This window comes from Helianthus annuus, chromosome 15, assembly GCF_002127325.2.
Source record: "Helianthus annuus cultivar XRQ/B chromosome 15, HanXRQr2.0-SUNRISE, whole genome shotgun sequence".
Taxonomy (NCBI): domain Eukaryota; kingdom Viridiplantae; phylum Streptophyta; class Magnoliopsida; order Asterales; family Asteraceae; genus Helianthus; species Helianthus annuus.
In genome coordinates, this window is record NC_035447.2 from 20,260,248 (window position 1) to 20,332,336 (window position 72,089).

A 72,089-nucleotide genomic window follows, 5' to 3' on the forward strand; every position below is an offset into this window, starting at 1 on the left:
AGTTTTTAAATAAAGTATGCACTTATTATTTGAGTACACAGAAATCTTTTTAAATAATATAGAACACATAAAAAACCAGACTCTATTCAAAGTAAAGTTAGGGTAGAGGGTATCATTCAATCACTTTAGGGTGTTTGAGTTACCGTTTAACCAATAATATCATGTCATGTTAAGTCCCCATTGCACTTCCCATTTTGCATTCAATCACTGGCAGTGGTTCAACCACCTGGAGAGTGGTAAAAAAATTAAAAAAAAAAATTATAATTGGTTAAAAGGGGTTGGGACCCACCCATTCACCCTCTCTCTCCCACCTCTCCTCTTCTTCACCAAATCGGTGAATACTCACCGAAAAGGCAATCACCGAACACCGCTTAGGGGCCGGCGACGATTCACCGAGCGGTGAAAACAACTCTCTGATGGAGTCCCCGCTATCATACCGTTCCCCCTTATAGTGTCTGGTTCGGTGTAGCTATAAGTTATATTAAGGAATATTGGATTTTAATAATCCCAACTATTTGTCGTTGGCCGCCAACAGTCCCAACTTTAAAAATAACCACTGGCAGTCCTAACTTTTAACATATTGGCCTCCAATGGACCCTAACTAACAGAACCCTAACGTCGTTAGTCTCCGGTCGCTGAAAAAATGTTTTTTGGCCGGAAAACTCAACATTTTCGTCCCGAACCTCTTTGTAACCTTATTATGGACCTTTGGTAACCTTTTTCTAGTAAAAACCCCAATTATTAAAATCGCCGGAAAACTCCCTTTTTCGCCGAAAAACATCTTTTTTGCCGGAAACTTAACTTTTTGGCCGGAAAACTCAACAGTTTCGTCCCAAACCTCTTTGTTTAGAAACCTTTTTCTAGACAAAAATGGTTTTCCGGCGACCAGAGACTAACAGCGTTAGGGTTCTGTTAGTCAGGGTCCATTGGTGGTCAATATGTCAATAGTTGGGACTGCCAGTGGTTATTTTTAAAGTTGGGACTGTTGACAGCCAACAACGAATAGTTAAGATTATTAAAATCCAATATTCCTTATATTAATTATGTTTTTTAATCACACAATTAGTTAAAATGATGTTTTTGGACTTTTTATCTACTTAAAAAATATCCCACCTGAAATCTTGGAATGTCAACATAAATTCGGGAATCTTTATGTGTTTTTTAGGAAGGGAGGAGTATGAAATGATTTGGCCATGACTGATGTATAGTCGACACGTATGGGTTACTTAAAATCATTTGGTCATGGAAAATATGCCAACAAATGATTCCTCCAACTTTTGCAACCCAATCATCTTTCCTGGATGCCTCCGTCATTTCCTACGATTCTTAGCCACTTTAATTTCGTTTCTAGAAGCAAATGCTATTCACCCAACATGTTATCAAGAGTTCAATTTATTTATAAATGTAAAAGAAATGTTTGTGTTTAAAGTATATAGTTGGACGCTTCATACACGCCGCCTTTTTAATAAAAACTACAAAGAGGCTGTTTGTTTACCTTTTAATGAGATTCTTGATTGTTCAGACCTCTTACTATTTCAGCACTTAATAGTTCAGACTGTTCGTTTCGTGAGTAGATGTTTGAATGGTTCAGACATTTGCCTCTGAATGGTTAAGCATTATACTGAGTCTGAATGGTTAAGACCTCCAATCTAAATTGGTCAGATATTTGCCTTTAAACGGTTAAGCATTATATATACTAGCTTTTAATGGTTCAGACAACTCACTGGTTCAGCATCTAATAATTCAGAGCTCTTACTTGTTCAGCCCTTAACCATTCGGAAGTTATCAAACCGCCCCAAGTACATTTACTACTAACCATATTTAGCATATGTTTTTGTTCCTAAAACTAGATTACGTACCTGGATGAAATGATGCCTCAGACATCTACTTCCCATATATTTTCATTATTTACATGTAACTGAGTACTAGAAAAATAAAATTCTTGAATTGTTGAGTGCCTAAATTGGGTATTAATGACCGTCAAATTGGTTTACTACTGATTTTTACGGTCACTAATAGTTCATCTCAAATCTTGGTTTTAAGAAGTTTTGTTTTGTAGTAGTGTCTGTTGGTGACAACATATATGATCCTTTCTCCCTTAAGAGGGATAGGAACTCTAGTAATTCAAGTCATTAGGTATGGTCATGCTGGATTAATAAGCCAACCAACCGCATGTCACGAACTTAGCTCTACAATAGTTGTTCAAAATTGTTAGTGACTTTAGTGTTATTAAGCAATTTTTGGTAATCAGATTTACTTAAAGACCAAATTAATAAATTGTTATACACATACGATTTTGGAGGCGTGGATGCTCAATTAATATATTATAATGATTTCGAACACTATAAAATCTCAATAGTCCATAGAGGCGAAGCCCCTAGACCATGGGGCTTCCAAGGGGCACCTCACTGGCTTGGTTAGGGTTGACGCTCTGATGGGTCTACAATGTCCTTGACCGGGTCAAAGGGGCAGAAACCCTAGTGGGATTGCGCTGAGAAATGAAAATTTTCATTTCAGTTGGCTTAGTAATGCTTTCAATTGGCATGACCGGTGTAAAATTTTTAATAAAAATGATCTTGAAAGTTAACAATCTATTAGTTCAATAGTAGTAAAATATGCATCAATAACAAATGGTTGTAAATGGCAACTATAGTTTTTCTATAGTTCTCACTAATATAACTAATATATGTCAGCACTTAGAACCACTTTTAGTTGTACTCTATCATGAAGGCTTGCAATGGTTCACCGATATCATTGTGATAAATCGACCTTTATATAAAGAGCACCATCTAGTTGATAGAAAAAAAATCCATGTGAGTTACAAAAATTTTAAAAACCTAATCACAATCATCCATTCAAAACAATCAAGGGTAGAGATTGAATCTGTTACAAAAAGTGTTTTTTTACTACATGTTGCAGACCTGTTACAAAAAAATGTTTTTTCAGTACATGTTACACGTGTCAAAGCTATTACATGTTTCAGCAGAAGAGGTGTAACACGTGACAAAAGAAAATCAATTCATTCAGGTTTTATAATTTTCTTAACTCATATGAAATTTCTTTCTATAATTGCCCTCATCTAGTTTGTTTTAACTTTATTTTTTCATATAAAAGTAAGTGTTGTGTTTTTAGAATACTTTCTGTCTTATCTAGCAGATTCAGAAAAAGGATCAAGGACAAAGTTGGATTATGAAACCTACAAAGACGTGAAAATATGCTGACATGCAATCTTAGGTGTGATCACTCTCAAATAGAGGAACTTTTATGCATAGCAAGTTTTTATCTTAGAAATTATTTTTGTTCTTTTTTTTTTTTTTTTGCCAAGAAGTAATATTCTCCATCAATTCTCATGAATATGATGTACTCTCACTTGGCAGAGATATGTAAAGGTTTCGACGGGGTTTCTTTTGGTAGATTCTCACAAATTCTCACTATTTTTTTCCAAATCATCAAGGTTTCCACTACTTTTTTCCAAACCGAAGGGGTTCCTGATCCGCCACTGTTCTTGTGTTATTCGTTTTCTTCATTCGGTTTCATTTATTTTACAACCTAAATTAAGTGTTTTCACAAGAGGGTGACAAAGCCACATGATTAGCCTCTTGTTGCACAATTGGTTCAACTTGCATGAGATGGGGTTCATGTTATCTTGTTGAATTGTTTTGTCAACATACAAAAATGTAGGGTTTGTGTGGATTCTCTCTCTCTAACGTCTATTATGTGTGGGAGAAGATTGAGATGTCCATTACAAATCATGTGAATGATCTCATGGTTTCTTGTTTCTTATGATAAAAAGGAAACATATTATAAAGAAAGAAGAGTGGCAACGGATTAATTAAAAACACTCAATTCATATTTTGTGGTGGATAAGGTCGTCATTGCATACATCCGTCTGTATATTGATAGTTACATATATAGTCACATTCATACACATCATTATTTATATTGATGGTTGGATGAAATCATTTTCCATCATTTCCTATGGATAACTAATAATTAATTATTATTTTTTGTAGAAAGAAAAAAAGTCTTGCTTTTTATGTAATTGTATGTCGTATACTTGCTCAATTAAAAAGTTTTAAGAGAATGGCTAATGGGGCCTACAAACATGATATAATCTCTTGGCATTCAATCATATAATAAAGATATGTTCAATAATGCATTGCCGGCTACATATGGTATGCTGATGATCGAAAAGTTAGGTCAACAATAAATAAATTTATATATAATTTATACTAGCACCGTATGCTAAACTTCTTCTGACACGTTGCATTAGAAATAATGTTATTTGAGGCTATGGCTTATACGGTGCAAGCAAACAAAGTTTTCAATGTTAAAAATTTGAATAAATAAATAAATAATTTCTTGAAACTGTTAAGTGAATTTTAACTAACGGGACGCAATTTAGCAGGTTTTGCTTCATATTTTATTTCAATGTAATTATTTGATTCTATTACTATATTTACACTTCGTCTAATAAAAACTAGGCATTGTGCTAATCCCATTAATATTTTGTAGTGATATATTGGGCAGTATGTAGCCTTAACTATTTAAACAAAAGTAGTGGTATAAGTTTGTATAATATCCTTAAAACTTTTATGATGGATGGGGTGGTTACCGCTAAACCCTATAAAGTATAAACCCACACACGTAGCCAATAAACTGTCACCTCAAATTAACCCAATAAACCCTTTAAACCCAATTTTGATCTAGGTGATTAACCCTTGAAAGTTACAAAAAAAAAATGTTGAAATATAATTGGTTAACCCCTGGGACAATACTTTGACCAACCATCGTCTTCTCCACGTTTACGAGTTTCCCAACCCACGAACCAAGCTCGGAAACTCAACCCGAAAGACTTGCGGCAGGATTTCACTCAAACTTGCATGCGCTCGCATGCTTGCAAGCTCTCGGCCCCGTCCACCCTTAGTTTGCTATTTCTTTCAACGGCATGCTTACACACCTTTAAACCTATTCCTACAATTTGAATACAATGATGCCGAATCCTAACCATGTGAAATTTTAATACCTTGGTACTGGCCACATGCGCTTTTCGTTTGCCGCTTAAGAAAACAAATAAAAACCACTCAATTTTTTTTTTGAGTTAGTGTACGTATGCTTCTACATTCATAGAATTATTTATGTACCACTTCTTGATCCTTATTGTAGTCTCTTTATCGGAGAATTTAAAATGTATATTATGAAAGTTTAATGTATCCACTGATAAATACCCTATTTGTGGGTATTGATAATAGATGTATTCACTGAGGTATACGTTAAATTGTAATTAGTATGTGTCATAATTAATTTTAGTTCTAAATTATGAAAACCCTAGTATATTCAACAGTGAAAGGGCTACCTCTACATTATGAAAAGTTTAGTATATTTTCGCAACTTCCTGATTCTCACTTTATTGTATTTGAAGGTGAATGCACTACATGTAGATTTTGAGCATCCTATTCAATATTTACTAGTAACTCAACGGGTCCAATTTAGGTTCAATCGCTCTCATAATAGGAGTAGACGGTAAAAAAGAGAAAATAACAGTTGAAGAGAAAAAAAAAAAAGTCTATTTTACGTTTGTAATGTTAAAAAGCCTCAGATCGTGGCTATAGGTTTAAATTTGATCAAACAGGTCCAATGAAAGAGATTTCGGCTCTCATTTTTAAAATGTTTATCAATCCAACAATAGATATAAAATGAAAAAAAGAAAAAAAAAAGACTACCAAATGATAAATTTATTACATATTTCATTTCGTTACTAAAAAATTGCAACAGGGAGCGAGGATAGTGTTTTTTTTTTTCTTTTAATGTGTTTATTATACTTGCATCTTCGTACTTTTACGTTTCTACTTCTAAACTTTTAATGAAGTTATCATACAACCTCTGAACATTATTAATTCTTTATCTTTAACCTGTTTACGTTTCTAACCCTGAACTTTAATAGAGTTGTCATACAGCCGATTGAAGTTCATTTTTTTTTTCGCTTATAACTTTTAGGATATCATAATAAAAATTTAGTAAGTCGTTACGACGTGCTTATTTTATCTACGTCAAGATATTAATTTTTCTCAAAATCATGCTGTGAATCGCGGTTTAATTTTTCTCTTTTTAGTTTTAGGTAAAGTTACGTCGTTTGCGTTTTCCCCCGAATACTATTATCTACAATTTGATAAAAGTTTTATACGATTAGGTCAAATGTAGTTAATTTATTTTATATGAGGAACCAAACCGCTACCATCTATACAACAGCGATACCGGTAACGTATTTGTTTTTATGGTTTTCTTGACGAGGCGGTATGATATTCACAATATAGTATGTGTTGGTACTGTAATTTATAGCGAGTTTGGGTACGGCAATGCTATCGTGACAAACCAAACCAATACAGTTAGAACAAAATCAATATCAATATTCGTTTTTATGGTTTTCAATCGATGTAAAACACATGTCGAGATCCTATTATGAATAACTTTTTTGCTTGCTATATCCAGTGCCGGTATCATACCATACTGAATAAAACTGATACAGACTAAAAGCCCACTGCTAAAGGTGGCTAATCCTACTAGTTAGATGTTAAAGTACAACTTGATAGATACACTGCCTAATGTTATTTTCTAGGTTAATTCTTATTATATACGCATTAAAAGAAAACTTTGATTAATAGTTGTTGGGGTAGATGAATAAAATGACTTGTTTTTTTTTTTTTTTTTCACTCGCTAATGTTCTTTTGACACTTGCACTCCCTCAAGTTCATCCAGGGGCGGATCTTAGTGGAGCCGTGGCAGGGCCACGGCCCTGGCAAGTTTTTCGGCCGTAGTGCTAATTTTCCACATTTCGATCGAAATTTTGTATATATACTATGTTCGGCCCTGACAAGTTTTTCGGCCGTAGTGCTAATTTTAGTGTCCGTGTCTTTCGGCCCTGGCAGGTTCAACGGGCAAGATCCGCCACTGAGTTCATCCAATTTTTTTAGTTCTTCAAATGCATCCATTTATCCATTTATTTATTTTTATTTTTTATAATATTTAGTTATGGATTAATTTAAGAGGAGTATAACAGTGTTATTAACTTTAAAAAAATATGCATCTGAGTTTAGTTTTTTTCTTGAATGTTCTGGTATAATTTCTTTTAACGACGGAGTTTCATTTAAGTAGTTTAGTTCTTGGGTATTATAGGCAATAAAAGTGTTGGTATCATGTCAATGCCTTAACGAACTGAATCAGTTCTAACCAAAAAAATATGGGTACTGGGATTCATTTTCATGTTTTTAATTTTATATAAAGCATGTATCGATATTCTTTTAGGCATATCAGTACTTCGTTATTTTTGTTTATTCCTTCAATTGCTACAGCGAGTACCGGTATCATAACGAACAAACCGATGCTTAAAAATTCTTGCCGCATAACACGAGAAAATCCCACTAGTTTCTATAAATTTTTAAAATTTTGATATGTTTAAAAAACTTTCATTCGTTTCGATTTTCCCATAAGAATTATTTGCACATACTATATACCAATATCGCAACTTCCCAAGGAGAATTTATACGTCGTCTGAATTGTGGAGGAGTTGAGTTCAATGGATCATCGACATCGAACCATCCACTTTGTAACATTTTTAGCGGCAGAACCGGTAGAGCTCCCTTACCCCTTGATCGACTCGGTTCAAGTCTTCAATTTATCGAGCTGACTAACCATCTTTTGTTACACTACGTCAAAACTAGGCTTTAGCCACATTTTTTTCTAAAACCGGTTTGCCACACATTTGAATTAATGTGTGGCTAAAGGTTATTTATAGTATTTTGAAAGACTTTTAGCCACACATTTCATTATTAATGTGGCCATTGTATAGCTGCTCAGAACCTTTAGCCACACTTTTCGAAAAAAAATGTACAACATTTACTAGCCAATCTAGCCACAAGTCGAAAAGTATGGCCAAATGTGACCTAATGCCACGGTATTTGAATCATTTTTTAATTCATGTGACGAAAACAAATCTTTTCGAAACCTTTAGTCATACTTTCAATAAAAATTGTGAATGTCACTAGCCATTGTAGAAAAATGTGACCAATTATTAATAGCGTATATATTTGTATAGCTGGTAATTATGATTATTTGTATTCTGTTGCCATAGGTATATCTGTGGACATTGATTTAGGAATTAATAGAACTAGGTTTAAAGAAGTGTCGCGTTGCGGCAAATTTCTTTTGTTATTTAGTCCGTGTTTAAATGTGTTTTGAAATCACTATGAGCGCGTTGCGAACGCAACTGCTGACAAGAATAAAAAGAAAATGTAAAAAAAAAACACTTAAAGATAACCGAAAGAAATCAACCAAAAAGTTGTATGGTAACGATGTTGTTTGTATGAAACCCGTGGTCAGAGATGAGCAAAATGCTTCTGGGTACCGGTACCAAATTTGCCGAACCAAAAGATCTTAAGTACCAATTCGGTGCCTACTTTTGGCGTTCCTGGTACCGGTTCACTACCATTTTTTACCTTCATATACCGGTACCGTAACAGTTATTTTCGATATCAGTACTGATTCTGTATCAGTTGGCACCGAGCTCATCCCTACCCTTGAAACTAAAAAAAGAAAAAAATAAAAGTTGAAGAAAATCAACAAAAAAAAGTTGTACGATACCGTTGTTGTTCGTACGGTACCCGTGATCAGGGATGAGCAAATGGTACCGGGTAGCAGCACTGAATTTCCCGAACCAAAAGATTTCCAATATCAATTCAGCACCAACTTTTGGTGTTTTCTGTATTAGTGTCGGTTTTTACCTTCATGTACCGATAACGAACAGGACCGTACATGTATTTTCGGTACCAGTACTGGCTCGATACCGGTTGACACAAAGCTTATCCCAACCCGTGATATTAAAAAATGATTAAAATTAAAAAGTAAAGAAAATAACTATTATTATAATATTAAATTAGAGTAAACTGCCATTTTGGTCCCTGAGGTTTGATCACTTTTGCCATTTTAGTCCAAATCTCAAAACTTTTAAATCTGGGTCCCTGTGGTTTTACTTTCATTGTCATTTTGGTCCAAAAATCAAATCACCTGATATATTTGGGTAATAAAGTCTGATTATTTTGTCTTTTTCCTTAGGGACGAAATGGTCCATTTGAATTTATTATAACCTATTATGAATTAAATTAATTAAAATAAATATCGCTTTACCCAAATAGACCACTGTTCTAGCAAAAATGACAATCTAAACAAAATGTCATGTTCAAAATCGTTAATTTAATAACTCGTATATCATGTGTAGCAAAGAACTAACCATCTTGAGTCAATAGAGAATAATCATTATACAAACAGAAAACAATTGTTAAAATGAAAGCAAATCATGGATTAATCAGATACTCTACTTCAGTTCCTTCAAATTCCCATGGTTTCTCCAATGTAAGCGCAGTATCCGGTGATTGAAGATATCAGTGTCAGACAGAACTGATAGCAACAGTTAAGGGGGAGTATGTAAGTGCAGTTCCTGCGGGGTAACTGTGCTTTATCAGTTCTGGTCTACGGTCAACAAATTCAAAGCCAAGTCAAGAATTCGGAAACTTTATTAGTTCCGAGTTTATGATGTTAAACTCGGAATATGTTGATTATTATTGTTGTCCGAATTATTTGTTTTGTATCCCGGACAATATGTTTTGTCCGGGTTTAGTCCCTAGTCTATATATATGTATTGTATAGGGTAGATTAGGGCAACTCTTGAGAAAGCTTGGTGCACCTTTCACAAGATCCCATCTATTCTCCATCAGTGTGTGAATTCTAGAGAGAGGGGGAGACTATGTGTTAGTGAGAGAAAGCTCGGTTTAGATCTTTGTGATCTAAACCAGCTTGTAGATGATGTATACTCTTTTGATATGTAATATGTGATGACTGATTTGTTAATAAAGAGATTCATCTTCTACATCTTTCTATCTTTGGTGTTTATGATTGTTCTTCATGTCTTGAATCAAGTGCAATGTTGATGTTCGTCATCGATCCAGTGCTCCAACAGTGGTATCAGAGCATGGTTACCGATTCGGAATGGTCTAACCGCCTTCCAAATCACCATTGCTCTTGATTTGATGTTTGTTTCCGCCAAACATCTTGAAGACGTGAAGATTCTGCATAAAACTTGAAGAAAATGAAGTTGTTCGTCGGCTGTGATGGTTTTTCTTGTTGCAGTTCTAGGGTTTTGATCTGAAAAAGGCAACGTCCGGATTTATGTAAGTGTTATACATGTCCGAGTTAGTCTATCAACATCAAGTCAGAGTTTTCCTTCAGTGTTTGTGCTTCCGGATTATTGTTGAACTTATGTGAAGTCACACTTGTGAGATATCCTGAAGCATCTCCTGTCTAGATTAACTAAGAAGTCAGGGTTCACTTCTTTGAGAGGTTAGGACTTTGTGGTCAGAATTTGGAGGTCAGGGTTTCTCCTTTTAAGAGGTTAGAGTTTACATTCAGGGTTTACATCTTCAAGGCTTACATTAGAAAGTCAGGCTTTACTTTGAAAGATCAGGGTTTACAAGTATTCAGATTTTTTTTGTGTGTATTCAGAGTTTTGCAAAAATTCATCAGAGTTTGTGTGAACAAATTGGTCTGAGTTTCACTATTCAGAGTTTAAAATTTTATGATTCCAGGTTTCTAATCACTCTTGTTTCCGAGTTTAGTTTTAATCAGAGTTCCTAGTTTCCGAGTTTAGTGTTAATCAGAATTTAGTTTTAATCAGAATTCCTATTTCCGAGTATACCAAGTGTTTCAGTTCAGAGTTTAGAAAATCATATAGGTTCGAGCTTATCCCAGTCCGAGTTTTCTTGATTTCCTGAAACTGAAACTGTCCGAGTTTTCATGTTTTCCTGAAACGAGTTTCCTAAAATTAAGTTCGAGTTTCTAGTTTCTAAAATTACGTCCGAGTTTAATTTTATTTTAAAAGGATCCGGCTTTAGTTGTTTGTTCAGAGGTCCGAGTTTATTCAAAGCTTTTAAAGTTTACTTCCTCTCCGAGTTTACTCTATGTGTTTATAAGTGAATATTTGTTTTATCATTGGTTCCGAGTTGAGTATTAAAATTTTGATCCGGGTTTTGTAAGATTATTTGGTCCGGGTTCTGTTAATTTATATGGTCCGGGATTTTAATGATCTGTTTTGTCTGGGGTTTCGTGCTTGCGGGATAATCATGTAGTTTGTTTGCAGTATTACTCCGGATTAAGTGAGGATGAGCAAAAAAATGCATGAAAGTGTCAAAAATCCATTTTTCGTAAATGATGGATTTTGATAAGTTCGATAAGTCGTGTTGGGAAAATTTTGGTGATGAAAATTTTTTCATGAAATTTTGTTCGGTAATGGCGGTCCATGGTTATTTACAAGATTCTCGGTGTTGGAATGTGGCTCTTACTAGAGATGCGTGTAACAAATTGAGACTATTATCGAGCATTAGAGGTGAATAAAACAAGATCTGATTGGACATTGATAGTTTACGAAGAAAAAGGGGGAGTTAAAAATTTCCTATTTTCTTTGTAAATCTAAAGCTTGTGCGTTAAAATGCTCGCGTATGATGGAGTTTTGTCAAGTGTGTTCGTGTTTTTGATCAAGTCTTGACGTGATGAAGTTGATTTCTCGGTTGACGACTAGTTGAAGATTGAGCCTTATTAAGTTGCTGTTTAGAGTAGAGAAGATTAGTTCTGGTCTGGAAATAATGTGGGGCTTCTTGATTTGAGGGGATGATCAGAGATAAAAGCCATCGGGGATTCAGCGGATTCGTGAAGATAGGAGATTGATTCATGAGGATACGTGACAAGATGAGATCATACATGAAGGGTTGAAGACATTTGATTAAGATGGTGGATGTACTTTTACGGAGTTCAGTTTGTTATTAAGTTATCGAACTGAACTTCATGTCTTAGTGAAGTTTGAAGTGGTCAAGGTTGGACATTGGAAATTCTATGTTTCTTTCTCCTGTCGGTTAGGTTTGAAGATTAATGTATCGAGCGATATTCTTACATGTGGTTGTAGGTCTGTTCACGTTAATTTGATTCGGGAGTAGTTAGAGGGGAGGATCTACAGTGTTTGATGTTGGATTCTTCGGGTTTCTCAAAGCGGCCTTAAGTGATCGTCAGCAAGTCTTTTATTAGAAGGGTTGAAGATCGTTGTGCTCTGCCGGAAAAATCAAGTCTCAGCCAAAGTTGAAAGCAGGCATGATATCATCAGTCAAGGGGGAGTCTGTAAGTGCAGTATCTGGTGACTAAAGATATCAATGTCAGACAGAAGAACTGATAGCAACAGTTAAGGGGGAGTCTGTAAGTGCAGTTCCTACCCGGTAACTGTGCTTTATCAGTTCTGGTCAACGGTCAACAATGTCCAAGCCAAGTCAAGAATTCGGAAGCTTTATCAGTTCCGAGTTTATGATGTTAAACTCAGATTATGTTTTGTCCAGGTTTAGTCCCTAGTCTATATATATGTGTTATATAGGGTAGATTAGGGAAACCCTTGTAAAAGCTGGGTGCATCTCTCACAAATCCTAGCTATTCTCCATCAGTGTGTGAATTCTAGAGAGAGAGGGAGATTATGTGTTAGTGAGAGAAAGCTCGGTTTAGATCTTTGTGATCTAAACCAGCTTGTAGATGATGTATACTCTTTTGGTATGTAATCTATGATAACTGATTCGTTAATAAAGAGATTCATCTTCTACATCTTTCTATCTTTGGTGTTTATGATTGTTCTTCATGTCTTGAATCAAGTGCAATGTTTGATGTTCGTCATCAATCCGGTGCTTCAACATCCAAGCATCGTCACTATGAATGTACATGTTACAATGCATAAAGTATAACCAATATTGCATGAAGTACAACCGCTGGATCTAAGCCCCATCACAGATAGATCTAAGCATCGCTGGTACACCACCTCCTTGGACGCCGATCTCGCTCTGAACATCATTGGTACACCACCTCCAACGCCGATCTCGCTCTGAAAATCGCCTGGACATCGCCGGTACACCACCTCCGACGACGATTCAATCTGAATTAGTAGCCGACGATTTTATCTGAGAGAGTGATAGAGAGAAAGAGTTGTAGAGATAGAGTGGTAGAGAAGAAGTGGTGGCGGATGGTGGTGGGAGATGGTGGGAGATGGTGAGAGAGAGAGATAGAGTAATATAAGGAGATTGAATACTGAGTGTGTTTTGAGAGAAAGACATAAATTACAAATTTGAGGAAGATAAAAATACATCTGCTTTTAGAGGGTAAAGGGTTATTTATTTTAATTAATTTAATTAATAATAGGATATAATAAATTCAATGAACCATTTTGCCCCTAAGGAAAAAGACAAAATAACCAGACTTTATTACCCAAATATCAGGTGATTTGATTTTTGGAACAAAATGACAATAAAAGTTAAACCACAGAGACCTAGATTTAAAAGATTTGAGATTTGAACTAAAATAACAAAAGTGACCAAAACTTAGGGACCAAAATGGCAGTTTACTCATTAAAATGATAAAAGTATTAAAAAAACTATATACTATTTTAATATTAAAATTATTATTCATTAGCTTATATATATATACTAGTTGGATGCCCCGCCCGCGTTGCGGGGCGCTAAGCCGAATATTTCTTAGTTAAATAACATGTACGCATGTATTTTAGTTACTTGTGCATACTACTCATAACACGATCTCAAAAAAATTATATCGACTCAACCAACTAAACCAAAACACAGCCATAGTTTTGCTAAAAAAAAGGGTGGCAAGCCTGAGCTGGGGGCAAAGTAGTAAATTGTCATAAACAATGAGCGAGTGTCAGACACCTGCTTGATTAAAAAGTTAGATTGAGTAAACCAAGTAAAATAAAAACTACTATAGTTTTGAAAAAAAAAATTAAAACGATGGCAAGACTCTAGATTTTAACTGATGGCAAAATCATAAGTTTTTAAAAGAGGGCAAACTCATAATTTTAAACTGAGGGCAAATTCGTAATTTTTAACTGGGGGGCAAAACCAAAATTTTGTTTTGAACTGGGGAAAATCATAGTTTTGAACTAAGGACGAAATCGTAATTTTTAGCTGAGGACAATAGCATAAATTTATTTTGAGCTGAGAGTAAAAGCATAATTTTGAACTGAGGGTGAAATCGTAATTTTTAAAAGGGCAATTATACTTATATTATATTATATTATACTAACATTAAATTAAAAAAAAAAAAAAGGGGCAGCCGCCCAATTTCCACCAATGTGGTGACAGTACTATTGCCGCCATTGTAAAATGTATATGTAAGTAAATATATATATATATATATATATATATAATACAAATATAATATAATATAATATAATATAATATAATATAATATAATATAATATAATATAATATAATATAATATAATATAATATAATATAATATAATATAATATAATATAATATAATACAATACAATACAATACAATACAATACAATACAATACAATACAATACAATACAATACAATACCGGTGTGTATTGATTAACTACGTGATTCATTTACCTTTAGCATTTTTTGTCCGATGCATTGAAACTGAGAGTCACATGATGGATTGGGTTAAATTTCCACCCAAACTAAAACTAAATTAAGTTGAAGCACTATTGGATCAAATTTTTTTTTATCAGGCATAGTTGGGTCATTTTAGGCTGTTCACACCCCAACGGCCCAACCAGCAGCCTATTGGGCTATTGGAAGCATACATGCATTCATTATACTCCTTATGTGTTTGTTAGTTCTTACTTCTTAGTCATCTCCTGATTGAATTGGGCTTATTCGAATTAGAAAAAAAATACATAAAAATAAAAAATCACTAAAAAAAGAAAACAAAACTAAACCTTTATTTTCCTTAAACTTTTAACCATCTAAAATAGTAACATACATATACATAATAAAAACAACTCCAAAACAGAGCATTAAAAAAATCCTAACAATGATGATAAACATTAAAACATAATGAAAACAACACCCTCAAAAATACACAAGCTCAAATGAAAAAATGATATGTATCACACACACACATACATATATCATCCGGGTTTATTCAAATAGGTTTGAATAACGGAAACTTAAATTCGATTTCGAAACAAATTTCGAGTTATATAAGTACGATTCGAATAATAAACATCTCTATATTGTAAGATGCTAAACTGCTAATATAAAATAAAGAAATGTTTCTAAATCCAGAAATTATGTTTCTAATATAAGTGTTTATTTATTGTGGAAATATATATTTGAGTGCTTCAAAATTTCTAAACTGTATCAAACATACCATAGGTCTTTTTTTTTAAAATTAATTTTCATTAAAACGCACCTCCGACTCAAAAGGGCAAAAGGCCAAACAAACAAATAACACCCCCGACCCAACGGGCAAAGGGCAAGAAATTACAACATGTACAAAGGGTATTCACACCACTCCGCCCAACTAATATAATTACAGGAAGATCTATTTTTAACCCATGCATAACCTCTCGACTTTATCTCCCCTATGATATCATGCAGACTACAATTAATCTGATTAAAGACCACATCGTTCCTTCCTTTCCAGATCCACCAACATACACTAAAGCCAGTCCATAAATGATCTTTCCCTCCTTGTTACCACTCTTAATGAAATTGTGGATGTCTAAAATGTCTTTGAACTCAAAAAAGAAAAGTGGCAGAATTTTGCACCACACGCTGAAAGCCGCCCACACCCCAATAGCCACCGGACATGCAGTAAATAAATGCTCCACCATTTCCTCAACATCGTCACAAAAAGGGCACATAACCGAGGTAATATGCACATTCCTTCTTCTTAGATTAACTCTCGTACGAAGCCTATCCAGATTGCCTCTCCAAGCCATAATATTACATTTGATGGGCATTCATTTACACCAGATAAATTCAGGAGGGTGCCAAGTTCCTCTATCCATAATTAACACCTTTTTTACCGATTTAACAGAAAAACCATTCTGGCTATCAACACTCCAATACCAATCGTCCTTATCGTTGGATAATCTTGCTAAGCCGAGGACCTCAATGCATTCCTGCCATTCCTTTAACTTCTCGTCGGACTCAGGTTGTCTAGACCATTGCCATGCTAATACACCATTTTCTTGACCTGCTTCCATTTTCTTGGCGACCCTACACATTTTAAATAACTCCAAACGAAATAGATGTGGCTATATTACCATGAAAGGAAGATCGCCCATCCAAGTGTCAATCCAAAAACGAATGTCAGCTCCATTCCCCACCTTACCCATGATTAACCGGTTTAACCCCTTCCCATATAATTTCAATTTGGAAATCAACTTCACCATGTTTTTCCAACACCCCGCTATGTTTCCGTTAAGCGGAAGGAAGCTTCTTTGGTTGTTCTTATAATTACAAGCTTCTACCACTTTACACCACAGATTGTGGTTATCAACCCTATATCTCCACCCCCATTTAACAAGAAGGGCCGCATTGAACTCTTTGAGCCTGTTAGTACCCAACCCATCTTTTAACTTGGGCCAAGTGACCTAATCCCAAGCCACCCAGTTCATTTTAAAATTACCACTGGAACCCGCCCATAGGAATTTTCTCATTTTGGCCTCGATTGTCTTAATAACACCTGTCGGAGCTTTATATAAAGAGAAATGATAGATAGGCAGACTTTCTAACACCGAATTTATCAAAGTAAGCTTCCCCCAATCGACAAAGTTTTAGCTTTCCACATCGACAATCTTTTATCAAAAACCTCAGTAATTGGTGTCCAGTTGTTAATTCTGTTCATATTAGTCCCCACCGTAATCCCCATGTAAGTAAGCAGAATAGAATCCGTGACACACCCAATCACTTTAGCCATATCAGACACCTCACCACTATCCACCCTCAACCCGTATATGTTAGATTTTTGCAGATGATTTTTACCCGAACACAAATAAAAGATTCTCAAACATCTAGCCACACTCTTCACATTATCCCTATCCCAATCCCCCAACAAGAAAGCATCATCAGCATAAAACAGATGAGAGATAGCCCGTTATTAGGGGCTTCTATTTCCTTGAAAAGACCTTCATTCCTAGCTTTGCATAAAATGCTAGACAGAGCCTCCATGACCAAAAGGAACAAAAGCAGGGATAAATGGGTCTCCCTGTCTAACCCCTTTGGAACATCTAAATTGAAAGGTAGGAGACCCGTTCACAAGAACCGAGGATCTAGCCGAAATTAGGATCCCTTCGATCCATTTACACCATAATTCCGGAAAGTCCACTTGCCCCATGATGTCCAAAAGAAAACTCCAACAAACGTTATTGTAAGCCTTTTCAAAATCGATTTTTAAAAGAAAAGTATTTTTTTATCTTTTTTAATCCAAGCAATGAGCTCATTTAGCATTAACGGGCTGTCTAGAATGTACCTTCCTTTAAGAAACGCCGTTTGGTTTTCCGAAATAATGGTCCCACTAACCATTTTGAGACGGTTTGCTAGAATCTTAGAGATAGTTTTGCTTACCAACCTAATCAGATTGATCGGTCTGTATTCTCTCAGACCCACCAGATCCTTGTTTTTCGGGACAAGAGTTATGACGGATGAGCTGCACCCCACCGCGATAGATCCTTTGCTGTAAAAAGAAACCAACAAACTATAGAAATCACATTCAAATAAATTCCAATACCTTTTGATGAATTTGAAATTAAAACCGTACGGCCCAGGAGCTTTGTCAGATCCACATTCAAACACCGCAGTTTTGATCTCTTCTTTGCTAAAAGGAACCGTCAGAGACGCTGCATCTGCATACGATAGGCACCTAACATTATGGTATATGAGTTTTGATCTATCTTTAATTTTTTCCTCAAAAGCCCTTTTGAAGAAATCCATAATCTCTTTTTTAATCAATGAAGGTTTAGTAGTCCAAACATCATCAATCATAAGACTAGGAATGTTGTTGAAAGCCCGTCTACTTTTGATGTACCCATGAAAGAATGCAGAGTTTTCATCACCTTCAAAATCCCATCTAGCTCTCGCTCTTTGTTTAAGATATTTAATTTTGTAACCTTCGAGCTCTTTTAAATCTTTCAGACATTCCAGTTTAGCCCACTCTTTCTCTCCGAATAACTCTCTAACTTCCGACAATTCATCCAGGATTACTAAATTTTTCCTTAAGAGTCATCTCCGTTTCCCCTTCCTTAGCTAAAACCTCTTTTTCCAAATTTTAATACTCTCCATAATCTTATTTAATTTCTACATTAACACCTCGCCTGGCTCCCTAACCCCGATAAAATTAACACCCGCCTTATGAACCACCTCATCGAAATCCTTTCTCTCCAACCAAGAGTTGAAAAATCTAAATGGCTTAGGCCCAAAGTTTTTATCCGAACACGTCAAGATACGAGGGAAATGGTCCGAGGGAGAACTCGGCATCACCCGAAGGCATGCTACCGGCCACTCAGAAAAGAACTCTTGACATACAAAGACTTTATCAATCTTGCTATGTTTGTTACCATAATCCTTAAGATACGTGAATTACCTTCCTTTCATATAATATTCTCTTAACCCATTTTCAAAAATAAAATTATTAAAAATTGAAGCACATTTTTTTTAAAATTAGATTTTTTTTTCTTTCGTACCTATTAAAATCACCCATAATCACCCACCACCCTGGGTAACAACCCATCACCCCCCCCCATGTCATCCCAAAGGACCTTTTTCTGAGTAACTTTTTGCGGAGGGTACACGTTAATAACATTAATAACTTTATTGCTCCCCTTTAAAGTCCCCAAAGATAATAAAAAATTCGGATGCTTGATAGAATCGTGTACCTTGAAGATGTTAGGGTCCCACATGCTAACGACCCCTCCAGATCTACCGATCACTGGCACGTGATCCATCACGAAATTGCCAGCTCCCCAAAATATCTCGAATTCGATACATGAAACGTCACTATACTTAATTTCTTGTAAAGCGATGAAGTTAAATACCATTCTCACGTTTCAAATTTTTAATCCACCCCGCTTTGTTTTTAGACCCCTCTCCTAAACCTCTAATATTTAAATAAAGAAAATTCATGTATTTCCATTTTGAATTCCTTCTTCCCTAATCGCTTCTCTGATCAAAGGCTCATGGTTCTGAAGATCAACTCCCACTATGCCCCCTGTGACGAATGTAACATGCATCTCCAAATTGATATTCTCTTCCTCCTTGTCATTTGGCTGCAAGTTTAAATCTTCTACCATCTCCTCCCCTATTTCCTTTCTATTGCCACTTGACTTATCCTGACATTTCTCAAAACCTCCTTCATTCCCCATATTGTGAACATTGTAATCCTCCTATTCTTCAGTATTGTCACTATCTTCCTGAATTCCAATTATTTCATTCAAGTCGAACAGGTCATTTTGTCTCATCCTTTTTCTGGGCCTAACATGCCCACTATCATCCTCCACAATGATTTTTTTTTTATTATTGGGATTCCTAAATTTCTTGAAACCTTTACTAGGCCCAAAGGCTTTTAGGTTTACAATGAAACATGTATGATTTAAAGTAAGGAATTGTTGCCGCCTACAATATCCTCAACATTCCTTGAAAAACTCTCATTCTCCCTTTGACTGGCTTCATAGAACCTTGGAAACATCGAGTTCCCCAACGTCTCCCTACTTTCCTCTGTTTCCAATATTCCATTTGATTTTATTGGAGATCTAAAAATTGAGTTCATACAACTCTTCCGCTTCATCGAAATTCTCAAAACCGGCCTGAGACTGTTCCGCTTTTTCGTTATTTTCATGACCGGCCAGAGACCTTCCATCTCTGGCATCTTGAGATTTAGGTAACCTTTGTGAGAACAACTCGTTAACCCCTGGCCCAGAAAACGCTGATTTACCGCCATCTTCCAAGTTACCTGTTTCTGCCGGTGAAGTTGGGAAGCTAAAGTCTTGAACCCCCGTCCCCTCCTTCGCCGGTATCCCGTCTTTACCAAGCCCATCGGCGTCCAACTCCGGTATAATGTCCTCTGATTATGTCATCTACTTGTTGTTCCGTTTAACACTCTTTGACATGAGGTCCCACCCGACACCTTCTTCCGATAAATCTCCCTGTCCTCGACCGAATCCGGTATCCAATCTCCCCTTTCTTCTTCTACCCAAATCCTGAATTGTTTTCCGTTCTCGATTATGGTGACTTCTTCTTCAATCCTATTAACCGAGTCCGTCATAACGCACACACAATCTAAAGTTAGGATATTGTCCTACGTTTGCCTTTGTGAGGCATGGATGACTTTGCCAAAACGTCTCCCCACCGAATCGAAGGTTTCGTTATCGGACAGATGTAAGGGTAACCCGTGAATATTCAGCCACGCCAGTCTCTCAAAAGCAACCGATTGTCCCCTCTTGTTGGTGCATGTTTTGTGACAACAGCTTAGATTTGGTCTTTGGATATCTTGTAATTAGTAAAAAGATAAACAGTTAGCGGGTTTAGCTTTGTAATAGTTTGTAATAGTGAAGTAAGTGTGATTGGGCCAAACCAAACCCACATATGGGGGAGGGTTTGCGAAATGGGCCTTGCCCAAGACCTAGCCCACATGCAAAGCTTTGTCCTATATAAACAAAGCTTAGCATTAGGGTTTAGGTTAATCTTCTAATCACCTTAATCACTTGGAGAGAATTCGTGAAAGACAAAGGCTTGGACGAATTAGGATCTTGATTGATTGTAATCGTTACGAAGATAATCAATAAAGATCGGGTTTGAAGTGATTCGTGTTCTACTAGTTTTCTGTGAAATCTGATCTAGAGGATTCCGCACTCTAGGTTGGATCGACGATTCTGTTACGATCCGCACGCGTTACGGGACTTACAATTGGTATCAGAGCATTCGGCTCTTGATTGGCTTGGTTCAGAATCGTTTTTGCAGAAAAATCGGCGTTTTTGGAGTTTTTGGAGGCTGTTTCAGAGATCTGCTGCTGATTTCGGATAAAACACCAGCATTTCGGATCATTACTGATCAAAAGGCTTGCATTTCGGACTGTTACTGATAGAAATCTTGCACTTCTGATCAATTTCGGACCAAAAATCATCCATTTCGGATTAACAGCTTCAATTTCGGACACAACAACATCAATTTCGGATCCATTCCTGATTAAAAGGTTGCATTTCGGATTAAAAGGCATCAATTTCGGACCAGAATTCAACCATTCCGAATCAACTGTTAAATTTCGGACTTGTTAACTGGCGTTTCGGATCAAACAGTAGGATTTCGGACCATTTCGGATCAACAATTGTTCATTTCGGACCAGAGGTGTTCATTTCGGATAAAGGGTGTTGATTACGGATCATTACGGACCTTTTCTGATCATTTAGGAAGGGGTGGAATTTTTCTTGGCTTGCGTAAGAAAAATTTTACTGTTTCGCGTTTAGAAAACTATCCATAACTCATTTGGACAAACCGTTTGCACCGTTGGATTCCTTGGATTTTTAGGACAAAAAAAAAGGTTTTACTAGTCTGGAAAATCCGGAAAAAGGTCTTCGACATTATATATCATTGGAATCGTATTCTCAAGACGAGTCTAACGGTATAATTTGGTAAAAACAGATTTCGGACACAATTTGTACGGTTTTACCAGTCTGCGTACGTTAAAATGTCGAACATGACAAAATTGAACGAACTCTTAAGGATGGAACATGAGGTTGGAACTACGAACAAACCACCAAAGATGATGAAGGTGGAAAACTACTTGACTTGGAAGGATAGGTTTCAATCCTTCATTGAATATCAGGGCACTCGCATGTGGATCTGTATTGTTGACGGGTACACAAACCCTACACATGATTTTGAAGGCAGACCTCGTGTGACAGCTTATGTGAACATGCAGGAGAACGATAAAAAGATGTATGAGGCTGAAAAGAAAGCCTTAGCTGCTATCAAGATGTCTTTACCTGATAGCAGCAAACATACCTTTAAGAAGTACACTACTTCAAAGGAAATGTGGGATGCTCTAGAGAAGAGATATGAAGGAAATCCTGATGTCAAAAAGAACAAAGTTGATCTTCTGAAGAAGTAGTTTGCTGTGTTTAAGCACATGAAGAATGAGTCACTTGAGGACATCATCACTCGATACTACCATCTGATGTCAGAGCTGGATAATTATGATATAGACTGCTATTCTGACATAGAGAAAAATGACAAGCTGCTAGATGCCCTGCCTGCTAAATGGGATATTTACACTCTCATGATTAAGGGAGAAGCTGACTATGAAACAAAGGAGCTGGAAGAAGTTGTTGGAAAGCTAAGAGCTTATGAGCTCAGCATGAAGAAGAAGGACACTGGATATGATCAGGTTCATGATCCAGGGATCTACAATGGGCTTACATCTTCTTCATCTCATGATGCTTCTAGCGACTCTGCCACTGCTTTCCTTTCGTGTGATAATGAGCAGGTTACAGTGAATGAGGATGGTGATGTGTGCTTTGTGGCAGCTGCAGGAGGATCAACAGGAGTTAAGAGACAATCAGCTTCTAAGCAAACAAGCAGTGTAAAGTCAATGCCTATGAGTGTGAAGTCTGCTGAAGAACATCTTGCACTACTTGCTTCCTTTGTTGCCTCTTATGAGAACTACATTCAGGGGAAGATATCTGATCCTGCTACCTTAGATGAAGACTATGATCAGATTGACCCTGATGATCTAGAAGAGATGGATCTACAATGGCAGATGGCCATGATTTCGAGGCGTGTGAAGAGGTTCATGAACAGAACTGGAAGGAAGTTTGTGGGGAAGAATGTTGGTTTTGATAAGGCAAAAGTCAGGTGCTTTAACTGTCAGAGTTATGGTCACTTCGCTAGGGAGTGTCAGAAACAAATGCATGAGACTTCTTGCCAGAGTTCAAACAATAGAAATTCATCGAACAACTCTAACTCAAGGGCGTTGATCTCTACTGCCAGAGAAGGTTCATATGACTGGAGCATTCACTTGGAAAAAGATGAGAATGTTACACAAGCATTTATGGCAGAGATCGTGCCAGTTGAAGAAGCTGAAACTAAAGCAAATGCTGAGAAAGAAAGTGATGCTGAGGTAAAGAAGGTTGATAAGACAACAGAAGCTGAAGAGGAAAAGCCAGAGTCTGAGCAAGAAATGGAAGCTGATAAGAAAGATGAAATTATCAAAAGAATGGGAGCTCAACTTGCTGCTCTCATGGCCAACTCAGACAAAGCGACAGGAGAGGTAAGTATCTCTGCTACTTCTGTTTGTTTAAAGTGTCGTGAACTACAGGGTGAAGTTGACAAATTGTCAACTCAAAACAAAAGTCTTGTGAGCGAAATGTCTAACGTAAAAGAATCAAATTTCTTTGCTAAAAGAAATGAGTCATCATATTTGAAAAAGATAAAAGGCTATGAAGCTGAAATTGAAGCTTTAACCTGCAAATTGAATGAAAAACTTCAAGTCATTGACTTAGCTCATGACATGATGGCTGAGAAAACAAAAGAGATTTCTGATAAAAACAAAGATTTGTCAGATGCACAACTTAAAATTGTTGAACTTGAAAAGAAGTTAGGTCAATTCATAGATTCTACTTTTGTTATGAAACATATGGTGGGTGGGTTAAAGAAAAGTAATAACAAGACAAGTGTGGGATTCCAGGGCTTTAATGAAGTCCCACCTCCTCTTAGTCATGACTATTCTTTCTTACCTGATGAGGATGAGTTCACAGACTTTTTGTCAACATCACCAAGTAGTTTCACATCCAGTCAAGGTGATGTGTTTGTGGATAATGATGCTATGAAGGAAAATAACAGCAAACCTGTTTTGAAAAATAAAAATACACCTTCTAAAAACAATAATCAAACTTTTGTTAAAAAGGTTAATTTTGTTCAAGGAAGTGATATGAAAACCGAAACAGCTGTTATTGAAAAGGAATCAAATGTTGAGTTTGCTAAAAACAAAAACATAGAAAAATCAGAAATTAAGCAAACTGATCAAAATCCTTCTAAAGCATCATCATCAGAACCAAAATCTAGTTCAAAGGCTTCAGGTGAGAAGTCTTCGAAAAAGAGATCGTGCTTCAAATGTCACACAAAGGGACATGTAGCTAGCTGCTGTCCTAATAAAAAGGTTGAAGCACAAGTTAGTGAGAAACAGAAAGGGAAGTCACCAGAAAAGAACGGTGATAAAAAGGAAAGAGAGTCTAACTCTCCAAAGAAATCTGCTCCAAAGCAACAACAGGGTGTTGCTAGTGGTGTAGATAAGGCTGAAAAAGGAACTCCTCAAGTTCCTCATTTTCAAAGAAATCAACCAAGATTTCAGCCTGAATCTACATCAGGCAGATATGAGAGACCTAGAAGTAGTTCACCAAGAATGAACAACAAAAATTCAAATAATTTCAGAAGTCAAGGTCAATATCAAAATCGATACCATAATAATGGTGGTCGAACTTTTTATAACAATGGCTTTAGAAATTATAACAATCAAGCTTCTTGGAATCAAAATTCAAGATTTCAAAGGTCATATAGTCCAAATACATATAGGAACCCTCAGGACCAGAGACCTTATGGAAATCAAACCCCATTTCCATCAACAGGTCCAAGATCCAAGACTCCAGTTAGGAGTGATGGACATTGGATGCATGTTCCTGTAGTTGATGAATCTGGACGACCCAAGACCATCAAGGCTTGGGTCCCCCACTCTAACTAATCTTTTGGTTGGTGTGTGCAGGAGCTGCTAAGGAGGATTATCAACTTATGGTATGTTGATAGTGGCTGCTCCAGGCACATGACGGGGGATGCGAGGTTGTTTTCTGAATTTGAAGAATATGATGGTGGACATGTAAATTTTGCTGGTGCTAAAGGTGGTAGGGTTACTGGAAGAGGAAAAGTGACGAATGGGAAGATCACATTGGACAAAGTGAACTATGTTGAGCAGCTTAAACACAATCTGATGAGCGTGTCACAAGTCTGCGACAAGGGTCACTCGGTCCATTTTACAAATACTGAGGCATTGGTGTTGAAACCGGGTTTGGTCATTCCGGACGATTGGATAGTGATGCGTGCACCGAGGAAAAATGATACTTATGTCATGGACATGGGTGCCAAAGATCTAACTGCTGCGGTGGCGTGTTTACTGTCAAAAGCATCTGAAGCTGAATCTATGTTGTGGCACAGACGCATGGCTCATATTCACTACCGCAAAATGAATTACATTATCAAAAATGAGCTAGTGAAAGGAGTTCCATTGCTGAGGTTTCAAGTGGAAGATAAATGTCTTCCATGTCAAAAGGGAAAACAACACAAGAAACCTCATAAGTCTAAAACAGTAAATTCCATTAATGCCCCTTATGAATTACTTTACATGGATTTATTTGGTCCAGTGAACGTAAGGAGCATAGGTGGAAAGTATTACTGTCTTGTTGTCACTGATGATTACTCACATTATTCATGGGTTTTCTTTTTAGGTACTAAAGATGAGACAGCAGAGATGCTGATTGATCTTTATACAAAATTGGAAAACGTCCATGATGCAAGGATCAAGAGGATAAGGAGTGATAATGGCACGGAGTTCAAGAATCGTATTCTGGATCTCTATTGTCTTCGAAAGGGAATTGAACATCAATATTCTGCTCCTTATACTCCTCAACAGAATGGAGTCGCTGAGAGGAAAAACAGGACGTTGATTGAAGCCGCTAGGACGATGCTTTCAGATTCAAAGCTACCAGTTCTTTTCTGGGGAGAAGCTGTGAATACAGCTTGCTACGTCCTAAACAAAGTTTTGACTGTTAAACGTTTTAACAAAACTTGTCATGAGTTGATGTTTAACGAAAAACCTAACTTAACAGGCTTTGAACCATTTGGATTACCCTGCACCATTGTGCGAAACAAAGATAAACAAAAATTCGGTGAGGTGGCAGACGATGGCTACTTTCTAGGCTATGTGCCTGGCACACCGAATAAAAGGGTTTTTAATCTAAAAACTGGTAAAATTGAGGTTGTTTTTAATGTGGAAATTACTTCCTTCAAGCCTCAACAATCAACGAGTGGTCCTGCTATATTATATGATTATGAAAGTGTTTTTAAATCATTTAATATTCCTGAGGTTTCTGATGCAGATGATTCTCAGCTGATTCAAACAGTGATTGGTGAAGACAATGAAGGCGAGTTCATGCCTAGATCGAATGTTGATATGTCAGATGCTCCGGAAACTTCCCATGGTGCTGCTGATCCTGATTCAAGTGATAGTGAACCTGAACCCAATCAGGGGGAGGATTTCATTAATCCATTTGCAAATCAGAATGTTCAGGGGGAGGTTGGATCAAACCTGGGTGATAATCTGGAAGTCGATGTAGTCGCTACTACACGAGCAAATAGAGATCATCCGGTTGACATGATTCTTGGAGATCCTACTGCAGGTGTTCAGACTAGAAGAAGCATTGCAGCGAATTCTGGGTTATTTGTTTCGGTTGAGAAAACTGGGATTGTGAATGAGTGCTTGTATAGCTGCTTTATATCCCAAGATGAGCCGAAGAACATTCATATGGCTCTTAAAGACAATTCATGGGTTGAAGCTATGCAAGAGGAATTGGCTCAGTTTGCGAAGTTGAAGGTCTGGGAGTTAGTAGACCTTCCTAAAGGTGAAAGAGAGATTGGCACTAAATGGGTATTTAGGTGCAAGAAGGATGAACGAGGTATTGTTACACGCAACAAGGCTCGGTTAGTTATCAAAGGTTTCAATCAGCAAGAAGGGATTGATTACAATGAAGTGTTTGCACCAGTGGCAAGGTTGGAGGCAATTCGTTTGTTTCTGGCTTTCGCTTCATTCAAGGGCTTCAAAGTTTACCAACTTGACGTGAAGAGTGCATTTCTTTACGGAAAAGTCCAAGAACTGGTGTATGTCTCACAACTAGAAGGGTTTGTTGATCCAGACTATCCAGATCGAGTGTACAAACTTGATAAGGCTTTGTATGGATTACATCAAGCTCCCAGGGCGTGGTACGAGACACTGTCTACACATCTGCTCAAGAATGGTTTTGAAAGAGGTCAGATTGACAGTACACTGTTCATTAAGCGAAAGAAGGAAGATTTTCTGCTGGTACAGGTATACGTGGATGACATCATCTTTGGGTCATCTGATGAAAACATGTGTAAGGAATTTGAACAGGTGATGAAGAGCAAGTTTGAAATGAGTGCTATGGGTGAGCTGTCTTACTTTCTGGGATTACAAGTTGAACAGAAGGAGGATGGGATGTTTATTCATCAAACGAAGTATGTGTATGACATTTTGGATCGGTTCAAAATGAATGATTGCACTACTTGCAACACACCCATTTGTGAAAACCACAATCTCGGCCCAGATCATGAAAGCACTGAAGATGTTGATCCTACTCATTACAGGGCGATGATTGGTTCTCTAATGTACTTGACTGCTTCAAGACCTGACATCATGTTTGCCGTATGCTTGTGTGCCAGATATCAGGCGAATCCGAAAGAGTCACATATGAAAGCAGTGAAGCGTATTCTTCGTTACTTGAAGGGGAAACCTAAACTTGGGTTGTGGTATCCAACTGATAGTGATCTGAGGTTCGTTGCTTACACTGATTCAGACTTTGGAGGATGCAAATCGAACAGAAAGTCTACAACTGGTGGTTGTCAGTTCTTAGGAGGCAGGATCGTGTCTTGGCAATGCAAGAAGCAATCCTGTGTGTCTACCTCTACGTGTGAAGCTGAATATATTGCTGCGGGTAGCTGTTGCTCTCAGGTTCTCTGGATTCAACAGCAGATGCGCGATTACGGTTTGGATTTCACTCGTACTCCTATTATGATAGATAATAATGCCACTATATCAATCACAAAAAATCTCGTAAAGCACAGTAGAACTAAACATATTGACATACGTCATCACTTTATACGGGATTGTGCTGAAAAACGACTAATTGAATTACATCGAGTCGACACAGAAGATAACCTTGCTGATCTTTACACAAAAGCTTTTGATCGAGCTCGCTTTGAACACTTAGTCGAACTCAACGGGATGAGGAATCCTGAATAACTGGTTTTTCATAAGAATTTTGTAAATAGTTTACTGCTTTCTCAAAAATCAAAAATACAAAAACATTGAGAAATCAAAAACATAAAAAAAAAAAGAAAATCAAAAATGAGTTATCACTGTGTGAAAAAGAAGAAATGATAGTACATCAGCAAGTTATACTGTCACACTGAAATTGAACCAAAATTGCTTAAGTGTGATAGCAGCTTCATTATATGATGTACCAGTAGGCAAAAGCATGAAATAATCAACTTACCAAAGTGATATAAACCTAAAAGCACTGAGTATGAGTGGGGAACACATCAGTGGTGTATGGTTTAATGACCTTAATTCTTGTGTTGATAGATTGCCAAAATCTGAAGTTTTGGGTCTTTATGCTGTTATTTCATCCGGGGATATCATGGGTGTCCTTCTGCTGCATCCAGATACATGCTGACCTAGACACACCCAGGATATCTTAAAAGAGCTAAAAATGCCAAAACCCTGAAATGAAAAAGCTCTCAAAGAGAGTCATTCAATAAGTGCAAAATGCACAATTCGTACCAAAAATGGTATCTGTCTTAGCCCTCGATAAGATATTTTGGTCTCTCTGCTGTACGGAAGTACTGACCTGTTCACCAATTATCTATCATTGAAATACAAAACGGATGAATTCAGTATACTCACCTACTAAGATGAATCTTTGTGCATACCTTGATCGCGGGGGTACATCCTGAAGTGGGACACGCTCGTATTTCGGTATTCTAAAATTACCTTAACGTATCATACGGTAATGGTACTTGACATGTTCATGCATTTTGTTTAAGTGGACAAACATACTGGTAATCGTCTTGAACTGCTTTTCACTAAAACATTACATATAGAATTAATCTAATTGTGTGAAACAGTTTGATTTTGCTGATATGATCTTCTTACCGGTGATTCTCACAAAAATAGAGTGTTTACTGTTTCTTGTTATTTATTTGCTTTCGAAAATACAAAAATAGTGTCTTTTTCTGTTTAAAATTCTTAACGTACGGAAAACTGTTATTCTTGAAGAAATTGTTACCGATAGGGGGAGACGGTGTTAGTAAGTGAGTTCAAAATTTTGAAATCAAGCAAGTTATGATGTGTTTTGTTTGAAATTTGTGTGTGTTAGTGCTGAATGGAAAATGCTTAATCTGTAACACAGTTTAACAAATCTCTTGATGAATAATAATTTGTTTAACTTTTGTTGAAAAATTCTTATGGTTTCTCGAGATGTTTGTTTTATAGTATACAGATTGAAGCTGTATGTTGCTGAAGAGTTGCTGTAAAGATGAGAGTTTGCTTGGATGCATGGTAGAACCTCCTTTCTACATTGCAGACAAAGTTGAAGAGTTGGAGATTGCTATTCAAATGCTGAACTGGAGTTTACTCAAGCGCTAAAGTTTTGAAGGTTTGGTGATTGGATGCATCAGCTTAGGGGGAGTCTGTTGCTGACAGAAGCTGTTAAAGCTGAAGCTATCCAAAGACCAAAAGACTTGAAGATTCTGAAGACTGAAGTTACCTTTGCAAGCTATTGTCAAGGGGGAGTTTGTTGGTGCATGTTTTGTGACAACAGCTTAGATTTGGTCTTTGGATATCTTGTAATTAGTAAAAAGATAAACAGTTAGCGGGTTTAGCTTTGTAATAGTTTGTAATAGTGAAGTAAGTGTGATTGGGCCAAACCAAACCCACATATGGGGGAGGGTTTGCGAAATGGGCCTTGCCCAAGACCTAGCCCACATGCAAAGCTTTGTCCTATATAAACAAAGCTTAGCATTAGGGTTTAGGTTAATCTTCTAATCACCTTAATCACTTGGAGAGAATTCGTGAAAGACAAAGGCTTGGACGAATTAGGATCTTGATTGATTGTAATCGTTACGAAGATAATCAATAAAGATCGGGTTTGAAGTGATTCGTGTTCTACTAGTTTTCTGTGAAATCTGATCTAGAGGATTCCGCACTCTAGGTTGGATCGACGATTCTGTTACGATCCGCACGCGTTACGAGACTTACACCTCTAAATCTTCACATTTTTGAACCACCCAAAACCGGGTGAGTTGGATGTAAAGCTATCGGCCTCGAAAGATGACCGGAAAACCAACATGATACTCAATCTACCTATAATTTTAATCGTCGTATCCCCAAAGTTTGCTTCCTTCAATAAAAATTTAACTTTCGAAGGGTCCATAAATCCTTCACCTTGCCTACAATCGCCTTACCATGTAGATCAACGTAAGCTCTAGCATACCCAGAAACCACCACCTCCTTCGAGCTAACTGAGCCCTGAAACTTACCGGACACGGTATCGGCAAAAGATTTCTCATTGTTGACATAAGCGCTACCCCTTATACCTTCATGTTCCTTGAAAAGGTAATTTCTTTCTTCCTAATCTTTGAGCCTCCGTTTCTTCACAACATATTCCTTGTTGACTCTCCCCGCATCAATTTCCAGCGCGAACCTAGCCACGTTAATGAACAACCTATAGCTTCCTAGCCAAATATTCCTCATCCGCTTCTCTAACTCCACCGCGTCTTTCACCCCTTTGAAACTAGCAAAACCGAACCAGTAACCTCTCTTGTCTCTTTTCCTAGCAATATAAACACCCTCTATCTTCCCATATGGTCCTAAAGCTTCCGAGATGTCCTTTAAGCTACAACTCTCTGTTAGCCTCGAAACGTAAAACTTCGTGATACCGTTGGGGTCTACTCTTGAACTCCGGCCATCCATGTCTGCCGGATGACTCCAGTTTATAACATTATTCATAATAGGGATAAAACATACCATAGGTAAATATTGTTATTGTAACACTAAAAGTAAAAAGGTCTGTATGATTGATTTCGAGAAACGTAAATAAATAATGATTTAACCATGATTTTAGTCATGTATTTACATAACATATTGAGGAATAATGTATGCTACTTTACAACACCACCCATTAAAGTTTATATTTTCTAAAAAAGTTAATAGAAGTCGTGAAGATTTGGAAAAAAGTTGAATCCTATGATATTAATAATCGACGTCGATAAAAAAAAGTGAGATATGTAGAAATGTTATTAAAAATCTTATTGATCGAGAATGCTAAGAGATCTATATATATTAATAAAGGAGATGATTTGGGCTATTTGTCCTTGAATGGTGAAGCCAAATTGATGATGTGGCAACCATTGCTTGAGTAGAATGTGATTTTGGGAGGGAAACAACTCTAAATACTCCCTTTTTCTTTTGCACGCGGGATCCGTTTCTTTTTTCGGGTCAGAATCTGGATTTGAGTCACCCGAATATATAGTCTCTTTTCCTTTGCCATTCCTAACCCTAATTTCCTCCTCCAACAATTGATGCCACTTCTCTGCCAACATCATCTCCTATTTCATATTCTTCATCAAGAAATTTGAGGATTCTTCTTCGTGACACCATCTCTATTGAAACCCTAACTTCACCTTCTTCATCAAGAAATTTTTGGTTCATTGTTTTGCATGTTGCTTGCTATGTTATAGAATTGATGGGTATATCAATCGCTATTTGTAATTGAAACCCTAACTATCAAAAAGCGATTCTGATTCCATCAATCTTGCCTAAAATCTGGTGTGTTCTTCGATCTAAACAGGTATCTACTTAATCATTCTCTCTTGGTTTCTTAAACGTTGGTTGTTCTTTCAAACGAAAGCTTGAATTGCCAGAAAGAGCTGGATTGTTTCCTGATATTGAATGAAATGTCAGCAGTTATAAGGAACAAGCACAGTTAGGTTTAGTTAAATTTGTAGTTATATATTTCTTTTAGAAAATTGTAAATTTGTTCAAAGGAAAATGAGAAAACCACCACATGTTGACATGATTGCCTATTTGTCAAACTTAAACTTGAATTGCCAGAAAGAGCATAGTTATGTTTTGTTAAATTAGTAATAAAAAAAATTAGGACATTGTGGATTTGTTCATGAATCAAGTAGAAGGGAAAAGGAAAATAGGGAAATCCACCAGATGTGTTGAGATGATTGCTTATTTATGAAATTAGAAGTTAAATGGTAAGAAAGAGGTGGATTGTCAGGTCTGAATTTTTGTTTTCTGTTTTGTTTTCATGAAAAATTGTGTACACAAAGTGGCGAAGCACAACATGTTGAATGGAGTAAGATCCAAACACCTACTGACAAGATTGTTGTGCCCTATGATACCCTATCAAATGTGCCAGAAGGTAATAGTTTGATCTTTTAATTGGTGCTATTGATACTTTGTCACCTGTATTTAAACTAATGGCTTAATCTATGATTGGTTCTAAATGTACATTACGATTTGGCATAACTTAGTATCATTATGTAACAAGATAAGAGTGTATGCTTGATCTATTTTCTGTGAATTTGTTGTGATTATTGCAGATGCTGGTGAAACCAAGAGTCTGTTGGATAAGCTTGTGGTGCTAAAGCTTAACGGTGGTCTAGGGACAACAATGGGATGCACCGGTCCAAAGTAAGTTGCTATCGAGTTTACACAGTTGTGAATTAACACATTATTGCATAACTAATTTCGTGATTCCGTTAACAGCTTCAAATTTATGTCTTTGGTTGCCTAATGATCTTAATTGCTCAATTAAAGATTAAGATGCAGCTGATAGAGCTGAAAATGGTACATTACCACCACCGACTGTTGTTGAAGATTGTTCATCTGAAAAGTTGAAAATAAAGCAAGTTTCTGATAATCAAGAACCCTGCCGTAGCTCAAATCATCAGTTAGTAGTAAAGTCGAGCAAATCAACAGTTATTGGTAAAGTTGAGCAATTGACCTTTTATGCCTTTTTTCCATACTAATGGAAAATGGATAATCCTTTCTTGACACATGATGGTATTCTTTACTCGAATAAATTTATATATGGTATTTCGTTTTTTTTTTGTATTGCAATAATCATTTAGTAGTCTTTACGAGAACTAATTTTGATTAGGAACTTCATGATAGTTAGGGGTAAATTAACAGTTTTGGATAGCCAAGTTTGAATCGTTCACTTTGAATTGGAACTCTTATTTATATTTTTGGATGATAGTATTTTTTGTTTGATTTTATAGTTCATTTTTAGTTTGTAAATCATGAAGAATAAGAGCCTTTTAACAGCTGATTAATAACCCGTTTTCTCAAGCGTTGCTGGTGCTGGTATATTTGCTTTAGGAAGTGTTGGTTGGAAATTAGAAGGATATTTTCTCGGTTTTGAAAGACACTGTCAAAGCTGGAGTAGGTAGGGCAGAAAAGTTGGGGGTCAATGCGCGGATGGAGAGGGAAAAAATTTCTCAGTCACTCAGTTTAGAGATGAGGTGACAAATCAGATCTGGAACAAAGTGGCGGCTGAAGGTTTTAGATGCAACATACGGGTTCCAAAAAAGGTCATTTTCTTTATCTGGAAGCTCGTGCAGGGCTGCATCGCTGAAAAAATTGCGCTTCTGCAGCCTGGGATTTCTATTATGTAAGTTACATTGATCTAAAAGTATTAAATCCCTTCTATTTTTTTGAGATGCCATAATCATGTATTAGTTTTTCAGGTTAATGAGAGTTTTGCCTATTGAGGAGAGACTTGGAACTTTGGAAATGATAGGTTCAAAAGCATCTCAACTCATATTACAGATATTACATCCAGTTAGGAAGCAGGTAAGTCATCCAATGTTTTTTCAAAACCCTACACACAGCCTTCATCTGTATTTTCCATCATCTCCATCCTCCATTCTGGTTTAAGCCATTCGAACGATTCAACATCAGGTATGATCAATCTTCCTAATTCCGGATCTTCTTTCAATTCAATTCATTCTTTCTAATAGTTCTCTACTTTGTTGTTGTGGTGCGTTTCTTGGTTCCGATTTGGTGGCCACGGTGATTGGAACTGATGGTGGTAGTGGTCGCCTAAAAATCGGATACGATGCCATGGAGGTTGCACACCACCGTATCATCGCCACTTCTTCGATGTGAACTATCGGATATGATGTTATCTTAGAAGCCGTAGCGACTTCAAGTTTGTTAAAGCTTGGTGTTCTGTTACAAAAGAAACCCCCTAATTTCTTTCTACAAAACCCTATTCGCACTCCTCTCCTCTGGATATTTTTATTAACGTCTCTTTTGATTTTTTATTGCCAACCAAAGGAATGTTGTTTTATGTTTCTTTAATTGTACATGATGCATATAAATATTTAATACTTGAAAAGTAGAAGTGCCTACATATATTATTTACTATTTTCTTGAAAAATTGAGAAGTTTTACATCAATTTTCCTTGATTGTAGGCAAGATGTTGCTGGTAATGCTACCATCCAGTCATTTTACCATGATGTTGTCCATCTTTAGGTTTGTCATTTTATTAAATAAGATGATATAAGTTCTCGCATTAATGTCGGTAATTATAAGTTATCAATAGGTATATCAATGCCTATCAGACAATTTGAAATTTTGTGCTAATTAAGTGGTATTATATTAAATTTTAAGTTGATTCTTATTATTTTTTAATATGTAGGTTTTTTTGAGCAAACATTTGTTTGCATCTGTGGATGCTAAAGTGCCACCATCACCAATGGCTGATGTTAGGGCACCAAAAAGTGACAATGAAATCAGACGAAAATCTGTGGGTCAAGTTCCTACTGATGCCCAATTTGATTCTTCGGTGATATGGACAATCTATTCATGGGTTGCAAGTATCTCTTCTGTTTTTTGTTTTCATTACTATAACATTGATATATTATTTGTTAACTCATAACACTTACTCATTTATTTCATATCAGTATTATAAGAGGTTACTCGGTGTCGGGAAAATCATGCAGCTCTTCAACCATGGCTGGACAGGTTAGTGTACCCGAACTTTTATGCCTTTTTTCCATACTAATGGATCATATTTTTTTGACACATGATGGTATTCTTTACTGGAATCTATATATCTATATATATTAATAAATGAGATGATTTGGGCCATGTAAAGAAACTATGCACCAAATGACACAAATTGTTTAATAAGAGTGGTAAACATCTAATATTCTAATAACAGGTGGGCCAGTTAAGGTTTTTCGTGTGCCACCTTAAACGCTATTTCGTTTGAAGTTGACCCATTTCATATTTATTTTGTTTGTTTGGTAGAACGATATCTATATATGGCTCTTATCAACATTTATTTTGTGGGTTGCTCTGCCAATGTGCTTTAATAATATAATAATTTCCCAACTCAGTGGGTGTAAGAAAACCAACTTTTTATTTTCTGAACCCTACCTGGATACTGGTTAGGGAAAGGTGGAATATAAGATTAGCAATGGTTAAGATGTTGGCATGAAATTTGATGTCCAGTTCTAATATAATTTGGTGTTATTAGTTTACATTTGATTAAGACTTGAGTTATATTAGAGCTTGCCCTATGATGTTGGCTTGAAATTTGATGTCCGGTTTCTAATATAATTTGATTTTATTAGTTTACATCTGATTAATACTTGAGTTTGATTAGAGCTTGCACTATTATCGTATATAGTTTATGTAATTTGGTTATATTAGTTCACATTTGATTAAAACTCGAGCTTGATTAGTTTTGACCCGTTTCGGCCCAAACTAAGTTGTTATTTAGTTTAGAATTTTTTAATACTTTGTTTCATCTTAGGCTTTAATGCAATATTGATTACAATTATGTTTAAGAGAAACAAGAAGATGGCTTATGCAACACTAAAAGTATTGATTCACTTTCATTGTTAGGGCATCCAATCTCTTGTTTCGCGTTTTTAGCGTAATTTAACAAAGTATTTGTTTTACCATACGTGAAGCTCTCACATTTGCGCTTCGGCAATTGGAACGAAAACGCTTAGGAGCACCCTCAAGCTTTTTTAAACCACGAATCCAACGCAAGGGATGAAATTGACAAACATACATCACAAAAGGTATTAGTCATCATATTCATGTTTGAAAAAGTAGTTTAAATTTATATTTTTTGTTTGACTAATTCTTTTTCTACTCTTTGATCCTCAATGATTTGGTTACATCTTACTTTAATCACTATCAATAAAGCCTGACTACTACTACAATTAGAAGTTTCTGCAAAGAAAATTGTAGCCTTGGGGCTGATTAGGTGCCTGTACCATGTAGGTAAAAGCTAGGCTTGACGTTATTGATTTTCCTTAAAATTTAAGTGATTATAAGTATACAAATATTTTATTTTTTGCTGAAGTTAACTAATGGTGGCTAGAAGCAATCCAGGTGCATGGGTGCATGATACAATTTTATTTTTGTGGAAGAATTGCCTATTAAACTATACGTAAAATCATAACTCCTACGATCTTTGGGTTACAAAACTTTTAGACAACATACGTAGTGAAAATATTTAAGGAGAATGTGGGAGTCTACAGTGACTTAAAAAGAAGCAGGAATAAAACATAAACTGAAGTTATTTAGGGACTAAATTAGTGACTCATATTCAATGTAATCATTAACTTTGTTTAAACTAAATTTCTTAGGTAGGCATTAACTATTTAGGGACTGAATTGATGTTGTTAAAACTCATTTTTGGTGAAGAATATTGTGATCTGCACACTACTGTTAAACCAAGACCGGGGGTAGCATAAGGAGGATTTTTGTACAACAGTTAAGAGGTTGGAATAGTGGATGTTTTTCCAAGGTAAACAGTGTTTGTATAATATATGGGCATGTAACTTTTATTGTGATCTGCACACCACATGGGCACGTAACTTTTAAGGAAACTATTTGGACCAACTAGCAAACTGAGCGGGTGGGGCAAGTGCGGGTCACCGATTAAAATGACTTTGGGTCAGAATGGGTTCGGGTCAATATGGATTATGATTAAAATGACTTCAGTTTAAGACGGGTTTAGAGCAAAATGAGTTTGGCTCATTTAAGAAATTCTTAATTAAGTTCTGGTCAATATGGGTTTGGAGCAAAATTAGTTTGGTCAAATGAATAGTTTAAAAGAAAACTTTTAATTTTTGGAATCTCTTGAAAAAAGTAACTACAGGAAAATCGGGTTGGGTACTGGTGAAACGGGTAGTTTTAGATACAGGCTAAAAAGGTTCATATCTAATCAACTAATTTTGTAGAGGTGATTTTGTAAACCTATATCTAATCAACTAATTGACGAGGTTACTTTTTAAGTAACGGAACGCTTCTTTCATTTCAAAGTTTATTTAAACACTGTTAAATAATATAATTTACTTTGGGTAATCCGTGTAACACACGGGTACTTAAACTATTAGTAAAACCTAAAAGACGAAAACAAAAGATCCCATTGTGAAAACTATACTTTTCATTTCTTTTATTTAATATACTTCCACAGTTGACGTCACCTAAACGACCACATAACTAAGTAAGCCTACATATCAAACATAAATACATGCTATGATTCTTTCCAAAATAATGTGTTATAGTTTAGTGTATCATCTTAACTATCATCATGTAGCTCCGTACACAAACGTTATATGAGTTAACTTGAGTATCGTAGATGTGGGAAACCAAAACAAAAACAAAAATGCCTTTGATTCAGCCCTACAACCTTTTCTAGAATTCCAGGTATGATGTCATATTTACACCTATAGTTGTGAAATAATTGAATTACAATGCTTTTTGAAAGACATGGTGCAGATCTTTATAGCTTCACTCATTCACTCGATATTTCAATTTGTTGCATCCTACTATAAGCCTGAATTGTTATGACATAGACACCATCTTTTTATGTGTAATCTGTTATGTATTGTATACTTTAACTGATGTATATTACAATTTTTCAAGGCTCTAATCTTTTTTCTTCTAATTTGATTATATAAGCAGCCAACCAACAATGACTTTTGCAATTACTATTGGTTTATGCTCACTCCCTTACTTTTATAGATGATTATGAATGGATCTAATAATTATTTATGAAATCGTTTTAATCTCAGCTCACTTTCATCTTATTTTAGGTTTAAGCACTTTAGTTGTTTACTGACTCGGAAGGAGGGAGGGAGGGTTGATTCAAGAAAAAGGCTGAGGTTTAAAAATTGGAAGTTTTCTGCAACAGGGTTGTTTAGGTATGCAGTAACTTATTTATTTGTTAATTATTTCAGACATTCTCTCTTTCAATTTGTAAGGTATGGATTTGACATTATTCCTCCCTAAAATCATTGTTTTAGTTGATCAGGACCACATGATTAGTCTTATTCATGTAAAAAGAAAAATTATAAGAACAATGCTTAATATGTTGGAACAAAAAGAAAGTTGGTGATACAATCTTGGCTAAACTCACTCCTTTTTTTTTTAAGTTGTAGGTGGTAGGCTGAGCAATTGGAGTGCACTAAAGAGGAATTCTGGTAATGGTTCAATTTGCGCATTTAGATACTAATCTAAATTTACCTACTTAATCTTCATGTAAAAACTAAAAATATAAATTACATTTTTAATTTACAAGAGTTAAAAAGAAATTAGCTGAGAACACATGCAATGCTATTTTTAGTAAGGTACATCATCGATTAATATCATATTCATGTTCCAGATTTTATTAAAGATTGTCCTTTAAACCTCCTAAGAACACCTTTTTGGTGCCGCCGGTGATCCAAATGTTTCTTGCTATCTCTTATATTCATGCCTATTTATTATGAATGTAAATGTAAATTTGATATGAAGTTTTTAATAAAAATTTGATAAATACGATATATATTTATTTTATATGACTTTCATTTAAATTTTTTTATTAACCCAAAGAAGTGTATCACACGGGTTCGGTTTGCTGACAAAAGATTGAGATGTATTAGCTTTTGGAAGGCATGTGAATTATAAGCCTGCTTTTGAAGTCGTCTTTCTATGGATCAATGAACTTTTGTCGTCAAAAGACCATCTTGTCTTTTTCACCCTATTGTGCATAATACAAAATTTTTATGAACATTATTTTTAGGAACTTTCTTAAGATAGAGGTTCTTAAATGGAGCATGATTTAGCAAAGAGCACAATTGTTTTTTATAACCTATTAAAGCTTTTAGTTGACTTCAAACTTGGTTTTAGAATTTGATGCCCTATTAGTGAGGCGAGCGAAGCTCTTGTGAAAACGCATTAAGTAGGTGGTGATGCTTCATGTGAGATGCAACTTCTAGAATCAAGGACCGAGATGGATGGAGATGATGGAAAAGGTTGGGAGACTGTTGATTTTTTTAGAACGAAACTTTTAAAACTACTTTGTTCATGTAATCTTTATTTTAAAAGTTATTCCATTAGTAATTCTTTTTAAACTGTTGCGTTGTAAGTTCGTACCTTATAGATGAATTATTATGCTTTCATAATATTTAGAGTTAGGCTTAACTAGAGCTTTGTTTGTATTTATTTTGATATATTATTACCTATAGTGTTCAGAAATTAATATATTAAACGTATTTTTGATATATTATTACATATAATTATAATAATATAATATTAAACTTTCAATAATTAATATTTCTTTAATCAATTAATATACTTATTCCCCAACACATCGTACATTAATAAAATTTCACATTTGTTTATTCAAAAATTTAAATATCAGAATCCGTAAGTATTCACACATTTTTTAACGTTTAGTTAATATACCTTATTCTTCACACAATTTTCATTTGTTAGTATATAAAACTTGATTCTGATTTAAAACCTATGACCGTCAGACTTCTACATTTGACTGAGCAACAGAAGTTTACCAACCGTACCAGACGTGAAAAGAGAGGAGAAGGTTTTCGTTATGCGTTATGCAAATGGTCGAGATTCATGAAACGTGCTCGCATTAACGAGGGTGATATGGTTCACTTTTCTTTTGATGAAACTCATCAAGTCTTGAATGTTGAATTGGTTGTACCTCACAAAAGGAGTACTGATTAGTTGTTTTACATTTAGGTTTTGGATATTTGGTTTTCATATGATATACATTTACTTTGTTATGGTTAATTGTTTTTAACAATGTTTAATGGTTTTGAATTTTAATTTATTACATCTTATCATATGTTAGTTTACTATTAGTGTTTCTTTTAATGGATAACACAATTTTGACATTATTTAGTGTGCAAACTTTATCGATAATTGTTTCGACTTCCAATGCAGTTTTTGTTATGATATCCATTCATATAATCAGCCACAAACCGTTTTATCATTTATTCATACACCTTATTCATCATACAATTTTTCGTTTATTAATATATATGTATATATTTATTTGTTTAGAAAGATAGATTAACAACCCGTGAGTATTCACGGGTTATAACCTAGTTAAATATATATTTGAAAGTTTTCCTTATTTATAACTCAGGTTCAATCCCTCATATTTTAGATGACAGGTAATAGTCAAGATAGTTTAGTTGTTTTATCAATCAAAGGAATACAATTTTTGACACGATTTGAAACACAACACATACACGACACCTATATAATAATGTTCTAGGTTGTTATATTAGAGTATTTTAAATGAGTTAAAGGGTTCTTTTTTGGTTACATGATTTTGCATGTATTTGGATTAAGGTTGATATTTTTTTGACAAAAAAAATATGGGTTATATTTGGGATGATCAGTGCATCTCGTTAACTACTGACACGACACGATTGGCACATAATCATTTGCATTCCATGTACGTCACTACTGAACATGCATGAGATTTGGAGGCCCTGTGAGACAATTAAAATGTGCCCATTAAAGTAGAAACTTATACATATAAACAAATATTTATAATTGTTATAATTGTAATAATAATAAAAAAGTTGATTATTGTAGCAAATTGATTTATCTTAAATAGTAAAATGAATCGTGATGGCTCTTCCAATATAAACCCTTCATATCCCTTTGTATCACATGGCATCTTCGGGTTCGCCTTTACTTTTTCTAAGCGCTAATCTATACATAATAAAACAAATACAGTGTGGTGGGTAAGGGCAAGGGGGTAAAGCATTGCCACGTAGACATTAGGGCTTTGCCCTCGAAAGCACAAAATGGAATGAGTGGTGAAAAACAATAGGGCAAAAGCAAAGAGGCTAAAAATCAAGTTAGTAATGTTGAAAGAGTAGTCCCACGCCGTGAAGCTCTTGCCTCTAGCATGGGGCCACACCTCAAAAAATGGTGGGTTTGCTGGCGTTTAGGGCGTGAGGGGCTTTGCCCCTTCAACTGGAAGGGGTGGTGAAAGGCAAGGGGTAAGAACAAAGAGGCTAAAAATCAAATTGGTGATGTTGAAAGAGCGGCGGCATCGTAACCCTCCCCCCATTCCGAAAAGAAATGTTATTTATGTTGATTTAAATGCATACTTCTGGAAATTGATTAGGAGCGTGAGATCATGCACTACTGAGAGTACCATGTTCATTGGCCACTTTATGATAGGGATGGTGTTAGAGGTCTTGAAGCCAAAAAAAATGCAATCCTTCCTCCAACTCTTAACACTCTCCTCCAACAGTTATGCATCAGGACGAGATTGGTGTCGGTAAATTTTTGACGGAGTTCCTAACCGGGAAAATAAAAGTGTATATATGTTTACATAGTAACTACTATAAATATTAAAAATTCGTTATACAAGTGCTAATTAACAAGTTTTCTAATGTGTTCCCAAAAGTGGTCATCATCATTATCATCATACTCAATAAATTAGTTATTATTGCAAATAGCAAATACAAATGTACGTAATATTTAATTTAAAACTATTGATATATCTTAAAAGAAGTCTTAACTTTGATCTCTGAAGTCTTCGGTTTGATTTTCATGTTTGTACTTTTGTAAAGTCAATGCACGGTTCGAAAATTTCTGTAAAGTGTTCTACTTTTTATAGGTACTTAGAGAAATTAATACCTTGAGAACTAAACGGCTAATAAGTTTTCAACCATTGATACCCACGAACGACACCTGCCCACACGATATAAAAAAATGTCTAGTTAAAAACAAAACAACAATGTTATGAAAATGATTGCAGATCATATATTAATAATTATCTTCCACTAATACATAAAAAGAAGGTTTAAATTAAATAAAGTTGTATGAATGTGAAGAATTTAGATAAAGATTAGAGTTTGAATATGAAATGGATATTTGTCAAAGAAGAAAATTTGTTTATGGTTAAATATCATTATATCAACCTGTAATGCATCATCCCCTCCCTTTGCTTTATGATTATTTTATGCATTTACCGGGTAAATGTAAGAATTTTTTTCAATGAAAATGCGTCTTATTTTCGAAAAGACAATTTTGGTTATGTTTCCTTTTTGTACGGTATGTAAAAAGCCATAAGGTAAGACATAACAATTATTGTGTTTTTTTTGAACATTTTAGCATCAAACTATATCAAGTAAACTGGATTATTTTCTTCTTGTGGAAAAAATAATGAAAATGAGTTTTCACTAACTTTCAATACAAATACTTCTATGTAATTGCAAATTAAAAACAAAGTAAATGAAATTTGTTATCATGTGGTTTGGTCTACATTGCAAAAATAGAGTAAAGTGAAATTTGTTATCATGTGGTTTGGTTTACATTGCAATTTGACACCCTATCATCTACTTATTATCTAATGAAATCATATGGTGGATATTTCATCACATTCTGCATCCTGTCATTAGTCAACAGTTAGGTTGATTGTCAAAAAGCGAGTATAAGACTATTATACCCTTTTCCAATTATAGTATGTGCCTCTGTGATTTCATTTTTATTACAACCACCCACCACCCACCTGGCCACTACCCACCATCATCCCTACCACCATCCGCCATCGTTGTTCATCACCCACGACCATCCACAACTCCAAATTTCATAAGCATAACAACTTCTTTCAATTTTCGAAGTTACAAACACGGAAATATAGCCGAAATTACACAAAATCTTCTAAACATTTATTCCAATTTCCATCATCAAAACAGCATAATGGACAATCTGCCTTTCTATACAATTTATTTAATCACATTCACACCTTACACAAATTATTACAAATTTCCTAAGTTTTTACCTTGAGTTCCCATTTGCTCTCCATCACCCCCAAGTACATATCCCTCCTCATCATAACCTGCAAAATCTCTCATATCCATCCCTTCGTGCTTCCATAGACTGTAAAAACTGAGGTTGCTGGTATTGCAACCCTGGTTGTAATAGTTGTTGAAAAGCAGGGGGTAGCATGGACTATCGACGGGTTTTGTTGGAAGGGAGGTGGAGGAATTTGTTGAGATGATAATTGACTAGAAGTTGGGAAAAGTGAGCAAAAGGTGGCACAGTTAATGAAGGTTGATAGCTAAATGAATGCTCTGTTTGTGTGCTCATAAGAATGGTGGTATTTTTTGGCTTCGCTTCACTAGATGGTGTAGGAATTGTAGTAGGAATTGGTGGATGTGTCGTTGGTGCTGTTTGACCCATAGTGGGAGGTGATGGTTCCATTGTGTTTTTTGGTGTAGTAGGAGACCCTATAATCTTGTTCTCCCATTGTAAAACTCGGTTCCGTCTGAAGTGTTCGTTCAATTTCTGGATCGAAGGCTAGTGGCGATAGCTTGTGAAAGCCTCTAGTATGCATACACCTGTAAATACCTGCACACTAACACAACTAGCGTAAACCCGAAATTAACAAACTGAACTACTCAATAAGCTACACATTGTTCACTACTCCCTAACAACGGCGCCAAAATTTGACGTGAGATCGAAGTCTCACTCAAAAATAAACCAAATACACTAAATAGATAGTGGTAAATGGGTATCGCACATAGGGAGTTTGTGGAAAATGTGTTTACCAAGCAGTTTGCGAATTATGACTAACAAAATTAAAATGCAGAAAAGTAATATTGAGATTTGATTGTTTGGTTTGTGTAACTAAAATTAACTAAAATCACTTAACAAGCTTCGATTTCAGAAGTGAGAGAATATGTTCTCCCCTGGTTTCAGGTTTCTACAAATGATAATGTGAAAGTTTAATCTGGGATGAACTACATAGACATAGTTCGTGAATGTGTGTTTGATTGTGATAAAAGGGAACTAAGTACTTGGATTATAAAAATGCAAGGTAGTCACCCGATTACCAGTTTAGTATAGCCAACCCCGAATCCCTCCCAATAAATCCTAATTTCCTATGGCACCAAGAACTGATGGTCAGAAAACGAAATTCAACAATATAAACAATTATAAATCAAACTCATAATAACCATAGTAATATAATCAAAATGATTAAAATACTATCCCAGAAATAACATAAACAATCACAAACATTTAATTCGAAACCTTACAATCCGAGGGAAAACATACAAGAACTTAGCCACACATTGTTCACTACTCCTCGGCAACGGCGCCAAAATTTGACGTGAGGTCGAAGTCTCACTCAAAAATAAACCAAATACACTAAATAGATAGTGGTAAATGGGTATCGAATACCGGGAGCTTGTGGAAAATGTGTTTACCAAGCAGTTTGCGAATTCTTACTAATAAAACTAAAATGCAGAAAATTAATATTGAGATTTGATTGTTTGGTTTGTATAACTATAGTTAACTAATCACTTAACAAGCTTTGAATTCAGAAATGAGAGAATATGTTCTCCCCCGGTTTCAGGTTTCTACAAATGATAATGTGAAAGTTTAATCTGGGAACAACTACATAGACATAGTTCGTGAATGTATGTTTGATTGTGATAAAAGGGGACTAAGTACTTGGATTACAAAAACACAAGGTAGTCACCCGATAACCAGTCTAGTATAGCTAACCCCGAATCCCTCCCAATAAATCCTGATTGCCTATGGCACCAGCAACTGATGGTTCAGAAAACGAAATTCAACAATATAAACAATTACAAATGAAACTCATAATCACCATAGTAATATAATCGAAATGATTAAAATACTATCCCAAAAATAACATAAACAATCACAAACATTAATTCGAAACCTTACAATACTAGGGAAAACATACAAGAACTTAGCCACACATTGTTCGGTTGATCATTACTTCAATTCCAGTGTTCATATGAGTCAAAGATGGAAAAGCAATGATAGAAACACCCAAAATAATGTTTTGTCACCCTAAATTCGCCCTCTCCAAGTTCTCAAAACGAAGCCAATGATAAGATATCCCAAAAGTCACAACCACCAACCACTAAAAAGGAGTTACGCTTTTCACGCGGCTCCACCGTAAGCTACGGTGGCCACTATAGCTTACGGTGGTCTTAAAGTAGCCTACGGTGGTTAGAAACTGTCTTACGGTAGCAATTTTTGTGAATCTGAAGCTACCGTAGTTTACGATAGCTACCGTAAGCTAATCAGGTTATTCTTTAAGCCATTCCGAGGGAAAATAGAGAGAGAGGGAGAGATCTGAGAAGGAGGCTGTGGTGGTTTTTTTGGCCGGATTTAGTTGTGGAGGTGGAAGGAGGTTGTGGTGGTGGTAGGAGGTTGTGGTGGAACTTATACAATGAGAGAGAGAGAGAGAGAGTAGTAGATAGGGAAAGAGGTTTTTAGAGAGAGAAAGAAATGTAGCAAGTATATATATTTTTTCTTTTATGATATTTTTTAAGTAATGGTAGTAAAAAGACTATTAAATGATCTGAGTTAACAGAAAATATTAACTGGGTTAAGCTCAAAGGAACGTATAATTTAAGATTTTGAAACATAAAGTAAAGAACTCGTCAACTTTTGCGCTAAAGGACACCGCCTGAAAAATGATATATAGATAAAGGATAAAACTTGTAATTTACTCTTAAATTAATACATAAAATAAAACAACAAACATACCCACATATACTCTTATCTTTCTCACCCCACTCCACCTTTCTCTTTGTCGCACTAGATGTCCTCCAGCACTGCCACCAACGACCACTGGAACCAACATCTCTGTCAACCACCGCCAAAAGATGGAGCACCCACACTCCCCGTATCCCCCCACAACAACCTTCGACAACAACCACCACCACTCTCGTGTTCCCCTAGTGCAACCTTCAGCAACAACCACCACCACCATCTCCGAAAACGACCACATACCTCGTCTTCTCCAGCGCACTGGAACTTCGTTGAAAAAATAGTGTATAAACTCCAACATAAAATCCTAAAAGTTGTACTTTCAGGAATAACCCTAAAAGATCAAACCCTAACTCTACTGCAGCAACAATTGCATCATCTACATCACAAATCCTTCAACAATTTTGATGAATTAACATACGAATTCAACTTCGCCAAGCAATTAGTCCAAACTTTAACAATCTCCTTGAAACCCTAGCTGTTGTTATTTGGGCTCTACTGGAAGACAATGTTGAGTTTAGAGATCTATCCATCGATGTACTCCAGCCTCTTCAACCAATGTTGTAACAACCCAGTGTTTCGGAAGTCAAAGTCAAAGTCAAGATCGAAGTCAAAGAAAGAAAAGATTGCTAATTGCAATCTGTCTTTCCTCGCTCAATCCCTGTTTTGACTTCTTTGACTATAGTTAGTCTATTTTATGTTTTACGTTAGTTGTATTATGTGGAGTAATTAATTACAATCGAAGAAATCGAATGTTTATCGCTACGAATCGCTTTACGACTGTGAATAATAGGAAGTAACAATGCGATAAAGTCAATTAAACGCTAATCGAACTAATCTAATTATCATCGCGCCCGCAAACTCGAATAATACAATTGTGGTGTTTATTATACGTGTGTGTGTGCCTTATGTGTTACTTGTGCATGTTTATTTATGTTATGTGTGGTAATCAATCGAATCGCAATCGAACTCAATCGCAATCGAATCGCAATCGCTAAACGAATACGAAGTAAGGATGATTGTATGTTGATATAACATGATAATTAGTGGAGAAGAGATAGTGCGAGATATGAGTGGTTGGGATTAAAAGTAATTTGAATAGTAAACTCTATCGCATTCGCATCACTCGCAATTGAAATCGAAACAGCAAAACTCGTCGCACCGAACACTCGAACCAGGCGACCGATCGATCAGCCAACCAGCCGATCGACCAGCTGTCCGACCGGACTGCCGTCCGACTGGACTGCCGTCCGATCGGACAGGCTGTCCGATCGAGCTGCCTGGCCGATCGGCTAGCCCTTTCCTCTTTTGGAACTCTATAAATACTCCTGTCACTTTCATTCTTTCTACTTTTGGCAACTCTCAAACCGAACAGCACACTCTCCTCACCTTTTCCTCGATTTCTCTCAAATTCGGTAAGATCTCGTCCTAAATCTTGTACTTTCTTGATCTACACGCACTCCTACACCTTTCTACCTTTTGAATCTTAACTTTTAACCGTGAAATCACTAGATTTGATGTGTTCTAGGATGATGTCATCATGGTGTTCTTGAAGAACTTCATGTTTTGGCCTCATCCACCGAGAAGAACTTAGATCTAACCGATTTCCATAAAAACAACAAAGATCTTTCATAGATCTAAACATATTCACGGTGAAAAAGGATTGAGAGTAAGTTTTCTAACTTTCTTTCAACTCTTTAACACTCAATGCCCTCAAACCGATAGAATCGGAACTTGTGCCGACTTACTACCCGATCTGTGGTCGTGTTAGCTCAAGATCCGGATCTTATCCACGAGGTTACCGATTTCGGGTTTAGACGTGAACCACCGTCTCGAACAGTTCACTAATCGGATTTGGGTGATTCCTGTCCGGTCAGGAGAACCAAGAATTGACCAGGTTCCTGTTGTTAGACTTGTTATCAAAACATCTCGATAAAACGACAAACAATCAAAACCACCAAGTGTGAGACGACTAGGACGACCAGGACGGGGTGCCGTCCGATCGGACTGCTGTCCGAACGGACAGCCACCCGAACGGCCGGTCAGCCAAACGGCTTGCACTATGGGACCCACACTTAACCAATTTTAACTGAAGTTTGAGTATTGAACGAATTGCTAACCGATCGGACTACCAACCGATCGGATTACTCTTCGGATCCCGATCTGTGACTGCTGTCCGATCGAGTGACATCCTGCTGAGAACTTGTTCTCACTGAAGTGCCAGCCGAACGAGCTGCTGACCGATCGAACGACCGTCCGATCGACCTTCCTGAAAGGTAGAGATATTTCAATATTTTCAAATGCTACAACAAAAACTTCAAAAGTTAAGCCATCATACACAAACACATTCTTCTCAAAGGAAGAAAAAATTCACTCGAATGACCATCTGATCGGACAGCCGTCCGAACGGATTGTCACCCGCACGATCAGCTGTCCGATCGACCAGCTGTTTGATCCACCAACACTGTTTCCGTTTTACGCGTCACTTATCATTATTCTATCGAACTATTCAGGCTAACCTTACTCTCAAGCGCTCCCTTCAATCCATCAACCGCTGTGAGTATACTCGATCCCTTTTTGCTTTATGCACTTTTGGGTGTTACATACGTTACCTATACGAAATCACATCGAACACACTAAGCAATACTTTTAACGCTAACCACTACCGCATGTATTACGTGACTTAATGAATGCTTGTTTGTTATGTTTACACATGGAAATGCTGTCTACCTGCCTTAACGACGATAGTACTATAGTTTGGACTCAGCACCCGTTCACACGGGGGTTGTTAAGGACAATTACTTACATGGATCGAAGTGGTGATCATGTATTGCGAACTGCCTTGGGCAGTCAACCCGCAGTCATTGGTATCGATAGGTTCATATCGATAACTAACATGCTTCGTTTTCCCCTGTGTATGTGCTGGTTATGCGTAAACTATTTCGAACTCTACATGCTATTATCAAACTTGTATACTCGCCTTTACACTATGTGTATTGACTTTATTTTAACGTATGTGACAGGTGTTTAGGATGCTTATCTGCTAGGAAAGCGAGGCTAGAATAAGGCTCCAGAGGCCAACAAATAGTTGTCTGTACAAATGAAATCAAGGGTCTCTAGAAGCAGATAAACAATTAGGCTATTTGAAAAAATCTGAGTTGTCGGAATAGAACTATTTGCCTAGATTTTGTCTGTAATAATTTGTTTACCTTTTGAGACATGGTATGGGACATGTTATTTTAAATTGATTGGTAATGATAATTGTTATGGAAACTTCTGGACAATCTGTTTCGCTCAGTGCCAAGCCCCGATGATTCCGCCATCGGTTGGGGTGTGAGAGATTGGTATCAGAGCCATAACTGTAGGGAATTAGGCAAGACTCGACCTAGTCCGGGTAGACGTCTTAGAAACCTAGTCTATAGTTAGGAACCAATAAGACCGACTTGTGCATGTCCAGTAGGGATTATGTATGAGCTTACTTGTTATTCCTCACCATTCTCGCCAACGCTACACTATCACTACACTCGAAATATCATTTTTGGATAGGCGATTAAGTCGAGATTAGGTGTGAAACCGCAAACTCTCGATTTAATTGCTTGTTTGACCTGTATTTATCTATAAAACGCAAGAATTCGCGCTGAACCAGGAGTGAAATCCATACTTTAGCGCGGATTTTCGTCGCCATTTTGCTAAAACAGGGAAGAAGTTGTTAAGCCAGGGGTGAGACCCTAACCTTGACGACTTGTTCCGACTTTTATTTGGTTTTTCCAAAAGTCTCACCAAAGTTTCGATGGATTCCAAGGACCCGAGTGCTTAAACAACCGAAAGGACGAGTGCCATTCACCGCATGACGGTGATAGAGCATCGTCTAGTAGGTCAACAAGGACTTGTCGTACATCCTTGAGAATAGTCGAATCGCTTTGGATAGTCAATGTCTAATAGCCGCAGACAATCTATTTATCAATTTTTATGAGTTTCGATTCTGAGCCCGCAACTGCTGACTCTGATGACTCGTTGATTTTATGTGTTTATGTGCATTTATCTGCTTATGTGTTTAAATTTTGAGACTTATTCAATTTTTGCATTCGCTTCGATCGACACACACAACTCGCATTGCTTATCTATATCAAAACGATAACAAGTCGCTACTACCATAAGGAAACGCTGCACGCTATAATGCTCGCTATACTACACGCTTATACTATACTAATCGCTACGCTAAACGCGATTGCTATATTCGAACGCTCGCAGACTTTGAATGAAAGGTTTCTGTATTCTGACTGCCTCTGTGATTACATGCTTACGTGCTTCTATGATTCTGTGCCCTACGTGCCTATGTGTTTATGTGCTTATGTGAATCTGTGATTTCGTGCCTATATGTTGCATGATTATAAGTGTTCCTAAGCTTTAGTAGTAAACGTGTGAGGTGAGATTCGATTAAACTATGTCTGAGACCTATGACGATGTCTGTTGTAGACAATGTCGTCATCTGGACACCGACATCCACGACTCACTCGCCAAGAACAACGGGACAAACGCCTTGCTGCCATCTCGCTAAACAAGTGGCCAAGGTTGTGCCCCAGATCGTGAGTGAAATTTACGAGAATGTTAGCAAATCGTCTGAGGAGTCTAGAACCGAAGCTCCTAAAGTTGCTACCAAGACTGCTTTCAGCTTCAAGCACTTCAAGGCTTGTGGTCCGAAGGAATTTACTGGAGAAAATGGCCCAACAGCTATGTTCCAATGGTTCGATTCCATCGAAATCACTCTGCGCCAAAGCGGCTATCCTGAAAATCTCCGTACCCTAAACGCAACCGGCGTCTTCCAGTCCCGTGCACTAGACTGGTGGACGGCCGAACGAAACAAACACGGGAATGATGCAGCTTATGAACTGACCTGGGAAGAGTTGAAGGCAATCATGATGGATGAGTTCTGCCCTCCCCATTAACGCCAAAAGCGGGAGGATGAGTTTTGGAATATTAAGCAGAAGGATGGAGATAACGCTGCCTTGACTGCTCGCTTTAAGCAGCTCAGCATCATCTGCCCCGATCAAGTCACGACGTCTGATATGGCAATCAAGAAGTACATTCAAGCTCTACCCGACTGTGTTGCTGATTTTGTTCATGCCGCAAAGACAGCAACGATCGAAGAAACTTATCTGCTTGCCGCCGAGATCAACGACAAGCGGGTAAAAGCTGGTTTTTAGGATAAAGCTTCAAAATCTCTGCATCAAGCTACCACCGCACCAACCGCTGAAACCACTGCCGCTCAACAGTCAAAGTCCTCATGCCGCAGGAAGAAGAAGAACAACAACAGTAGCTCCAGCAACAAGAGCTGTGCTGTCACCACCACTGCTGCTCCTCTCCAAGCCGTACCGGCTCAGCAGCAGTCCCACCACCGTTCAGCACCAGTCACCTATGCACCGCCTGCAAAGCGTGCATACACAGGCCCCAACCCGGTTTGCCCAACATGTTCTTATCATCATCCGGTGGGTCTTGCCTGTCGTTTCTGCGCCCACTGCAATATGTACGGCCACTTTACTGCCAACTCCCGTACTGGTCCTCGCAACACCGCAACTCCTGCCACTGCTCATCAAGCTCTGCTCCCAGCCCCGCAAGGCCATCAAGCAGCTCAGGCACCCGCGATCGACGCCCGAGTCTGCTTCGCATGTGGTGATCCTAACCACTTTGCGAACATGTGCCCGAACAGGGTTGTGAAACAAGAGCCCCAGTAGCAGCAACCTCACCAACAGCAGCAGCAACAGCAAGCAGCGTGCGCCAGAACCTTCAACATCAATGCGCGCCAAGCCCAGGCTGACAAGAACGTGGTCAATGGTACGTTCCTTGTGAATGGTATTTATGCATCGTGTTTGTTTGATACTGGAGCCGATAATTGTTTTGTGTCGTTCGAATTCGAGAAGCTCCTTAGTCGTAAGCGCTCCCATCTCCCCTCAACGTTCGATGTTGAAGTCGCTACAGGAAGAACTGTCGCCGCCAATTTTGTTCTTCGTGATTGTACTCTTGAGCTCAACAATCACATCTTCCCGATCGACCTTATTCCGATGCAACTCGGAAGTTTTGACGTTATAGTAGGCATGGACTTTCTTCGCGAAAACCATGCTGTTGGTGCATCCGTCTGTCGTCTACGTCTTGTATCGAGTCTAGTGTCGGATATGATAGAACAGGGCACAGAATCCTAGAAATTTGTGTTTAGATGTGATTCCGCTCCAAATGACATCTTGTCATTTAGAGCGAAACCCCTTATTCTGATTCCGCCCGAGATAGGTAAAAGCCTGATTCCGCCCGAAATGTGTTTGTTCTGATTTCGCTCCAACGTGTATAGTCTGATTTCGCTCGTAATGTAAAGGCTATATATGGTGATGTCTTAGGAGCGAAATCACATAGTTTTAGGGTGATTGTCTTCCGGTGAGCCACGAAGTGCTGCGGAAGTGTTGACTCAACTGTAAACGTCGTTCAATCAATAGAATCAACAGTTTAAAGTGTATACTAGGTGAATTGAACCTGATTTGTCTGTTTCCGCCGTTCAAATCAGGAATAGTTCTTCTGATAGACTCAATTGGGTCCGAAACCGATCCTACATGTGGTATCAGAGCTAAGGAGGAAGAGCTCTTGCCAATTCAGCCGAAAATTCTGTTTTTCTACCCCTTCTACACTGACTTTTGCAAATTGACCAGGAAAAAGTTGTCGAATTGATCTGATTGTTGCACAGTGTGTTCGGAATTGTAATCTAACAAAGCCTTAAAAATATCAGCAGCTAATTCGAATTAAAACTTGACATAATTGTGATTCCACTTGAAACGAGTTCGACAAATGATGACGTCACATATGATTCCGCTCGAAACTGCGGTTTGATTTCGCTCAGAAACGTAATTCCGCTCCAAAGTCATCGTGATTCCGCTCCAGGATAGTTTTGATTTCGCTCGAACTGCAGATTCCGCTCCAAAGTTATTGCTGATTCCGCTCCTGTTCACTTTTTGATTTCGCTCCAGATTGAACTTGTTGATTCCGCTCCAAATTGTGATCTCACTTAAATTGTTGATTTCGCTCGAAAGGACTGTTGTGAAAATTTTTTTAAATCTGAAAAATGGATGAGGAATTTTATAATGCATTCGCTACACCAATTACCCCGATTAGTTTGGTACAGAACACAATGTTAGAGAACGAAACGGGAACAATGCAAAAACCGTCCAAACTCATGAACATTGAAGAATATAAGGGTTGGGAGGGTCGTTTCGAAAATTGGGTACAAGCTAATTACCTAGACGCTTGGGAGTGTGTTGAGACAATGTATGTGAGACCGTTAAATGACGATGAAGAAGAAGTTGCGATCAAGGATATGAGTGCAGATGACAAAAAGAAATACAAAAATGAGAAGATGATGCTAAGTCTGCTACAACAAGCTGTGAAAGAAGATATCATCGTCTTATTACAACACAATGGAAGCTCTTATTCGATTTGGAAAGCTCTTAGATCAAAGTTTGTTGGTAGTCAAGAAATGATCAAAAACAAGAAATCTCAGCTAAAGAAAGAATTTGACTTGTTTCGTGGATTAAAGAATGAGAGCACAAAGAAAATCATCGAAAGATATTGTAATTTGTTGGTAAATATGAAAAGGGTAAGCATCAACAAAGACAATGAAGAACTGATCGAGAAGCTAGCAGATGCATTGCCACACGAAACATGGGGCACATATTTGATGATGCTCAGGAACAAGAAAGGATTTAGCACATTAACCTTGAGCAAATTCATTGAGAAGTTGGAAGCTCAAGAGATGGAGCAAAGAAAGATTGTTCGAATGAAAGATTTCAACGGTGAACAGGAAAATCGGGTTGTACTACAAAGCAGGGGTGAATGAAAAATCTACAAATTTATCTCCAAAAGTGGAAACTGCTTACAACGCCAAGAATTCAACCGGAAGTTCATCAAAAGGATCAAGCAGCAACACCAGTTTCTCATCATTTCTATCATTTGATCCGAACATTTCAGCAACAAATAATGGAAGAAAACTTCAATGCAATATTGTATTAAATCTTGAGAATGATCAAGATTATTCAGATGAAGTTGCTAAAAATCAAATGTCTTTATTGGGAATGGTTTTAGAATCTTACAGTTGTTTTGTTGCAGGTCGTATCGGGAATCCAATGCTAACAAAGGAGGATTACGACCAGATAGATGCTGAAGAGATGGAGCTGATGGACATAAAATGGTGTTTGGCCAGTGTGTTAAGGAGAGCTGAGAAATTCAAGCAGATCACAGGGAGAGATGATCTTCGTGAGGCTAATGTTTCTACTTTAGGTTTTGACAAATCTAAAGTTACTTTTTTTCGTTGCAGGGAGAAAGGTCACTTCAGGAGGGAGTGCACCAACCGCGAAGCAAGTGGAGCTTAGAATCCTTTCAACAACAATAATGATTACTACCGAAAAGCCATCTACCATCAAGTTGCTCAACAACCATCTCAACAACATCAACATCAAACTCAAACTACACATGGTAGAAATGTGATTGAAGATTCTGGAAAGAGAGCTTGTGTGGTTAATCAAAATGAAAAGAAACCATTCAATTGGGATAACTATATATCAGCTGATGGAAAAGCTTGTGTGATCGATCAAGATGATGAGAAGCTACCTGAGGGTTTTAGCTGGGAAAATTTTACTTGGGATGATTATATTCCTGACAACGCTTCAGTTCACAAAGCTTTTGTTGCCAAAATAGAAGAAGAAAGTGATGATGATGGAACTGAATATTATGCTAAACAAATGCGAGATCACTTGAAGATGTTAGCTGAAAGTGATAGTGAAGATGAGAATGCAAAGAAGAAAAAGAAAAAAGTAAAGACACCGCTGAGTAGTGATGATGAGACTGTACCGATGGTGAGAAGAAAAGTAAAAGAAGTTCCAAAGTTCGAGTTTAGTGAAGAAGCCATTGCAAAGAAAAGTTCAGTAACTTGTGAAAATTGTGAAGCAATGAAGAAACAAAATAGTTCTTTGATTCACAATATGAACAGATTGAAAGAATCTTACGATGTGCTGAACAAAGCGATGAATATGTACAACGACACAAGTGAAGAGCAAGCTACTGCAATGAAGACACTTCAAGGAGCGTTCATGGTCAAGCAAAAAGTTGTGAACAATTATATCGAGAAGTGTGCTGCTCTTGAACAGAAACTGGAACTTCAGAGGATTGAAACTGAAAGAGTTAATCGTTTGTTGAAAAGTTACTTATGTTCGTCTTATGTTATTGACAGGATTTATCCGACGACTGAAAGCCTGAAGGCATTTGAGGACAATGATGTAACCGAATAAAAGAAAGTTTCAGAAGATAAGATTGAAGGAAAGTCTCCTGAGAAGAAAGTTGAAAAGAAGAATGACACAAAGAAAAAGATTGACAAGAAGGATTCTGGTAAGAAACAAGGTTTCAGTTACAACAAGTGTCCACCCCCGCTGGAAAATGGATATTTGGCTAGAAATCCAAATGATGAAAGAGTAAAAAAGGCAACAAATTTGCAGTGGGAGTCGGAGTCATCAGTCAATTTGCCAGAAAACATTGATGTCGTTTTTACATCGTCTGACACTGATCAACAATCTCAATTGATGAAGAGTGTGGTGGATCATGTGTTAGATAACGATGAAACAGAGAAGTCAAAGTCGGAGTCTAGTTCAGAGTCAAAGTCTGAGTCCAGCACTCCGGGTCAAAATGATAAACAGGGCAAAATAGTTTATGATAAAGAATTCATGTTATCAAAATCTAATTTGGATGACGAACTGTTTAAAGTTGCTTATACTTTGAATGATTCGGACAAATTATATTCTGATGAGGAATTTCCAATAAGAGGTGTGAAAACTGAAATGATTAAAAAGGTTTTCAAACTAACAGAAATTAATATTTTTGAAATAAAAGACTTATGTCTTAATGAAAAACCTAAAAAATACACCTCAAGAGTACAACAAAGATTAAACAAGAAAAAAGGTTACAATTCTGGATCAGGTTTTCACAAGACACCAAATCCTAATTGTAATTTCAAAAAGAAAGGATTGGGATTTATTCCAACAGAAAAACAGAAAAATGAAAAATATGTTCGTGATTTTAAATCCAAAATGACATTTGTTTCAGGTATATCAGATGAAGAAGAAGAAAAGAAAGAATTCTGGAGGCAGTCAAACAGTGAGTTCCTTTTCAAAGAAGCAAGATGAAATGAAGAAGATGACTGAGCAGAAGAAAGATACGAGAAACTGTTTCCAATGCAACAAAGTTGGACATATTGCCAGGGAGTGTTCTAAGGCAATACAATCAAAAGAGGGAGTTTCTCGTAAACTGAAAGAGAAAGTAGTTGAGCTTGAACCACCAATTGATAGAACCAAACTTTTCAAGAATTCAAAATTTGAAATTGGTGAATGTTCAAACAAGTTTTATAAGAAGAGAGCAAAATCTAACAACCAGAAATGGGTTGTTAAGAAGTCTAGTGGAAGTTCTAGCGATGATTCTGATAGGTCAAAATCAGAGGAGCTATCTTCTGGCGATGAATCTGATTCCACAAAATCAGATGAGCCACATGTTGTTTGAAAAAGTGAAGCTATTTTGAAAGATGAAAAATCAGTTCCGATTGTGAATGATGAGGATTTTCCATCACTTCGGGCTAAAAATTATAAGAAGAAAATTGATAAAGTTGAAATTTCTAACCAATTTTATTCTGATAATCAGGTTTTTGATGTGGAGAAGGGCTTTAACCCCAAGGTAAAACATATCTTTGGTAAGATGATTGACCGAAAAGTCAAAGGGGTTAAAGAGTTTTATGAGAAGAAGAGAGGAGGTAAGAAACCAAGTGATGGTGACTCGGTGACACCCAAGGCTGGTCAGGCTTGGGTGGATATTTTCTTCGACTAAAAACCTGACTTGCCGGAGCTCCCAGGTTGTTAAGCGTGGAGCAGGTATCAGCATCTTCCTTGAGGAATTTACTACGGTAATGTCAATCATACAAACGGTAAAGAGGTTTGTTTGTGTTTTACTTGCAAGTGGTAAGAAGATTTGATTGTGCATACTTGCATATGGTAAATCAAGGACATTAATTTGTACTTGCATTTTCCTACTAGTGGTTGAAAGACAATATGATGAACCACATCCCCGAACCTATTATTGATATACCTACAAGTGGTAAAATCAATGAAACTTATTTTCCGGAAAAACCATTTTGATTAAAACAAACTTAAGTGTTTTGAAATCTAAATGGGAAAATAGTTTGTTGATAGGGGGAGTTCTGATTGTTTATGCCAAGTGAATGGCGAATTGATGTGATTTGATATCGGTTGTCATGTTTCTGTATAGTTTGTTTTCAATTTTCTTTAATGTGTTTGCATTATAGGGGGAGTAGAAAATTTCAGAAAATCCAAAAACATTAGAAAAATTGAAAAAAGCCTAAAACATGATAAAATGAAAAATGAGTTTTGTTGTAAAAAGAGGAAATGATAGTATATCAGTGGACTATCACAACATGCTAAAGAAATGGAAAGTAAAAATGTGATAAATAATCTCACTGTGGATATGCCAGTAGGTTTTTGCACATTTAGTAGATTATGACGAGATATAAACCTAAAAATTCAAACTTGCTTATTTTGTGGGTAACAACTTCTTAGATATATGGGTAACCCCCGAAATCTTGTTTGAAAGGTCCCTCTTTCTGAGATACTAGGTCTTTATGCTCAGTGATATCTGGGGTATTATTCCGGGACTTCTGCTGAATGGAAATTCTGACCTAGTCCCCGAATAATACTTTCTGCAAATGCTTGAAACATAACACAGCCCTCAGCAAGTTGATGAAACAATAAAATTGATAGTCACTGCTGTTGTAACAAAAGATCCTCTAAAGGGGACACACCTAAAAGTCGAAGCCGTCATCTCTCTGCGTATACGGAAGTATCGACCTGAGCTCTCACGACCCTCGCATCTAACCCCTTACAGACATCATCTAGGTATACTCACCTGTAAGACTGAATATTGGGATCTGGATACGGGAGTATATTCAAGTTGTGGGACACGCGATTAAATTTAAGTTCATAAGACATTAATATTGTATCTCGGATCAGTTGAACTTTGTGTGAAAATTTAAGTGGATCAGTATACTGACAATCTAAGTGAATTGTTTAGAACTTAAAATGAAATAAAGCTTAACGGTGTTGGTGATTTGTCTCATAAACTGATATGATCCTTTTGCACGAACTCACAAAAATATTGTCTGTAAATATTTCTTTTCTGCATTTTCTTTCTTTTACAAATTCCGAAAAGATTTTAGTGTGTTTTAACATAAATTTTTGAAAAAGTCAAAAAGATTTTCGATAACTGGTGTTGAAAAGCTGATTTTCAAAATTTCAAGTGCTAAACTTGATGAACTGGTTTGGGGGTGTTGAATGTAAAGATTTGAAATTAAAATTTTACAAGTGGTTCATCAGAAACTAATTGATAGATCAGGTTGTGATAAGATCAACAAATGGTATCTGAATGCTTAAATGTTTATCATAAAACTTATGTGTTGGGTAGAGTTTTGCAGGATAAGAGCTAGGAACGGATGGTGAATTTGTAAATTCCAGACTACGATCCCAGCTGATTGAGGGGGGGAGTCTGAGTTGCAAAGAGTCAGATTCTGATCCTGAGATTGATTTTACTGATGAAGATTGAAGAGATCAACATCCGAGGGGAAGAAGTTTGTTGGTGATGAAAAGGAAAGAGAAGATAGAGATTGAGGATGCTTATAATGTCAAATAATTCAGAGAAGATCGAAGACTGATAAAGATTGTAGATGCGAAAACTCGACACTGAAGACTCCGTCAACATCCGAGGGGGAGTTTGTTGGTGCATCCGTCTGTCGTCTACGTCTTGTATCGAGTCTAGTGTCAGATAGGATAGAACAGGGTACGGAATTCTAGAAATTTGTGTTTAGCTGTGATTCCGCTCCAAATGACATCTTGTCATTTGGAGCGAAACCCCTTATTCTGATTCCGCCCGAGATAGGTAAAAGCCTGATTCCCCCCGAAATGTGTTTGTTCTGATTTCGCTCCAACGTGTATAGTCTGATTTCGCTCGTAATGTAAAGGCTATATGTAGTGATGTCTTAGGAGCGAAATCACATAGTTTTAGGGTGATTGTCTTCCGGTGAGCCACGAAGTGCTGCCGAAGTGTTGACTCAATTGTAAACGTCGTTCAATCAATAGAATCAACAGTTTAAAGTGTATACTCGGTGAATTGAACCTGATTTGTCTGTTTCCGCCGTTCAAATCAGGAATAGTTCTTTTGATAGACTCAATTGGGTCCGAAACCGATCCTACACATGCCGAAGTTGTGTGCTTCGATAAGATGATTCGATTCTCGCTCGCGAATGGTGATTTATTATGTGTGTATGGTGAAACTGCTTCGAAAGGTCTCAAGCTCATGTCATATGTCCAAGCTAGTAAGTATCTCCGCAAGGAATACAGAGCTTTCTTGGCTAACATTGTAGTAGCGGAGAAGGAAAAGAAAAGGAAAACTGAAGTAAAAGATGTTCCCGTGGTCCGTGAATTTCCCCAGGTGTTCCCTGTTGATCTTCTTGGATTACCGCCAAGTCGTGATATCGACTTTTGTGTCGACCTCATTCCTGGAGCCAACCCTGTTGCCAAAGCACCTTACCGACTCGCACCGTCCGAAATGCGTGAACTCTCGAACCAACTCCAGGAATTACTTGAAAAAGGCTTCATTCGCCCGAGCACCTCTCCTTGGGGCGCGCCAGTCCTTTTCGTTAAAAAGAAGGATGGGTCCTTCAGGATGTGCATCGACTATCGGGAATTGAATAAGCTAACCATCAAGAACCGCTATCCCCTGCCTCGCATTGACGATTTGTTGATCTGCTACAAGGTGCTGCGTGTTTCTCGAAGATCGATCTACGCTCAGGCTATCATCAACTACGCATTCAAGAGGAAGATATACCCAAAACCGCTTTTCGCACTCGCTACGGCCACTATGAGTTCGTTGTTATGCCTTTTGGTTTAACAACGCACCCGCGATTTTCATGGATCTGATGAATCGCATGTGTAAGACATTTCTAGACCGTTTCGTCATCGTGTTCATCGTCGATGTCTTGATCTATTCCAAATCGAAAGCCGAACACGCGCAATATCTACGTTTGGTTCTTGAGCTACTCCAGGGAAATCAACTCTATGCCAAGTTCTCCAAGTGCGAATTCTGGTTAGAGGAGGTTCAGTTTCTGGGTCACATTGTCAATAGTCAAGGTATTCATGTCGATCCCGCGAAGATTGAAGCAGTTAAGAGTTGGATTACGCCAAAGAACCCGTCAGAAGTCCGTTCTTTTCTCGGATTAGCGGGCTATTATCGAAGATTTTTTGAAGGGTTCTCTAAGATCGCTGTGCCGCTTACCGCTCTTACGCATAAAGACATGCCTTTTGTTTGGGGAACTGAACAAGAGTCTGTTTTCCAGACCCTCAAACACACGCTCTGCAATGCTCCTGTTCTCACATTGCCCGACGGAAACGACGACTTCATTGTCTACTGTGATGCTTCAAACCTTGGTCTTGGTTGTGTTCTTATGCAGCGAGACAAGGTTATAGCTTACGCATCTCGTCAGCTCAAAATCCACGAGAAGAACTATACAACCCATGATCTCGAGCTAGGCGCGGTTGTTTTTGCATTAAAGATTTGGCGACACTACCTATATGGTACCAAGTGTACGATCTTCACCGATCATAGGAGTCTACAACATATCTTTGATCAGAAAGAACTCAATATGCGGCAACGCCAATGGGTAGAACTTCTCAACGATTACGACCGTGAGATACGTTATCACCCAGGCAAAGCAAATGTCGTTGCCGACGCTCTCAGCAGACGGAGTTATTTGCTCAGCATTCGCAATACCCAAGCCCAACATGATCTCGAAACTCTCATCCGCGAAGCCCAGCATGCCTGTTTTAATGAGCTCACATTGAAGAAGGAGAGAATCTATCACGATGGAGCTCAGCTCGTAAGTAAATCCAATGGGATTTTCCATTTCCTGGACCGAATTTGGATCCCTAAGCGGACCGATTTGTGAAAGATTTTGATGGATGAAGCCCACAAATCCTGGTATTCTATTCATCTCGGTGCCGACAAAATGTACCAGGATCTTCGCTACAAGTACTGGTGGCCGGGCATGAAAAGGGATATTGCTCTCTACGTCGGAAAATGCCTGACTTGTGCAAGGGTCAAGGCTGAGCATTAAAGACCTTTTGGCTTACTCGAACAACCCCCAATCCCTATGTGGAAGTGGGAGAGTATAGCTATGGACTTCATAACCAAACTTCCGCACACGTGATCAGGTCACGACAGCATTTGGGTTGTTGTTGACCGTTTGACCAAATCAGCCCACTTTTTGCCAATACGAGAAGACTACAAGGTAGAACGATTAGCCCGAATCTACACCGACGAGATTATTTGTAATCATGGGATGCTTCGCAACATCATCTCAGATCGTGACGCTCGGTTTACCTCGCAACTATCGGAAACGTTTCAAGCTGCTCTTGGTACTACGCTTAATCTGAGTACCGCATTCCATCCTCAAACCGACGGTCAGACTGAGAGAACGATCCGTACTCTTGAAGACATGCACCGTTCGTGTGTCACAGACTTCGGTGGTAATTGGGATAAATACCTGCCGTTAGTCGAATTCTCGTATAACAACATTTATCATACCAGCATACAAATGGCACCATTCTTGGCTTTATACGGAAGAGATATCGATCACCTATTGTATGGCACGAGATCGGTCACTCGCAATTAACCGGTCTTGAGCTACTGCAAGAAACAGCTGACAAAGTCCTCCAAATTCGAGACAACTTGTTGAAAGCTCGAAGTCGACAGAAAAGTTACGCCGATAGACGACGCAAGCCCCTTGAATTTGACGTTGGCGACTATGTACTCCTTAAGGTATCACCTTGGAAGGGTGTGGTTAGATTCGGCAAGAAAGGGAAACTAGCGCCTCGGTATGTTGGACCTTTTAAGATTCTGGAAAGGATCGGAAAAGTCGCCTACAGACTCGAACTACCGGAGGAATTTAGTAACGTCCACCCGACTTTCCACATGTCAAACCTCCGAAAGTGCCTGGCTGAGCATGATTTAATTATACCGCTCGATGACCTCCAAATAAACGAAACACTACACTTCGTGGAGAAGCCTGTCGAAATCATGGATCGCCAAACCAAGCAGCTCAGATGCTCGCGCATTCCTATTGTGAAAGTCCGATGGGAAGGCAAAAGAGGCGCAGAGTTCACTTGGGAACTCGAAAGCGACATGAAGACGAAGTACCCACAGTTGTTTGTTACGGCTTCAGCCTAATTTCGTGACAAAATTCCCTAAACAAGGGGAGGCTGTAACACCCCAGTGTTTCGAAAGTCAAAGTCAAAGTCAAGATTGAAGTCAAAGGAAGAAAAGATTGCTAATTGCAATCTGTCTCTCCTCGCTCAATCCTTGTTTTGACTTCTTTGACTATAGTTAGTCTATTTTATATTTTACATTAGTTGTATTATGTGGAGTAATTAATTACAATCGCAGAAATCGAATGTTTATCGCTATGAATCGGTTTACGACTGTGAATAATAGGAAGTAACAATGCGATAAATTCAATTAAACGCTAATCGAACTAATCTAATCACCATCGCGCTCGCAAACTCGAATAATGCAATTGTGGTGTTTATTATACGTGTGTGTGTGCCTTATGTGTTACTTGTGCATGTTTATTTATGTTATGTGTGGTAATCAATCGAATCGCAATCGAACTCAATCGCAATCGAATCGCAAACGCTAAACGAATACGAAGTAAGGATGATTGTATGTTGATATAGCATGATAATTAATAGAGAAGAGATAGTGCGACATATGAGTGGTTAGGATTAAAAGTAATCTAAATAGTAAACTCTATCGCATTCGCATCACTCGCAATCGAAATCGAAACAGCAAAACTCGTCGCACCGAACACTCGAACCAGGCGACCGATCGGTCAGGCAACCAGCCGATCGACCAGCCGTCCGACCGGACTACCGTCCGATCGGACAGGCTGTCCGATCGAGCTGCCTGGCCGATCGGCTAGCCCTTTCCTCTTTTGGAACTCTATAAATACTCCTGTCACTTTCATTCTTTCTACTTTTGGCAACTCTCTAACCGAACAACACGCTCTCCTCACCTTTTGCTCGATTTCTCTCAAATCCGGTAAGATCTCGTCCTAAATCTTGTACTTTCTTGATCTACACACACTCCTACACCTTTCCACCTTTTGAATATTAATTTTTAACCGTGAAATCACTAGATTTGAGGTGTTCTAGGATGATGTCATCATGGTGTTCTTGAAGAACTTCATGTTTTGGCCTCAATCCACCGAGAACAACTTAGATCTAACCGATTTCCATAAAAACAACAAAGATCTTTCATTGATCTAAACATATTCACGGTGAAAAAGGATTGAGAGAAAGTTTTCTAACTTTCTTTCAACTCTTTTACACTCAATGCCCTCAAACCGACAGAATCGAAACTTGTGCCGACTTACTACCCGATCTGTGGTCGTGTTAGCTCAAGATCCGGATCCTATCCACGAGGTTACCGATTTCGGGTTTAGACGTGAACCACCGTCTCGAACAGTTCACTAATCGGATTTGGGTGATTCCTGTCCGGTCAGGAGAACCAAGTATTGACCAGGTTCCTGTTGTTTGACTTGTTATCAAAACATCTCGATAAAACAACAAACAATCAAAACCACCAAGTGTGAGACGATAAAGACGACCAGGACGGGGTGCCGTCCGATCGGACTGCTGTCCGAACGGACAGCCACCCGAACGGCCAGTCAGCCGAACGACTTGCTCTATGGGACCCACACTTAACCAATTTTAACTGAAGTTTGAGTATTGAACGAATTGCTAACCGATCGAACTACCAACCGATCGGATTACTCTTCGAATCATGAGATACTTGGGCTTTAACACTTAATCGATTTTTCAAACATGTTCAATGCACCAAGGTTGCCACCCGGCATGAAAGGTAGAGATACTTCAATATTTCCAAATGCTACAACAAAAACTTCAAAAGTCAAGCCATCAAACACAAACACATTCTTCTCAGAGGAAGCAACAATTCACTCGAATGACCATCTGATCGGACAGCCGTCTGAACGAATTGTCACCCACACGATCAGCTGTCCGATCGGACTGCCGTCCGATCGACCAGCTGTTCGACCCACCAACATTTGTTTCCGTTTTACGCGTCACTTATCGTTATTCTATCGAACTATTCAGGCTAACCTTACTTTCAAGCACTCCATTCAATCCATCAACCGCTGTGAGTATACTCGATCCCTTTTTGCTTTATGCACTTTTGGGTGTTACATACGTTACCTATACGAAATCACATCAAACACACTACACAATACTTTTAACACTAACCACTACCGCATGTATTACGTGACTTAATGAATGCTTGTTTGTTATGTTAACACATGGAAATGCAGTCTACCTGCCTTAACGACGATAGTACTATAGTTTGGACTCAGCACCCGTTCACACGGGGGTTGTTAAGGACAATTACTTATATGGATTACAGTGGTGATCATGTATTGCGAACTGCCTTGGGCAGTCAACCCGCAGTCATTGGTATCGATAGGTTCATGTCGATAACTAACATGCTTCGTTTTCCCCTGTGTACGTGCTGGTTATGCGTAAACTATTTCGAACTCTATATGCTATTATCAAACTTGTATACTCGCCTTTACACTTTGTGTATTGACTTTATTTTAACGTATGTGACAAGTGTTTAGGATGCTTATCCGCTAGGAAAGCGAGGCTAGAATAAGGCTCTAGAGGCCAACAAATAGTTGTCTGTACAAATGAAATCAAGGGTCTCTAGAAGCAGATAAACAATTGGACTATTTGAAAAATCTGAGTTGTCGGAATAGAACTATTTGCCTAGATTTTGTCTGTAATAATTTGTTTACCTTTTGAGACATGGTATGGGACATGTTATTTTAAATTGATTGGTAATGATAATTGTTATGGAAACTTCTGGACAATCTGTTTCGCTCAGTGCCATGCCCCGATGATTCCGCCATCGGTTGGGGTGTGACAAACATCGTCTGCACCTCCGCAACCACCCTTACAGTCGCGCCGGTACGTTCCACCGATAGAATCTCCAAGGATGATGAGGATATTCTATTTGGTTCTAAAATTTTGAACAACTCAATATCTCTTAATCCTGATTTGAATTCAATTTGAATAATAAAACTAATTAAGGAGTTAGGATTTTGGGAGTGATAGTGGTAATTTGGGGGAATCGGAATAAAAAGTAATTGAACAAGAGTTAAATTTTGAGTATGGAGGTAATAATAATAACATGTAATAGGAGAATCTTAGAATAGAAGATGGTAAAGAGGAGGCAGAGTTTTTGATTTTGGTTTGTCGTCGACTGGGATATCAGTGATGGTCAGGAATGATGATGATGATATGTTTTATATATGAACTGTCTTTAAATGAATAGGTAAAATGACTATTTTTCCCTTACATAAGGTTTACATAGCTAGATTTAACCATGGAAACTAACTGAGTTAGGGATAAAGGACATAACGCGCAAAGGTTTGCAAACATAGAGTACGTTTTTTTATTGTAATTTTTGAAGATAAATGAAATTCTTTGTAATCTGGTGTAAAAATAAAGGAATTTTTTTTGTAATATACTCTAAAAATTGCTTCTCATCACCCAAATATGGCTTGTTTGGAATCCCTTAATCTTTTCAAATCTACATTCTAATATAATATTGAATGAAAAAAAGTACTTACTAGTCCTTAATCCAATATCTTTTATTCTTTGTAGCAAACCTCTCTCTCTCTCTCTCCGGCGTTTCGTTCTCCACCCTCTTCTCCGGCGATTGCTGAAGCACTGTATAACAGCCTGTATTTGATCCAGCGGACTCACGTCCTGCCGATCATAACGAGATTGTTAGCAGAGCTTTGAGCCCGTTCAGAACGGTGGGATGCTTCGCTTTCCTCTTCCCCGGTGTTCATCGAGTTCCCGTTTTCTTTTTCCGACGTTTCGTTTGCCTCTTCTCCGGTGTTTTGCTCAGGCATTGTATAAAAGCCGATGATTGATCTATGCGGATTCCCGTCCTGCCGATCATAACGAGATTGTTAGCAGAGTCTTGAGCCCGTTCGGAACGAGGGTATGGCGTGGGAAGGTGAGGTGGATGGTGATATCCCTTAGACGGAAGTCCAGTATCAAAAGAACAGGAAAAGTTGAGGTAATGGTGTGGAGATTACCTTCTTGGTGTAGAACTTGCTTGACCGAACTTCAGAAATGCTGATATGGCATGCGTTTCAACCTCATGGCTTTGTCTCAGATGCGTATGTGGCTCGTAAGAAAGATAAGAGAGGGAATAGCTTCGGTTTCATCCGTTATGTGTGAGTAGAAAATATGGATGCTACTCTGGTGGCTATGAATACAGTGAAGATACTCGAAGCAAAAGTATCGGTTGCCCTGGCAAAATATGATAAAAACCACAAAAAGTTTATTTATACGTCTAAGATAGTTGGTGAGAAAACATAGAAGCCAAAAGAACCGATTCATGCGAACCAGCAAAACCACAAGGGTGCTTTTTCCGGAGGAGCAACGGTAAGGGAAGGTCTTTCATATGCTGACCTATTTCAAAAGGATAACCACGTTAATAATCTGGGCTCTAAGATGATTACAATCAATAACAAAGGCTCAAAGTATCCGCTGCATTGCATGGGACATTTAATACATGGCATAGCCAAAGACCTTGGTACTCTTAATAGTCTAAACCAATTTTTAAACAATGGTGGCCTGGAAAATTACGGTTTGTCATATGTTGGAGGACTTAGCGTACTTCTCACACTCGGAGACCCCGAAATAGTCAGAGACATTATGAGTAACCATTCAGATTGCCTGTCGAACATCTTCAGTCGTTTCCATGTGTGGAATGGTGAGGATCTGCCTATGGATCAGGTTGCATCTCTCTGGATAACCGGTGTTCCGGTTCACCTCAGAGACAATGTGTTATTCGACAAGATTGGGAGCCTTTTTGGAAAGGTCATATAGGAATCATCTTTCTCTTGGGAAGAATCTGACAACGCAGACAGCTCTGTAATGGTCTTGGTTCCCCTTGGTAGAAGAATTGAGGAGACTACGGTTCTAAACCGGAGAGAAATGAGATTCGTTATCTGGGTCACCGAAGACATGGGAGCTTGGAAACCTGAATTGGACGGAGAAAAATCAATGAACGACCATGGGTGGAAATCCGATAATGGTGATGAGGTGAATATGGTGGACGACGTGGAAGAAGGGGAAATCAGGCGAGATGTGTCACCGGACGGTGGCCGGAGACCATAGGGGATTGAAAATGGAAGGTCAAAAGTTATCCAATGGTGATCAGGCTAACGGTATTAATTCTCTGCATGGGGACAAGGAGCAGCCGACTCATATTCCTAGGTGTGTATTCCAAGAGGGCAATATACTAGGGGAAGAGGGGGAGAATGTTGGGTTTCCTAGGAATAATGATGCTCCGTTTAATGATATGGCGACTAACCCTAGGCCCCAGAATAATAATAGCTCGAATTGGACCAAGGAGCAAAGTGGGCCTAGTAACAATCCTGGGCTCAAAAAGAAAATACAACTTGGGAAAAGGGATCGAAATGTAAGGAGTCCACTTTCTGTGGGCTCAATCCAAGGCAACGTCACCAGGCCCAGACTTAGGAATGAAGATGCCAGGGAAGATTCCATTGACCTTAACTGACCTGGAGAAAAAAGAGACACACCTACGCCGGTGTCTTGTAATTCGAGTCACTCTCCTCATCAGTTGTCTCCTACCAGGCAGTCTCCGCAATCCCACCATCATCCCGCCACTCCGCCTACGACTAACACTCGGAACGACAAAGAGATCGGGGCCAGAATCAACATTGGTGAGCGAGTTCGTATGCAATTTAACGGGTCCGAGGAAGAGTTGAGGGAAATCATAAATGGTAAAGGTGCACAAAACGGTTCACAATGAATATCCTATCTATTAATCTCAGGGGTGACCGGGATTCCCAGAAATTAGATTGGATTCGAGGTATAAAGACTAGTCAAGGAGTGCACTTTCTTTGTGTACAGGAAACGAAGATCAGTAATTCAGAAGGGTTCCTTTTTAATCAGATGTGGGGCAAATCAGCGTTTAAGTTGGCATCGGTAGATTCGCATGGGAGATCAGGTGGATTGGTCTCGTTGTGGAACCCTACCGTCTTCTCAGAAATAGAAACGATAAAACACAGGTATTTTCTTTGTGTTTGTGGATTTCTCATTCCCTCTGGTATTAGATTGAATTTGGTCAATGTCTACGTTCCAAATGACGCGTCATGGAGGAAAGCATTGCGGTCAGAACTGTTGCTTCTTAGGAATTCACGTCAGGGGTTGTGGGTTTTTTGGGGGGATTTTAATGATGCTCGAAAGCCAGAGGAACGGCTAAACTCGGAATTTGTGGCAGCAAATGTGGAGGCTTTTAATGACTTTATCCTTTCGGCTGCACTCTATGAATATGACATGGGAGGAGCAAAATACACGTATATTTCGGATAGAGGCGCCAAACTGAGCAAACTTGACCGGTTCCTAGAGTGCATTAGGTTTCTAGAAAACTGACCGGGAGCAGCCCTTACGACATTGGAAAGACGTTATTCAGATCATAGACTGCTACTATTAGCAACTACTCCAACGGATTTCGGGCCTATCCCATTTAGATTCTATAACTCTTGGTTGGAAATGAACGGATTTATGGCTTTTGTGAATGGGAAATGTGGTCAGTTTATGTTTAATAGGCCGGCAGACCTTGGTCTTGCTACAAAGCTTCGGTGGTTAAAAAACAGGATCAAAGAATGGGTAGCAGCGGAGAAAAAGAAAACTGAAGGGTTGTATAGCTGTTGGAAAGCAAAGGTGGCGGAGCTAGAACTTTTGGCGGAAGAAAGATCGCTTGAGCAAGCTGAATTAGATCAGAGATTAGAACTCAAGCAATTCATGTTAGAGGCGGATAAACAAAAGCTAGCGGAGGCGAGGCAAAAATCTCGGGCTAGGTGGGCAGTTGAAGGTGACGAAAATTTGAGTTTTTTCCACTATATTGTGAATGATAACATAAGCTCAAATCGTATAAATGGAATGCTCGACGGTGACGAATGGATTACAAACCCGGTAGTTATTAAACAAAAATTCCATGATTTTTTTGCTCAACTTTTCACAGAACCAAAGGAGTTTCGGTCATCGATAAACTGCCCGAATTTGGCAGTTCTATCTTCAGAAGCCGGTGATAGTATAATTAGTCCTTTTACACTTGCGGAGATAAAGCATGCAATATGGGAGTGCGATGGAGACAGGGCTCCAGGGCCTGGCGGCTTCAATTTCAAGTTCTTGAAGAGATGTTGGAATAGGTTACAAAACAATTTTGTAAAATTATTCGAAGAATTCTACGTCAATTCGCACATCAATAAAAGTTGTTCGTCTTCTTTTATTGCATTAATTCCTAAGGTTAAAGATCACTTGAAGCCATCCGATTATCGACCCATTAGCCTCATCGGGTGTATTAACAAGGTAATATCCAAAGTTCTAGTCAACAGGCTGAAACGAGTCATCGGGCAGCTTATATCTGAGGAGCAGACAACCTTCTTAAGCGGTAGAAATATTACTAATGGCCCATTAATGTTGAACGTAAGTTGTGCTTGGTTGAAACAATCGAGGAAGACTACCATGATTTTCAAGGTAGATATTCATAAAGCTTATGATCCCTTTGTTGGTCGTTTCTAAACGTGGTCATAGAACAAATGGGTTTTCCCAAAAAATGGTGGGATTGGATAATGCAACACTTCATTCAGCCCAGGCGTCCGTCCTCGTCAACGGTTCACCTACTGTGGAGTTCTAATGCTCACGGGGGCTAAGACAAGGGGATCCTCTATCTCCGTTTCTCTTCATAATCGCTATGGAAGCACTTTCCGGGATCATGATGAGGGCTTCGCTGGTTGGTTTGTTTCATGGTATTAGATGTAACAACACAGGTTCGGCACTATCTCACTTCCTTTATGCGGATGATGTGGTGTTCCTGGGAGAGTGGTCAGTGTCCAATGCATCAAATCTCCGTCGTATTCTAAGAGGTTTCTATCTAACTTCTGGCCTTCAAGTCAATTTTACTAAAAGCCGGTTATATGGGGTCAGCGTATTTGAAGCGGAATTGGCAGCCATGGCAAATGCCCTTGGATGCAGAGAAGGTTCCTTCCCATTCAAATACCTCGGGTTATACGTGGGAGCTAACATGAACTTAGTAAGAATTGGAGACCAATAATTGATTTATTCGAGAGTAGGCTGTCGATCTGGAAAGCAAAGAAGCTATCGTATGGCGGGAGGATTACATTGCTAAAAGCGGTGTTAAGCTCGTTGCCTACTTACTTTTTCTCTCTTTACAAAGCTCGAGTCCAAGTGCTGAAACAACTAGAACGGCTCTGGCGTATAATCTTTTGGGGTGGGACAGATGAAGACTCCAAAATGAGTTGGATGGCTTGGGATAATGTGGTAGCACCAATTAAGTACGACGACTTGGGTTTCGGGACTTTACGGGATGCAAACCTCGCGATGCTTGCGAAGTGGTGGTGGTGGCGATTCAAGACAGAGTCGAATAGTTTGTGGAGAAAAGTAGTATGGGCTATTTATAATAATTCGCAGTCATGGAATGTTATACCAGTGAAATTAGCGAGTGCAGGTCCGTGGAAACAAATTTACAACATTGCTCCATTATTGATTAATAAAGGAGTCGATATTGGTAGAAACTTAACAAGAGAGATTTTTGATGGATCGGTCGTGGCCTTCTGGGTGGATACTTGGGTTGGGACTAAACCTTTATTCACTGTTTTTCCATTATTGTTTCAATTGGAGGAAGAAAAGTGGTGTATCGTAGCGGATAGGATGCAAGTCAGGGATCACGGGATTATTTGGAATTGGGTTTGGAGGCGACAGTTGTCTGAGGATGAAGAATTACAGGAATTCCAGCACATGTTAGTGGGCATCTCGGCTAGAGTTGGTCAAGATAGATGGCATTGGAAGTTGGATCCCTCAAACTTGTTCTCTGTTGCTAGCATTAAAAAGGTTCTCCAGTGTCACAACAGGACTGATCAGGTTTACGTCATGGAATGGAACAATTGGGTGCCAAAAAAGGTCGGTATAGTTGCTTGGAGGGCGGAAAAGGAGAGACTTCCAACTAGGGACGCTTTAGCCAAACGGGGTATTTCGATTCAGTCATCGGAGTGCATCCTCTGCAGGGAATATTCGGAAACAAGCGACCATCTTCTCGTATCATGCGGCTATGCCCAGGTTGTATGGCAAGTTGTGTTCCAATGGTGTAATTGTCATCCAATCATAGCTTTTAGTCTAAGAGATATTCTAGACTCTTACAAACAGCTTTGTGGCTCAAGGAAAAAAGGAAGACTTTCCATGCAATTTGCCAAAGTAACTATTTAGTTTTTATGGAATATGAGGAATGAGCTTATGTTTTCTAGAAAATCTAAAACAATCAGTAGCATCGTCGAAGAGATGAAGACAAAGAGCTTCCTATGGATAAAGAACCGTTCCAAAGTTTCGGAGATGTCCTGGGAGCAATGGCGGAGTTTCGATGTGTTCTAAAATAGTTTTATGTTGGTGATTGGTGTTCGGATGTTTTAGGTAGTAAAAGTGGTGTAATTGGTGACTGTAATTGTGGTGCTAGCCGCTGGCTAAAAATTAATAAAATTCTTATGTTGGCCGTTCAAAAAAAATATAATATTGAATGAGCATACAATTTCATCAAGCCATCTTATCTAAGGTAAACATAAACTTGACACATTGAGCCGAATTTTGGAAAACGAAAATCCATCGTCTAAATTATTGAAATAAAAGATTCAAGCTCTTTTATTTTGAAAATTAAATAATTAAAAGATGGTAATCTAGAAAAAAAAAAAAAAAAAAAAAAAAAAAAAAAAAAACCATTGAGTTTGAAATATGGGTTACATATGATGGAGTCTTGGGTCTCACAATTGGGGCAAACCATCTATGATAGTTTGTCATAAGATCTGGCCACTGGCCAGTAAGTCGTTTTCATTCATTAGACGCATGGTCTTATTTTTAGTTGGTGCAAATATGAGTCTGACTTTCATATTAGTTTCGTATCACAAAGTGTGGCATGTGAGGTGAATGAATTTGTATTTTTATACCACCTTATTGTTTTTGTACGGGTTTCACGGTTCAAGGATAGCTGGTTATCTTTAAGTTGCAAAAATAGAACATTCAATTCTATGGTGAGAGAAATTGTTTAGTTCGGTATATTAGAATTTTGGGAAATTAACCAGTAATAATCCCACCTAGACCTTATTGGCCATTAATAATCCCATCTCAGAATAT

At 37.8% G+C, this 72,089-nt stretch overlaps 1 protein-coding gene and 2 long non-coding RNA genes across 3 annotated transcripts; all 3 read left to right on the plus strand.

The window, feature by feature from the left end:
* Positions 1–34,198: 34,198 nt before the first annotated feature.
* LOC118487146 lies at positions 34,199–35,832 on the plus strand. Its single transcript, XR_004880447.1, has 4 exons — positions 34,199–34,287; positions 34,454–34,631; positions 34,719–34,779; positions 35,736–35,832. It is a non-coding gene; the product is annotated as an uncharacterized LOC118487146 (long non-coding RNA).
* A 1,691-nt stretch (positions 35,833–37,523) lies between these two features.
* On the plus strand, positions 37,524–39,126 carry LOC118487147. The gene is made up of 3 exons (XR_004880448.1): positions 37,524–37,985; positions 38,217–38,264; positions 38,953–39,126. It is a non-coding gene; the product is annotated as an uncharacterized LOC118487147 (long non-coding RNA).
* A 28,568-nt stretch (positions 39,127–67,694) lies between these two features.
* LOC110913538 lies at positions 67,695–68,321 on the plus strand. The gene has a single exon (XM_022158357.1). The coding sequence runs from the start codon at positions 67,695–67,697 to the stop codon at positions 68,319–68,321; it is 627 nt and encodes a 208-aa protein (XP_022014049.1).
* The last annotated feature ends 3,768 nt before the right edge of the window (positions 68,322–72,089 follow it).

What these genes read in the sequence shown, in the direction of transcription:
- LOC110913538 (XM_022158357.1), top strand. Translation starts at nt 67,695, where the DNA reads ATGAATATCCTATCTATTAATCTCAGGGGTGACCGGGATTCCCAGAAA.